General features: G+C 44.8%; 7 protein-coding genes across 8 annotated transcripts; 3 read left to right on the top strand and 4 right to left on the bottom strand.

The window, feature by feature from the left end:
* Positions 1 to 2,020: 2,020 nt before the first annotated feature.
* On the bottom strand, positions 2,021 to 4,240 carry LOC9639841. The gene is made up of 2 exons (XM_002986121.2): positions 3,467 to 4,240; positions 2,021 to 3,398 (listed from the first exon to the last, which is right to left on the bottom strand). Exons 1-2 carry the CDS (start codon positions 4,235 to 4,237, stop codon positions 2,070 to 2,072), a joined length of 2,100 nt encoding a protein of 699 aa, XP_002986167.1. The 5' UTR covers positions 4,238 to 4,240; the 3' UTR covers positions 2,021 to 2,069.
* Positions 4,241 to 17,216: 12,976 nt separating this feature from the next.
* LOC9639839 lies at positions 17,217 to 20,066 on the bottom strand. Its single transcript, XM_002986119.2, has 5 exons — positions 19,965 to 20,066; positions 19,321 to 19,552; positions 18,515 to 19,272; positions 17,349 to 18,465; positions 17,217 to 17,300 (listed from the first exon to the last, which is right to left on the bottom strand). The coding sequence occupies exons 1-5, from the start codon at positions 20,064 to 20,066 to the stop codon at positions 17,230 to 17,232; spliced, it is 2,280 nt and encodes a 759-aa protein (XP_002986165.2). The 3' UTR covers positions 17,217 to 17,229.
* Positions 20,067 to 21,144: 1,078 nt separating this feature from the next.
* Positions 21,145 to 22,870, bottom strand: LOC9639927 (RNA-splicing ligase RtcB). The gene has a single exon (XM_002986118.2). It carries the CDS (start codon positions 22,864 to 22,866, stop codon positions 21,430 to 21,432), a length of 1,437 nt encoding a protein of 478 aa, XP_002986164.2. The 5' UTR covers positions 22,867 to 22,870; the 3' UTR covers positions 21,145 to 21,429.
* Positions 22,871 to 25,019: 2,149 nt separating this feature from the next.
* LOC9639925 (probable sucrose-phosphatase 2) lies at positions 25,020 to 28,388 on the top strand. 2 transcript variants are annotated; one of them, XM_002986206.2, is made up of 9 exons: positions 26,400 to 26,501; positions 26,566 to 26,654; positions 26,710 to 27,009; positions 27,066 to 27,167; positions 27,220 to 27,414; positions 27,482 to 27,784; positions 27,851 to 28,037; positions 28,102 to 28,148; positions 28,208 to 28,388. In XM_002986206.2, exons 2-9 carry the CDS (start codon positions 26,598 to 26,600, stop codon positions 28,289 to 28,291), a joined length of 1,275 nt encoding a protein of 424 aa, XP_002986252.1. In that variant the 5' UTR covers positions 26,400 to 26,501; positions 26,566 to 26,597; the 3' UTR covers positions 28,292 to 28,388. The 2 variants fall into 2 exon arrangements, 1 of the variants encoding a protein (XP_002986252.1); XR_002990336.1 differs by lacking the exons at positions 26,710 to 27,009; positions 27,066 to 27,167; positions 27,220 to 27,414; ... (2 more) ...; positions 28,102 to 28,148; positions 28,208 to 28,388 and adding exons at positions 25,020 to 25,340; positions 25,452 to 25,500; positions 25,568 to 25,622; positions 25,680 to 25,789; positions 25,852 to 25,962 and having other exon boundaries at positions 26,018 to 26,501; positions 26,566 to 26,614.
* On the bottom strand, positions 28,381 to 29,931 carry LOC112340907 (pentatricopeptide repeat-containing protein At4g02750-like). The gene has a single exon (XM_024660090.1). The coding sequence runs from the start codon at positions 29,929 to 29,931 to the stop codon at positions 28,381 to 28,383; it is 1,551 nt and encodes a 516-aa protein (XP_024515858.1).
* Positions 29,932 to 31,642: 1,711 nt separating this feature from the next.
* LOC9639924 (probable E3 ubiquitin-protein ligase ARI1) lies at positions 31,643 to 33,744 on the top strand. Its single transcript, XM_024660055.1, has 7 exons — positions 31,643 to 31,780; positions 31,833 to 31,865; positions 31,920 to 32,199; positions 32,268 to 32,748; positions 32,816 to 33,361; positions 33,425 to 33,525; positions 33,595 to 33,744. Exons 1-7 carry the CDS (start codon positions 31,679 to 31,681, stop codon positions 33,705 to 33,707), a joined length of 1,656 nt encoding a protein of 551 aa, XP_024515823.1. The 5' UTR covers positions 31,643 to 31,678; the 3' UTR covers positions 33,708 to 33,744.
* Positions 33,737 to 35,002, top strand: LOC9639838 (phosphatidylinositol transfer protein CSR1). Its single transcript, XM_002986204.2, has 7 exons — positions 33,737 to 33,835; positions 33,895 to 33,963; positions 34,012 to 34,164; positions 34,215 to 34,361; positions 34,419 to 34,571; positions 34,640 to 34,762; positions 34,820 to 35,002. Exons 1-7 carry the CDS (start codon positions 33,761 to 33,763, stop codon positions 34,895 to 34,897), a joined length of 798 nt encoding a protein of 265 aa, XP_002986250.2. The 5' UTR covers positions 33,737 to 33,760; the 3' UTR covers positions 34,898 to 35,002.
* The last annotated feature ends 28,079 nt before the right edge of the window (positions 35,003 to 63,081 follow it).

The raw sequence follows: 63,081 nt of genomic DNA, 5'->3' as shown, positions 1-63,081 counted from the left end.
GGGGTCTTGGGTCTAACCAAGGGAATTGCATCATATGTTGAATAATGGTTTGGTTAGGCTCTTAACTTTTGTTCATAAGGGCATGCACTTGCAAGGAAGTATGGTTGTTTATAATCCATCACAAAGTGAATTATAAACAATCAAAGAGAACAACTTGAAAAATAATTCAATAGGGTTTAAATATAAAATAAAAAGATTAATGAATAAAAGTGTATCCCTTTTTCTAATCGGTTAAGGGCATTGAGATATTTGGGATTAAACGTCCTTGGGTTTGAATAATATTAAGATGGGTGACATCTTGGGAAGTCCAAATTCAAGGGCTTACACTTCTCCCCAAATTAATACTCTATGTCTCTGTGCTTTTGATAGTTTATGAATACCAAATTGGGTGAATTGTTATAGCATAGTTTTGCAAATCTTAAATAATTTACCAAGTCTATTTAGTCTTCAGAGACATAATATCATAAATAATCCTTTAATTGTCTATTCACCCTTTCTGTTTGTCCATCTATCAAGACTGGTTATTACTATATAACTTAACTCAATACTTAATACATTTTTATTGGTGATAGTTTGTGCTGAATTTCAATTTAGTGTGATACTACTTGTAAGCTTCTAACTTTGGACTTCCCGGGAGGTCACTTAGCCTAGTATTATTCAAACCCAAAGACACTTAACCCTAATTATCCCAAGACCCTTAACAGATTGAAAAAAAAGGTGCACTTTTGTTCATGGGCCATTTCCCTCTATATTTAAACCCCATGTCTCTCAAGTCATCATCTTTGGTGGATTGAGGGGTGCACTTTTGTTTATGGGCCCTTTCCTTTTATATTTAAACCCTATATCTCTCAAGTTATTCTTTTTAGTTGCTTACAATCCACTATGCTTTAAGCCAACTGGCTAAAGGGGTGATCACTTGATTGCAGGGCCCTTTCCTTATCCTATTATCCTGACCTGGTGCTTAACACGCGATCATACTTAGGCCACCCTCCGGTCACCATGGTCCTTCTCTTAGGGTTTACCAAACCTTGGTTCTCCCTCTAGATCCACCATGTTGAATATTCCTTCAGAATATTCTGCCTCACTCGTCAACCACAAGAATCGAATTGGGCTCCGATACCATTATTAGGATCCTATCCCTTACACCCTAAGCCAACTGGCTAAAGAGGTGATCATTTGATTGCAGGGCCCTTTTTGCAAGTTCACGCCCTCGTGAATGGAAGCTGAAAGCCACAACTCTCCTGAGAACCCTACTCTTTAAACACCCTATCCTTTGGGTTGAGCCCAACTGGAGCAAACTAAACCTACCACACCCAACCCAGTACTATTTAAACCTAAGGACACTTAACCCTAATTATCCCAAGACCCTTAACTGATTGGAAAAAAGGGTGCACTTTTGTTCATGGGCCTTTTCCCTTTATATTTAAACTATGAATTATCTCTCAAGTTGTCCTTTTTAATTGCTTACACTACTATAAGAAAGTTTTTTAGAACTTACTAATAAATATTTTATCTTAGTCTGAAATAAATTTCTTCTGGATTTCCTTGCATCTGAACCACTTCTTCAAAGAACATATTCACTACACCTTCCACATCCATTTCTGTTGTGATGGGTATAAAATGCACCATTTTTTAAAATCAATCTACCGCCACAAATATCACATCAAACCTATTAATTAGGGTGCATTCCATGATAACGTCCATGGTAAGGCATTTCCACAAATGGTCTGGGATTAAGAGACTTTACAATAAACCTCCACCTGTTAACATGTCGAACATGCATTTACATATTCTTTTATATCTTAGTTATATTCAGTTAGTGTATTGTTTTAAGCACTCTATTATGTCTTGCAAAAGATTCTCGTTATAACATTCTTCTAATGCTACCTTCCTCAATTCCTCTTTTAAAATATAAACCCTGGACACCAGCTAAAGAAGGTCAATATTCAAGAACAAAAATGATGAATAATACTTGTAAAAACAGTGCCAACCACAAATCATCATGTTTCTGACTCGGCTGTAGCAAATTTTAACTCTTTTATTTTTATTTGAGTTAGCAATGTCAATTGTCACGTTGAGAGCATCGCATTGATAAGCAGTGCCTTGTTTTTGTAGACGTTATGACCTGGGTCAGGGATTCCAAAATCCTCCTTGGCCATTTTCTCTAGCTCTTTTCTGGAGAGAGCGAGGAGGCCAAACCCGTCATCACAGACTTGTGTGTAGTTGCTCTTTCCTGTCCACGTCCTGTGCTGAGTAATGTCTACCAACACTTTGTAATCATCCGCACTCAAACCTGGAATCGAGTCAGTATCAAATGGTTGAACGTGCAGCATGTAGGCAGGCGTTCCGATCACCGTACGCCTCCGCTTCTTGAGTGTGAACTTCTTCTCGCTACTGCAAACGCCAGGCCGTGAAGAACAGCCAATGAATGCGAAGTGCAGCTTCACCGTCGATGGCGACACTGGCGGCTGCGACGTCGATGCCGTGTCCATCACATACTCTTCAATGTCTGGGAACCAGCGCTTCAGGGATGCCAAGCTCATGAACTGGTCCGCAGAATGTAAATGCCTGTCAATGTTGACGGTGAACTGCAGCGCTACAACATGCAGCTCGCCCTTCTCGTCCACCCACACAATCACGCCATCCACGTCCGGGAAGGCACGCTCCCAAGGCTTGTAATAATACCCTGAATTTGGCTTCAGCTGTACCAGTGACTTGATGGTTCTCGACGGGATGCTGTTAAACGTTTCGACACAGATAGCTCCGCGCACTTTAAGCTGCCCGAGGACCAAGCCTTTCTTTGGAATCACGCTGGCTAGAACGTCCTCGCAGAGGTGGCCCAGGCACGACCAGTCGATTTCACCTGTATCTGACAGCTTGCGGCTTGCATATGCCAACCACACTCCGTTGGCATGGGGCTTGGCAACTTCTTCTTTGGAGCGCACGGTCTTCACGTAGACTGTTTTTATGTAAGGCGAGCAGTATTGGCCCTTTCCAGCGTTGAGGACGTAAGTTGGGTCGAGACTTGCCATGGACTCGTCGGTCAAGTAGTCCTCTTGCACCACTATTCGATCTGCCTTTCTCGAAACAGCTTTTAGCTCGGTATGTTCACAAAACGTCTTAATCACCGCGTCCCAGTACTCGTCTTCTTCCTCGAGCGCTGAAGCATCCGCTTCGTCGTCGCCATCCAGCAGAATGGCTGCAGCTAAGCCGCTGCGCTCCCATAACTTGCGATCCCGAAAACTGCTCTGTAGCTTTGTTTCACATATCACGGAGTTGCACGAATCGCATAGTACGTCGAGGAAAAGTGGCACAAGTCCGGTGTAGAAGTAGATGCTTGCACGACGAGCAGGAATTTTCCCCAGTATACAGTCTGAAGCATAGATGGAGTACTCATCCTGCATGCAGCCAAATAAAATAAAATAAAAATAAAATCAGAAAAAGAAAAAAGTGAGAGTGAACTTACGTTGTTGAAGCCTTCATTTCCGTAAGTGTAAAACGGTAGCTCCTGGATTGCCTGGCTGGCTCTTGAGCTTGTGCACCACCAGACCCTTTCGCCTGTTGCCAAAACCTGCTGTAAATGGCGACCCACTGCAGAAAGGTGCTCCGAGTTAAACACCGGCTTTCCGAGAAAATCCGCGGGGTCTAGCTTCTCGCCACCGTCCACCAGGAAATGAAAAACCTCCGGCTTGGAGCCACCCTTGCGACTGCTGATGAAGGAGATGATATCTTGCGTAGACTTGATGGCCTTGATAACAGCTTCAACCTCTTGCCAGCCATCCACATTCTCGACACTGTCCACCAGATAGGAAAACAAGAGCGCATCCTTTAAGGCCGCAACTATATCTTGCAGCAGCGTGATCGCCCACAGGAATACCACCCGAGCCCTCAACTCTTGCTTGGCTTTCACAGTGTTGAGCTTTTGGTATAAGAGGCACGCAAGCGCTCGAAACTCAGACGATTTCCCGATGCCCTTGGGCCCGTAAACAACCAGCTCGGTGTATCCCAAATGCCACTCCCTCACCAAGCCATCCAACGTGTCCTTGCCCACAAAATTGAAATCCACCGGTGGCCGAATGGAAGAAGGGGACCGTCCCATTCCGGGGTATGGCAGCGACGTCAGCTTACCTGAATCAATCAGATCGTCTTCCTCCAGTGCCAGGATCTTCTTCACCGCCTCCCTTGCTTGGCTCTCCGTAACATACTCGCGCTGGCGCTTCCCACGCCACGAGCGCATTGAGAGACCCTAACCCTAGAACCTTATACCTCGCTCATACTAATGTGCTCAAATATTTCAGGCGCATAGGCACTGCTGATCACCATACAGATTATCGATATTATTAACTCCCTTGGGCACTCCAATGTCAGTGACAAAATGGTGGAATCCTCACACCGTCATCATCTCGTTTGTCCTGCACCAATGACCCACAAAGCAGATGTACGTCTCAATCCACATTTTTGAGAAATCATCTTTGCAAAAGTTCAAACATGTACTCCACAGTGAAAAGCTCAAGGTAGAATTTTATAACTCCATCAAAACGCTCAAGGCAATAAATTAAGCTCAATTTCTTCAAATTTGTGAAGAAGCTTCTTTTGATCTCAAAGCCTTCATCCATTTGCCGCCAGCTTCAAAAGAAACTCAGCTTGGACACCTTTTGCCAACTGCAAATCCGCTCATGAGACTGAACCACTCACCTTGTCATAAGCGGCACGCGGGCAATTCTCCCACCAAAAAAATTAGCATACATCTGTCTGAAGTAGTTAGTTTTGAAATCCAGAAACGCAGTGCTCACCTTCACTGCGCTCACCTGACTCGAGCCGTCACTTCTTGAAATAGCCTTTGTCTGGAATCACGTCTTTGCTGCAAGTGAAAAAGAGCAAGTGCATCAAAGCACAAAAAAGGCCATACTTCCTGCACGTGTAACTTGCAGTATGCCAGTAGCCACCCCTTTCAACCCAGTTTCCGCAAGGTGTGTAGTCGTCACGGTTTCTGCCCATGCAATAGTCCATCACTCGCGGCTGCAGGATGCTAGGTTCTGCCAACATGAGCCGCTGGTCGAAGTAGCCTAAATCATTGCGGACGTCAGAGAGCTTCTTAAACTGTACATCGACTATGGGGACTTCCCCAACTTGCTCATCAGGCAGCAAGTCAGTTTGCTTGATGTTCTCTGGCATTATGATGTAGTACTGAACCTCATACTCACTGTAGTCCGTCTTGGCTTCCAACACGGTCTCCTTCCAGGCAGGTATGTAGAAAATCAGTGTAGTGCCGTTTCTCACCTTCACAAACAGGAGATTGATCATTTTCTTGTTGTACACCTTGCAGGGGGCAAAATGGAATTTCTATGTTATGCAATGCCTAGAAAATGTTACTAATATATGCTTGACTTTGAGACCGGCAAGTTCCGGTAGCCAGAACCTGCCTGAGGCAGGTTCTGGGCGCCTGGCTGGCTGTTCATCAATGTATATTATACAGTATAGACAAACAATGATTGCAAGGTACAAGAATTATGCAGGTTCATTTTATTTATTCAAGTTCATTATATCAAAGTGTTTCATCAGAGTATAACACTTTGCCAGAGAATCGCCTGAATAGAAAAAGAGATGAAAAAACTTATACTTTTTATTTGACATTATTGTTGTGGCCTTGAAAATGCATTTATATTTGCAACTTTTCTTTGGTTTGTCACTTGAGCTGTGCAGCTGCGTGAGCTATTGGAGAAGCATGAATTTGAGCCTGAGCTGGAGGCAACAGACTTAGAGTTGAAAATGTTTCTGGTGCCCCAACTTCTATTCTCTTGCTACTTGTTTCACCTCCTTCAAAAAAATTTCCTGGATCTCCTCAAAAACTGTTATCTCCAAGGCACTTGCATCTCAGGAGAAGGTGGGAGAGCTCTTCCTTGCAAACTATTACTTGTGTCTCTTGAACCATATCTGGAGCATCCTAGACCTGTGGATTTGGTATATAGCAAATGAAGGCAGATTTATTATCTAATGCCCTTAACAATGTTTCCAACTCGTCATCATCACCATTGCAAAGTACAATTTAGTTCTTAGTACTCCATGCAAAATAAGTGATAATATTACTAACCTTCTTCTCAATTATTTAGTAGCATCATCTTGCTTATTTTCACATTTAGAGAATGTGTCATTTGTGTCAACCTCAGCATAATCCCTTTTGCTTCCACCAGTTATTACTCTGGTTATAGTTACTGCCTCTAGAGGTGTTGTTCCATAATTTGTAATATCAAATTCAACATCAGTTTATTTATCAATGGATTGTTGTCGCCTTCTACTCCACATACAAGAGTTTTGATAGATATGGACAAGTTTCTCAGTTTTCTTTGGATCCAACCTAGCTATTTCATTAGTACCACAGGTAAGAATAAAAAATCCAATCAATCAACTCACTTGTTCCATTTAAGAGTCAAAACATTTCCATATCATATAGCAAGTCATAAAAAGTAACAATCTTATATGAAAATATACATACTATAACCTGGTATAAGAGCTAAGTGGGCTTTACCACTTTCAACATACCTGAGAAACATAGTGTTCCATGAAACAGAGTGTTAGATACATTCTTGAATGTTGTCCAAGCCCATCTGTGCATCCACAAAGCTTCCACACTTGGAATACATGTCAACTATGCAATTTGCAATATAAACATCTGGCATAAACCTCCTCTTTGCAGACTCACATTGCAATGCCATCCTTTTCTAGAGAGCTTTGCTATAATGGAAGTTTGAGAGTTCAATACTTCAATAATAACTGCAATAAAACTGTTTAAGCTATGTCATGACCAAGTGACAGCCACCATTGAAGAAAGCACCATCCAAGGCATTGATCCAAGTTCACAATAAAGCTTTTTACCCTTCAAGTATGTTCGAGCTTTACTGCTTATTATAACCTGTTATTATATAGTTAAAATAAAGTAAAATTACACTTTAATTTAAATATTTATCAATAGCACCTTGTTCATAGTTTTTCATTTATTATTATAAAGAATGTTTATGATTTCTTATCTTGCATGTCTTATAATGATAATAATGTGGGCATTTCTGATATTAATTTAATTATAATAATCTCTAGCTCTGTGAGGGCTAAATGTACGGCTACGATGCCGTATACTAATATTAGTGTAGTGGGATTTTGGTAGCCGTCGGATTGGTTTCAATCTGGACCACTTACTCCTATATATAAGCTAGGGTTTTTGGGCTAATTGATATGCATATTTCTATATTCCCTTTCTATATTCCAAGCATTCGCATTGGTGGAGTTGAGGGGCACCTTTGATTGTCCCTGGGGAGTGCTTAAATTTGGGATTTCAGTTTAGATCCAACTTTTTGCATTGTCTAAATTTAACTTTTTCCATTTCCTTTCTTTTGTTCTTTCCTTTCAGGATTTTGGTTTAGATCTAACTTTTTGCATTGTCTAGATCTACCATTTCCTTCTAGTTTTTTGTCATTTCTCTTCTTTTGCTCTTTCTTTTTCATTCGTCTCCATGGCAGATCAGCAATCTCCTCCTTTGACTTTGGAGCAGCAGTTGGTACAATTGCTTGATGCTATGCACTTGCAATTGAACAACCAAACTCAGTTGATGGCGGCGTTCACGGCCCATGGTACAACTCCTCCTGCTCTTGGTGCCAATCCTCGCGTTCGGCCAGAGTTCTTTCACAGGAATCCTGGGGATGATGTGTACCATTGGTTCGATCACTTTATGGTGATTGCCACATATCATTCTTGGGATGATGCTCGACGTTTGCGTGAGTTTCCCACGTGTCTCCAAGGGACGGCATTGCAGTGGTACAACGGTTTGGGAGCAGCCACTTGCGGGGATTGAAGTGTTCTTCCGGATGTCTTCAAACACGCCTTCAGACATGCCAATGACTGTGATGATGTTTTCCAACAATTGCATCGTCTTCGCCAATGGCCATCTGAGTCAGTGATGCAATTTGGTGTTCGTTTTCGAAGTCTTTTGCTTCGTGCGGAGCCATATATGTCAGAGCGGATCAAGCTAGGAATGTTGTGGCCAGGACTTCTTCAAGATCTTGTCGGACTTGTGCATGCACTTGCTCCTGCCACCCTTGACGATGCTCTTTGTTTGGCACAATGTTATAAGACGTCGCCTCTTCCACTTCTCGCTGCACATCCTTCAGCTCCACTTCCTATGAGTGATGGTCCTGTTTCAATGGAGGTTGATGCTGCTGCTGCTCGAGTCCAAGGTCAAGGGCGAGGACGTGGTCATGGCCGTGATGTTCGCTGTTGGGCATGTGATGAAGTTGGTCATACTTATCGGCGTTGTCGACGTTTTCCGGATTGGCGACCTCCATTTCCTGGGTGGAGACCTTGGCGTCAGCAACGTCCCGTTGGTGCTGCTGCAATGGAAGGTTTGGACACCGAGATGCCTCCAGGAAACGAGGAGTCACGCGAGTAATGGAGGGACCTTGCGCGAATGAGTCAATGACCCCTCCATCTTTCTTTCAGAAGTATCATCAAGCGGTTCACTCGGCACCAGTTCATCTAGTGTTTATTTTCCAAGCTCGTCTTTATAACAAGAGGTCTCCTATTATTCTCTCCGTGTTGGTTGATACAGGTTCGAGTTTATCTTCTATTGCTTGACCTGTTGCCACACGTTGTCATCTACACTTGCGTCATGCGGCAAAACCAATTTTCATTCTTTATGGCAACGGCTGTACACATGCATGTGCACGGGATGAGGCAGACCTGGTTGTGCGTGTGGGCGATCTCGAGCTTGAGTTGCAGTCGTTGTGGGTGGTGTTGAGTCAAGCTTTTGACCTCATTCTTGGTATGGATTGGTTGCAGCGCAATCATGCCAAGTGTGACTTTGAGGTTTCTCCCCCTTGTCTCATACTTCCTTATGTTTCATCCATTCCTCTCACTTCCGTACTTCTTCATCCCTCTACTTCTACCTCTGCTTCCATTACTTTTGTTTCCCCACTATTTCCTCATGTGTTTCCATCTTGTTCTGCTCTTCTCTTTTTCGATCCCTCCGACGATCTTTGTGTTGCAGCAGTTGACCAGCTCATGAAGGAGTATTCTGATCTTTTTGACTTTGACCTATCGTCTGGAGCCAAGATTGCCACACGTCATCCGATTCCAACTGGGGATGCTCGTCCAATCAAGGTTCCTATTCGTCATCGGTCACCAAAGGAGATCAAGATTTTACGTGCAAATGTCAAGGAGATGTTGGAGAAGGGTGTTATTCGGAAGTCGCGGAGTCCTTGGGCATGTGAACCTCATGTTGTGACGAAGTCTGATGGGAGTATTTGTTTCTGCATCGATTATCGTCCGTTAAACGACGTAACGATCCCAGATGTGTACCCTCTTCCTCACACTGCTGATCTCTTGGATCGTCTAGGGTGAAGTCGTTGGTTCACCAAGCTAGATCTTGCTTCTGGGTATTGGCAAGTACCGATGGCCGAAGAAGATATTCCTAAGACTGCTTTTCGTACACCATTTGGTTTGTATGAGTTCTTGGTCATGCCATTTGGTTTGAACAATGCTCCAGCAACTTTTCAACAGATGATGGACAAGGTTCTTTGCAATATGTCAGAGATGACTGCTAACTTCATTGATGATGTCTTGATCCACTCGGAGGGGACGTAGGAGGAGCACGTTCATGATGTTTGTAAAGTGTTGGATCGGCTATGCAATGTTGGTTTAAAACTGAAGCGGTTGAAGTGTGTGTTTAGATCCAAGAACACAACTTATCTTGGGTACCGTATTTCTTGTGAGGGTTTGCAAGTTGATCCTGACAAACTTGTGGCTGTTCTAAAGTTCCCTACTCCAAAGTGTGTGAATGACGTGTAGCGCTTCTTGGGCAAGGTGCAATATCTCAGGCGTTTTGTGGATCATCTTTCTGATCGCACTGCACCATTGCGAGCGTTGCTGAAGTCATCAACATCGTCTTTCATTTGGTCTCCAGATTGTGAGCGGGCGTTCGGGGATATCAAAGAGTTATTGACAACTCCTCCGATTTTGGCATATCCTGACTACATTCGACCTTTTATTTTGCACGTGGATGCTTCTGACATTGGTCTTAGAGGTGTGTTAATGCAAGAGAGCTTGAGTGTGCCTAGTCAGCGCCATCCCATTGCATATATAAGCCGTATATTACAACCAGCGGAGATGAACTACTCCACGACACGACAGAGAAGGAGTGTTTAGCAACAATCTAGGGTTTTGAGAAACTTCATGCATATCTACATGGTTCTTAGATGTTACTTGAAGGTGACCATGCTACTGTTACTTCGTTATTAAAGCGGAAGAACCTGGTTGGTAGTACTGCTCGGTGGGCTTTGAAGCTTCAGATATATGATTTTGATGTTGTTCACCGCCCAGGGAGTTCTATGGCTGATGCTGATGCCCTTTCTTGAGCTCCTCTTCCTTCTTCACTCTCTTCTCATGTTTCTGATGAGCTTTTCATTCCAGCATCTGTGGATTTTCTAGACGAGGATTCTGTGCCGTCGACAATTGCTATACTTGACGTTCAGTGTCCATAAGGTGCAGAGCAAAATCTACCTTCGCTTGATGAGGTTCGCGAGGCTCAACAGATTGAGCCCTGGATTCGAAGGCTTCGAGATGGGTTTGAGAATCCTGCATCACTTGCTGATGACTTGCCTTTCCGGCATTTACATTCTCAATATCGTCTTGAAGATGGCCTTCTTTATTTTGTGAGGACAGATCCTGATAATCATTTATGGCTGGTAGTGCCTTCTATCTTTATTCTGCAATTTCTCCATGCCTACCATGATTCTCCTGTTCTAGGTGGGCATATGGGACATCGTCATGTAATTGAGAAGCTACGCAAGTCTTTCTATTGGCCGGAGATGCGACATGATATTATCCGGTATGTGCGTAGCTGCATTTGGTGCTAAGCTTGTAATACTCCCCCTCGGGCTACGGAAGGACGGTTGGAGTCAATTGCAGTTTCCCGTCCGTTTGAGTTGGTGGCATTTGATCTTATGGGACCTTTTCCACAGTTGACTGCTGGCAATTAATATGTTATTATTGCTTTTGATTATTTGACTCATTGGGTGGAAGTTGGTGCTCTTGCTAGTGCCTCTGCAACTACTGTTGGATACTTCCTCCTCAATCGAGTGGTGTTCCAGCATTCTTATCCAGAGCGGATTCTTTCAAATAATGGTCCCGCATTTATGGCTGAGGCATTTCATATTTTGACGTCTCAGTTGGGGATTCGCCACACTTTCACGAGTGCTTATCATCCACAATCAGACGGTCTGGTGGAATGGCTCATTCGGACGTTCAAGGGGATGATTGCGAAGTATGTGAACTTTCAGCATTCGGATTGGGATGGTCATTTGCCGTCTCTTCGGTATGCGTATGTCACTGGGGTGCAGAGTTCTGTTGGTGCTTCACCATATAAACTCCTATATGGTCATGATCCAATATTACCAACGGAGCTAGGTTTACCTTCGCGATTGCCACGAGCTGCGAATGCTAGGTCATGGGATCAATATTTGACAAGCATTCTTCCACTTGTCCGAGTAGAGTTTGCCGAACACTTAGGCTGCGTACAAGTGGGACAACAACGGCACTACAACTCCCATCATCGTCCACTTGCAGAGTACAAAATGGATGATTTGGTGTTAGTCCGTTTTCCCCATCTTACGATATGTGGTTTATCTAAGGGGCTCCTTGCACAGTGGAAAGGACCGTATCGGGTGTTGCGGCAAGTTGGACCACAAGTTTATGAGGTTTAGCATGACATCCAGTAGGCCGATCCTCCAAACATTGTGCATGTGCAGTGGTTGAAACATTTCATACAAAAGGATTAGGAGCAGTTAATACCATCTACAGATCCGCCGATACCTCCTCCTGATGTTCCTCCAGATCCCAACCCGTCTACAAGAGAATCCTGATAGTCTTCCATTATTCCGAGAGGAGGGGATGATGTGAGGGCTAAGTGTACGGCTACGATGCCGTATACTAATATTAGCATAGTGGGATTTTGGTAGCCGTCGGATTGGTTTCAATCTGGACCACTCGCTCTTATATATAAGCTAGGGTTTTTGGGCTAATTGATATGCATATTTCTGTATTCTCTTTCTATATTCTATGCACTCATAGCTCCCTTTTTATTATATTTTAATTGAGAACCATTAATTTCAGTTTAATATATTTTTAAAATTCATATTCAACTATCTGTGATATTTTTCTTTTAGGGTTAGGGCCACCCTTGTTTAGGGTTTGGTGCGGACAGCACAAGATATCAATTTATTAACATTGGCATGATTATATTTTTGCCCCAATTTTGTGTTCTCTCGCTTCCAAAGGCAACAAGCTTCATCATCCATTTCTTGCAGGTGTTCTAGTGATCGACTGGGTGGCATCATGACATAGTAAGGCTTAAGCAATCTTCATCCCATCCAAGATACATCTTCATTACTTTTCTTTTGTTCTAGGCACGTGGGCTAAAAATGACAAGAAGAGGGGAAACCTAGAGAAGGGATCTTCTATGGATTCACAATAGGTGCTCAATCTTCTATGGCTATCTAATGAGTAATCCTCTACTCAATTTAGTTCCTGTCATACCTATAACACATGAGCAAGTTAAAAGAACAATCACAGAGAACACTCTCACCTATATGTGGCCTATATCCCATTCCCATCCTTCTTCTAGCTGGAGTTTTGCCTTCATGACCATCCAACACAATCAATGCAGGCAACAACAGCAGCAAAAAACTTGTGTAGCTTAAATCCTGCAATGCCAACACATGCATTGGCTCACATACTCCTGGAAAATCTTCTTTTTCAAGGCCACACAACACCACCGAGCACACACCAACACAATTGGCTTTAACACCCAAAGGGATGTATATGAGTGGTTAGCTTTTTGTTTTTCTTGTTCACAATACTCACTCTTTGGTTGTTTTTCCTAGTCCCAACTTCATGCATTTGCCATGCTAGCACCTAGACAATGCTCAGCAAGTAGATTTTCTAGAAGCCCCTAGCACTAAACTCTCTCGACAGGGTCCTTAACATTTTGCGATGGTCCGATGATGGATCACTAATCGAAAGGTTGCTTGTGCATTGCCACCTGAGCCATTAATAAGGTTTATTTCTTTAAAGTTTTTCATGGGTAAAATACCTCCATGCAAACTCTATCACCTATTGTGGCTAGTGTTCAATAACATGCAACAATCAACCTTTAGTCTTTGGCACCCCAAAGCAATAAGAAACATGGCAAAGCCCCCTATGGAGGCTCTTCTGATGAAGGAGTATCTTGGCCATTGACAACAATGCCATGCTCCAAGTACATCACTATTTCAATTGCATGGCATGAACATAGCTATGGCTGGCTTAGGGAACCTTGTATAAAGATTATAGAGATCATACCAAAGTGCTTGGAATGGGATGGCATATACTGGATAAATGCTTTTGTTCCAAGGACATCACAATATGCTATTCATGACATGCTCTAATGTCCTCTACACAACTTACTAGCAGATCAATATACATTGCTTGGTGCCTTTGTGAAGCGGTTTCGCAAAATGCAAGGAACATCTATGCATATCGACACTCTTAAGTTTGGAGAGAGCTTTCTGAAGCCCCAAGGACCTTGGTATTCAACTATGTTACCATAGCTATCATATTGTCATCCTGGGATTTTAAAGTAGCACTCCTATTGCATGCTCGATACCACCAATCTCTTCTACTTGCAACAATTGGAATTTCATATTTATTTGTGAGGTTATCTAGACTTCTCATGTGTACTACTCACACTCATGACTAATAATCTTGCATATGTTCAAACCTGCATGCACAATTGTTAAAAAGATGTCAATAAAACACATCTCCAACCTCTAAGAGATCTATTAAACATGCAAATGGTTACATGTCACTCCCATCACGAACTGAAACCTAGTGTAATGAATCTTCCTCCATTCAATCATCTTCATTGTTAGATATCATAAGCAGTCAATTTATGGAAAAGTGTCAAGGATGGAAGCAATAGAAAACAACACTTTTTACCTGAATTAAACATTGGAACAAATGGTGGGAGTTCTAGTATGTCTTTTATTTTTTCTAGTTCTTCATTTAGATACTAGTTTTCTTCTTCATCTTCTACATTGTCCTTATTGACATGAACAACAACCTCTTCATTACATTGTTGTTGTCAAATATCTAGCAAGCCAATATTTTCTTCTCACAAAATTTGATTGGCAGCATTGCTTGGTGCTAGAGATGGCATCCCACACTTCTAGATGCATTTGCAGGAAAAATATGACAACATCAATATAATGATAAATTCTACAAAGAAAAGAAAATATACTAGTAGCATTGTTCTCTCACTACTAGTAGGTATGTGCTTGTGTTTGGTAGTGGAGCAAGTGTTTATGAGTCAAGTGTTGACTTGTGTGTACAAGTAGATGATTAAAGATAGTTTTCTATTACTCTTGTTACAAATTATAACCCATGCAGTGAAAAGCAGACATGGTGGAAATAGTAGTAGAAGCCCCCTAATTGAAATAGCTTATAGAGAGTTCTTTTCTATATCTGGGAATGCAATGCCGTATTGGTAGGAGTGGTAATACATTCCTGGTTGATTAAGTTTTATAGAGGTTGACTATAAAGCTCTTTTTTGTGATGGAGGTATCAATGCTGTGGTGGTGAATTCACATGATCCAAATGCCTACACTATTATAAGGATTACAAGACATTGGTACTTGGAAAGATGGTAAGATTTAGTGTTATCATTTTTTAGTGGATAATGGAGCTTGTTTTTAAAATACAAGCATCTTTGACTAAGCTACAAAAATAAAGTATAGCCAATTCTCACATTTTTTGGTGAAGCACACAATGTTGCATCCATACTAGGAGGATAGGAAAAAATTCAAGTTAGATCTTGCAAATAATGAGTTTTTGTACTTGGAGGCTCTTTTCAGACTAAATTGTTGTACTCCTAAATTTCAAATAAAGTATGCATGTGATGTTGATAGGGCAATAGTGTGGGAGATAAAAACCATTGATTGTGGACGTCTATGACAAAATGCACTAGATAAAACATTATGGCAAGTACCAAGAAATGTGAATAAGATTAAAGTTTATTTACCATATCTTTTAATGTTCTTTTTTCTGTGTGTATGCTAAAGGTGCCTCATATTGGCATCCAAAGAAACTCCTATCTTGAATGACTTTACAAAAAGCTAACAAGAGAAAGATACGAATTACAAGTTGAATATATTAAATTCTTTTAACTATACTTTTTTATTGGACATGTTTGTTGGCTAGCTATTGTTCTAATGTTTTGAAGCTCAAGCACAAGTCTCTCAACTGTATAATATAACTACACTAGCAATGGCTATAGAGGAGATTCCAGCTATGCGACAAAAGACTATCATAAGGTGGCCTTTTCAAGATGGACTTGAAGTTGTATGCCCCACAGATTTAGGATGGAGTGAACATGTTGTAACCCACCATAGGTCTCCAAATAACAAATGAAAAAAAGTGATGAAAGAGATATTGGAGAACTTACTGATCACTCATCTCCACCAAGTTTTGGAAACGGCTTTAAGGGACCTCAGTGGTAATTATAATGATACTATAGAAGAGTGTATGGCACTTGTGGTCTACCACATGTTTTTCTTGGAGTTGCAACTGGTTGGGGATGCCTTGCAAATTGGTTTCTAACACTAGATGAAGATAGAAGCATATTATTGTCCTAAAAAAAGTGGAGTACTCCATGGAGCATTGTCAAGAATTGGTGTCCGCATTTTCATCCACGCGAGTTCTTTCTTGATGTTCTTGGCTTTCTCCCTTTGGTGGGCATCTTACAACTGCCATCACCTACCATCTATGCCTAATAATACACTACTAAAGTTCTCTAAAAGATAGTTTATTCCAACCACTTGCTTGAAAGCATTGCTCTCTAAACAAGCAACCTCTTGAAGCTCCACAAGTATGGCACTTTGCTCCTCACATAACATCACTATACTCCTCAAACCCCCCAAACTCATCCTCAGTTGTAACATCTTCCTCTTCATCTTTAGCTTTGGCTGTGCGCTTAGGCTAGGGTTTTTGCACACTAGGCAAACTGGTGGGTGAAACACAAGAGGGATTGGGAGCAATTCACACCTTTGGGCCTGATCCTTCACTAAACCAAATTTCATTTTAGAGCAGTATATGAAATTTCATGGAATTCCATTATTTCCTGGGGAATTATTTGGGATTTCAAAATGCTTGAGTACTTAATTATTGCTTTTGTTTGTAAAAATGGCCAAAATTTCATACTATATACTATGCTTAGAGGAAGGAGAATGGGAATTTATCAAGATTGGAAGACAATTGTACCTTTTATAAGTCATATAATCTTAGATATAACACATATTCCTTTTTCTTTTGTTTCCTCCAAGATCTACTACCCTATAAAGCCCAGCATCCATGGTTGAAAACTATAAAGTTAATCACTCTATTTGAGCTCCTCAGCCCTTGCTAAGTTGCAACAATGCCCAAAAGCTTTAATCAACTAGAATTATAAATCAGGCAAACAATTCAAAGCTTATAATTATAAATAATTTGAGACAATTAGTTGAATGGTTATGGATGGTCATGTAAATGGCCCCTTACATGACCATGATCCCTACATAATGGCCATTAGATTCTGGGGAATATCCTTAAAAAATCTAATATTTGATTAAGGTGGGAATATTCGATTTCACATGTAGGAAATATTCAATTTCACGTGGGGAACATGCAGAGAATATCCAAGTTTACGCATTCTTTGTTTGTGCAGGGAATTGCTTCTTTGTGTCAACAGTCCTCTTCTCACTATCTCCAGGGCCATGCCCCCAAGTCTCGCATGGAGAGGTCGAGCAACGTGGACGAGGAGCTTGTGCTTGTGAGCTGTGACCTTGAAGGAGAAAACGTCGACGCCTCCATTTCTGCCAATAGCTATAAAATTCAACCATGCTTTTGCACCGATCCAAAAAATGACCATATTTTGAATCACTTGGCACTACAGTGCCGGCCAGCAATTCATTTGTCAGGCCACCCCCTGCTCTATTAGATGTGAATTCATACTGCAGTTCTTCATACCAAGGAAGAGTGCGACCATAAGTTATAAGACACCTTTGTTATTTTACTGGTGATTTTATTTAAATAAATGACGTAACGTTTGATGTAGCCAAATCAAACCCGGATTTGCACATTTAAACTCATTTGCACAGCAGGAAGAAGCTACGACTAGAAGGAGATTCCACGCCTTCGACCAGCATCCGGAACTGGTGGAGGCAATTCCACATCGGGATCATCATCTGCAAAATGAGGCGTCAGAAGGAGCAAGAGACAGGTTTGATACTTACCAGGAGCACGGCAGTTATCACACAACCACAACTCCCAAGTTTCCTCAGTAGCAGTGGTGCAGAGCCAGTGAAACCAGACGTTACAGTAAGTACAGCTTATCCACTTATCATCCCTGCAGGTTTCAGCACACTTGCACTCTGGACAGACGTCCTCGGCCGGCTTCTTTGAGTAGCGATTGCTCTTGAGCACCCGAAGTGCGGAATCGATATCCTTGAGATGGCTGGACAGCTGACCGAAAGACATGAAAACTTGAGTAACATGAGGGTGTTCCCAATCCTTAACCACCCAAGTATCTGTCTCTGTAGGAGTGTACACCACCCAAACTAGCATCGTCCTTCTTTGTGTCACTGCAAACAACTCGTCTGCAACCTCTAGAGTTCTCTTATGATGCTTCTCGGGATTGTTAGCAACGGTAATCTGGAAGACGACTAACCACTCCTCATCGGAGTAGAAAACATCGGCTCCGATGTGGTTGAAGTTCGGAAGGAAAAGTGTAGGTGACAGGCCCACATCTTTCAGCTCATCTATCCCAAACTTCCCCTTGACTGTCCGCACTCCTGCAGGCTTGATCAAAATTTTCTCGCTCAGGTCATTGTTGTCCACTCTTATACAAGGGGTCAGCAGCTTGAGCGTCAAGATGGTAGCCTCCTCCACATTCCAGCCAATGCGCACCAGGTTGTTGTCCTTCATGATCATTCCGAGCCACCTCCGAACCTCAACCTTCCCTTCCTCCAAACTTTCCGCCTTCACCTTCTCCGAAATTAAGCCAAATGCATACGAACGGAGTTCACCAGTTAAACACTTCCCTCTTCCATCTCGACCCCTGTAGAAGGCACGGGTATCCATCGCAACCGTCAAGCGAGCAACCTGCTCCCCCCGTAGTGCTCTGGCAAGTTCACTAACCTCCCAGCTGCTCCGGTTCAGGATGAAGTCCGCAATCTCATCCTTGAGCCGACTGATAGCACTATCCAGTTCACCGTCCTCGCCGAAATAGTGATGATAAATCAGTTGCGGCACAGAACCAGTTCTTTGCAGAGTATAAGCAATTTCTCCATCAATCAAACGCTGGTCCGTAGTTTCGAGGTACATGCCAATGCAGGCAACTAGTTCTTTTCTCTAACAAAACAGCTCGGTGAATAACCAGTTTTCCAAAACAGGGACTTACCGTATACCCTCCGCAAACGATAAGTTGAGGCGGAGCAGCGTCCTTTATAAGCTCTTTGCGCAGCTTGCTTTCTATGGATGCACAGAAGACGACGACGCACACCTGAGCAAGAGACTCGACAAAAGATCGAGCAGCAAATCTGATCTGGCCGGAGAATATAGCTTTGTCATGTAGCGAGTTGCCATCGTCGAATAAAAGGTAAACCTTTTGCAGCTTCTTTCGCTCTTTGAGAAATTGGAGCAGACTGTCCGGCCTTTCGTAGTCGACACATTTCAGCGCGTTGAGAGCCGCTTCATCACGAGCATAGGCTAGAATGAGCGCACGCCATAAATTGTAAGATGGATCTTCCATGAACACTCGGGCGTTGATATACGCAACAGCAGCAGCGCCGGTAGCTTTTCTTCGCTCGCTGGCATATAAGTAACCAGCTGCGGCTGCAACGCTGTACGTTTTTCCAGCCCCAGGGGTCCCAGTTATGAACCGAATGGCAAGATTCGGGTTCGTGCTGTACACGCTCGGACCCTTCTTCACAGCTTGGAAAAACTTCAGTATGTCCACCGTAGTTTTCCGTCCCATGTATGAAAATGAGGTCGCGTCTTCTGTAAGAATGTCCGGCGCCAGCAGATCTATCCGGGTATCGATGCTCCCGAGCTTTTCTTCTGTCATCTCTTGATAAGACGTTTCCAAAGACAATGCCAGCGCAGAAGCTTGAGCTTTCACCTCCCCAAATGGATCTACTCTGCGCCTTTTCCTGCTAACTGCAGAACAAGCGCTAAGTAATGCCGGATCAACACAAATTGACGTACCGAGTGACAGTAGAGCAGATTTGGTCGCAGCATCGGCAGGGAGGAAATAGTCCAATCGGGTCGACTCTGTAAGCTGGAGTAATGCGTCAATGATGGTACCAGCTGTCTCATTGTCGAACAAATCCAGGACCTTAACCCTTGCGCTATCCCAGCTGAGCTTCTCTCTACGAGACAAACCGCAATCACCCATCTTCAAAACTGCTTCCACAACTGCCTTTGCATCCCGGAACTCCTGCATTGCGCCAAGATAACCTAACTTCTCGAATAGCTTACAACACAGAATTAATACTATTATTTAACAAACCGCAAGGTAGGCCAACCTAGGGTTTAAGGCGTTCTGGCCAGTTTGCAAAGATTTACCATTCTTGTTTCCAGCAACAATACCACAGTCCAGAATCACAAGATGTATTACAATTAACACCTAACTATTTACACAACGGAAATTAATGTTGATCTTCTTGGCAGCTCTAAGTGAGGAGGCACAGAAAGGAATTGTCAACGAGGTTAACAAGCTAGCAATAAGTTTTTCTTTTGTGCTCTTGGGTCTTAGAGTTCTCGATAGGATCCAGTGTTTCTCCTCACCAGTTGGGCATTGTGGCAGAGTTTCCTGTTGAAAGTCAAGCACAGAAAAAGAAACAAAATACCTCGTGCCCAGCTGCTTTCAGTGCCTCCTTTTTCTCCTCAATGCTTGGGATTTGGCCACTACCACTCCCTAGCGCTCTCGCGATCCGGCGAGCTATGGGCATGGGGGAGGAACAACGAGGGGCAGCACGAGGTAAGTTTTCTTTTTCTGCTCTTAGTCTTATAGTTCTCTATAGAAAATTCCACCTCCAATCCCAAGAAAGACGAGGCACTGAAGGTAAGTTCCTTTTTTTGTGTGTGTTTTTAAAGACTTGGAGTTCTCATCAGGAAACTTTGCCATAAGGACGGGTGAGGAAAAAGCACTCAAAACAACTAGGCACGAGGTAAGTTTTTTTCTTTTTTGTGCTCTTAGTCTTAGAGTTCTCTATAGGAAATTCCACCTTCAATCCTTCTGAGAAGAAAGACAAGGCACTGAAGGCAAGAATTTATTTTTTTTGTTTTTTGTGCTCCTAGAGACTTAGAGTTTTCATCAGGAAACTCTACCACAATTCCTGACCGGTGAGGACAAAGACAAGCTCGAGGCACTAAAAGCTACTTAAGGTAAGTTCTTCTTTTAAATTGCTCATAGTCTTAAGAGTTCTTGATAGGAAACTCCATCTCCAATCCTAAGTCATGAGGAGAAACACGAGGCATTGAAAGTACCATGAAACTCTGCCATAAATCGGGAGCATTGAAGAGAAAGAGTTGAACGAGGTAAATAGTTCTCTTACATATAAGTGCTCGAATCTTAATAGCTATGGGCCAATATTGAGCAGATCTCAAACAACATTTCGTGCAGTCCTCTACAGCATTGTCAACAGCCTTCATGACGTATGGGATATTCCTGGATAGACCCTCATGTCCTCACTCGCAGTTCTTGTTTTATTGGTTCTTCGCGAAAGTTTCCTCACTCGCAGTTCTTTCTTTTTAGTTCTTTTTTCTTGGTTCTTCGCAAATGTTTCCTCACTCGCAGTTTTCTTTCTTTCTACATGGGCTTCACCACCAGAAGTCTTGGAAGCCACACTGATTGTCCAGGTAAACGAGTGTCCGAGAAAGAGATTTTCGTTTCCATGTGATCGTTCACTTGGCTTCTATCTTTCGTCTAGAAAATGGAGCGCAATACAATTTGATCGGTTGGTTTCTATGGCTTTTTCTCTCTCGTTTTTTTCTAACTTGAAAACACACAGAGGGAATGGTTCGTCATTGTCGACTGGACGTGTGATATATTATGTGAGGCTTGGAAAAACGAACAGTTCTTCACAGATCAATCTTCTCATGCATGTGACTGTGACTGGGTTTTCTTACATTTACTTTTCTACTTTCTTCTCATCGTGGATACTCCGTGATCTTGTGTTTTTATCCTTTTGTCAGGGCCGGATCATGTTTACCTCCAAAGGATAGAACCGGTGAAAGAACGTAGAGAAATCACCAAGATCATCGACCGTGCTAGAGATCGAGAAGCCACAGAAGTTTCAATTGAGCTTTGTTCTACTCGCTTCTCTTCTTGTAAGTTACCACCGGACGGTAAACAGCCACGACTTTGATGATCCCGCAGCCAACGAGCTCTCCCACAACAGCATCCACATCCTTGTACGCTTCCGGGGCCTCCTCGAAGAGCAAGTTCACATCCTCGCAAATCACCCGGCCTCCCAATCGCGTCTCCTGGAGCGCCGCGGCAGCAGCGTTCACGGTCGAGGCCTTGTTCTTCATCCTGGTCAGCGCCACTCCCCTCGTCAAGCTCCGCCCGGCACCGTGAGCGAGCGAGAAAGAGTTCTCTCGCTGGTCGCCAACCGGCATCACCAAGTAGGAGAACGATCCCCTCGACCCCGGAATGACCACTGCCCCTTGATCACTCGGCGCAGCCCCTTTCCTGTGCAGCCACACCGATCTCGAATCTATCTCCTTGTTGGTCACGTTGTTGTGCCAGATATCCAGCACCTTGCTCGCGCTAGCGTCGGGATCGCTGCTCAAGCACGTCATGATCCGGTGAGCGATCAAGTCCCTGTTGGTTCGAGCCCAGTTGCAAGCGTAGTTGTGCTGCTGCATGTACGCATCAAACTCTGGCGTGTTCTCGCGGAGCTGGACGGGCTGCGAGTGAGCGATGTGCTTTCCAAGTCCCCGGGAGCCGCTGTGAACGAGCAGTACAAGCTTGTCTTCGTGCAATCCCAGCGCCGAGAAGCTCACCGGATCCTCAACTCGTTCCACTTGCTGGATCTCGGCAAAGTGATTGCCACCACCTATAGTTCCCAGGCTCTCGTCGAAAGGAGTGCTGGAGCTCGCGGAGATACCGTTCTTGGCTAGCCACTCCGAGAGGCTTCCATCCTTCCAGCGTCCCTCGATCCCCTGGAGCTTGTCGCAAATTCTCTTTGGACGAGTGGAGCTGGAGAGAGTGGTCTGGAACAAGGCCATGCCACAGCCAACGTCGCCACCGATGAGCACTGGATAGATGCATTCCTCCGACTCGATGGCCGCCCCAATGGGATAGTGATCCGATGGATGCAAGTCGGGCATTCCCACCGCCTTGACCACTCCCGGAAGCCTCGCGACCTGTTCTAGCTGATCGATTGCTAGCCGCTCCACGAAATCCTCGAGAAATCTCTCCGAGGAGTGGACCACTGAGACTGCGGCCGCTGGAGCTTGATCACCATCCTTGGAGGAAAGATTTCCTCCACCGACGAATCCCTCCCCTGCCGATACGAGCACAACCGCGTCGTTTGCGACCCTGGACAGCGTCGCTGGCCCGATCTCTGTGCCATCGGCAGCGAGGAAGAGGCGCTGGGGTTTCTTGATGCGGAGCTTCTTCTCGGCGGCCGCGAGGATCGATCTGATCGATTCTTCTGGATTGCTGGCATCCAGATCGAGAACTACTGCCGATCTTACCGTCTGCCGGCTGTTCCTGGCGAGCGTGATCCTCGTTCCAGGCATGGAAATCCCCTACATTTTTTAGGGTTCTAGAGAAATTTTATAGTTGACAGTCTTGTCCTAAGAAACCGAGTACACGTCGGTGATCTTGCAGCCTTGTTCTTCTTGCTCGAGAACCTCGACGATGAAATTCATGGATCCTTGCAAGGGTAAGTCTTTGAGAGTTGGAAGAACCTCGGGCAAGCTAAGATGTAGATTTCCCATGTTTATCTCCTCAATGATGTGTGGAGGAGAGAGTATATTCTCTTTGCTCTCTCACTATAAACTATTGCCTCCCTATCCCATCTTCCCTGTAGGGTTAATATTAGTAGTTTGTTGAAGCTCGCGCAGATCCTCGCTGCAAGGCTTGATACTGAGCCAGCCGCCGCCGACGTCGTGCTGGAGGCGCGAGCGCTCTGTGAATACATCGCAGAGGCTTCTATCCGCCTGCCAACGACCACACCCTCTTCTCCTTCGTTTCAATCCTCTACCTGGGAAGCCTCGGGCCCGAGGAGCGTGAAGGGCTCCGAAGATCCCTTCCGCCGGCTTCTCAGGTTGCGTGTGATCTTGTGGTGGAGTTTGCGGGGGAGCTGCTGGGCCACGACTTTGGTGCTTGCGATGGAGATGACGAGGTTGGGAAGCCGCTGCAGATGTTTTGGGAGCGCTTTTGTGGCAGCAAAGGCGTGCGCGTCGGCGTGCCTCATCGACCAGGAGAACTTGTCATGGAGGACCGCCCCCTCGAGCCTGTGCGGCCCCCGCTGGAGCCCCTCTACTTTGGTAACCATGGTTTGACTTCTTTCTTCTTATATGATTCTTGTTTTTCCAGGATGGCAGGAAGGAGGAGGCAGCCCGCTGCATGGTGGCGGTATGTAAGTTTTGACCCGAGTGCTGTGCTAACGTATTTATTTGTAACTTAGTAACAGGGAAGGGATCAGCAGTGACTCTAGCCGTCGGGCTTTATGATGTTCCTAACATCCTGGACCTTGTTTGCAAGTTGACGGAGAGTGACTACTTTTTCTACTTGCCAGTGAAGAACCTGGGATGGAACTTGCGGATTCACACAGAGCAACGAGACACGGTAGAAGAGTACTACTCAAAACTCGAAGGTGACAGGAACGCCTTGCCCAGAGTGCCACCAGCAACATACCCATGCGTTGAAGTTACAACTTCTCCATTACGTGTGAGCGAGGCTAGGCTGCTGCTGCGCGGGATCCGGTCCAACCAGCTCCTACGCTCGCTGCTGTTGCACCGGCCGCCACAGTCAACACTCCCGCACTACTACACGATTGTCAATGCCAGCGCTCACGCGCGCCTCTGGCTCGGCCGCTACGACCTCCCGATCTACTACGACTACAGCTTGACGTGTAAGCTAGATCCGCTCGCTTCTCGCTGACTGTAACTTGCTTCCTGCTCGTTTCTAGACGGTGAGCTGTGTACCCGAGGAGCTGCATCGGCCGAAGAAGAGGTAGGCTTTTATACTTCTCTGCAGCTGTAGAAACAGCTATTAATGTCGTGTTCAGGCTCTCAATGGTGGTTTCCTGGTGGAGCGCGGGCCGTCTGTAGTAGAGACTGTGTTGCGACACAACACACTAAACCATATGTGGTACGTATGTTGTGTCTTCTCTTAGAAGATCAATGTCTTGCATTGCATTGCTTTTTGTAGGAAAGAAGGCCCAACTGCATACGAGAAGCTAGTCCATATGCGTCCCGAGGATTACGAGCCACCGGAAGAAGCTGTGGCGCAGGATGAGAATCTGTGGAAGGCGCTCCAGCAGCTGAGGCATGCTGTGGTGGCTACGCCCTCGTATGCATGGGGGCATGCTCTCTCCACCGCCGTTTTTATGTACGCCAAGCATTTCCCGCTGGAGCCCGAGGCCAAGCGCAAGTTTCTGTTCAGGCACGGCGTGCCCAAGCACTTTGGAACGCTGCAGGTTTTCGACACCATTCTCAAGCTGTCACAGCCACTGGACTCGGTGGCGATCAAGGAACGAACCTGTGCTTGAGAAAGCTATACACCACATTCCAAGCTCACATCCATCAGACGAAAATTTAAAAAAAAGCAACGTTTTTTCGTAAGATTACCACGAAATAGACGAGTGAAAGTACTCTGTGCTGGAGCTTTTATATAAGGGTTCTAAAGGAATTTTCAAAAACCCTAGAGTTTTAGGGCAGAAAGATATGTTTTTACTTCGATCGCGTATCCATCGGAAGTGCGCGTCGTCACCGCCATCGCTGCTGCTGCCTGGATGCGACGAGAATGCCGCAATGCTGGTGTTTGTGAGGGGATTGAAGGTGCGTCGTCCAAAGACAAAGAAGCCTATCACACCGATTCCTCTCACCCCAGCGATCAAGAGCGTGCTCCAAGGTCAGGAGGATCCCACTCCAGTGCTAGAGGACAAGCTTACCAGGAACGCTCTCAAGCGACGCAGTGACAAGGGTCTCTCGCTCGTCAGGCTCATGGCGACTTTGGCACCCGGCCAGATTAAAAATGTGATCCAGTAAGTCATCTACTCGTCACTCGCAGTTCTTCTTTCTTTCTAGTTCTATTCTTTTTTTGGTTCTTCGCGAAAGTTTCCTTACTCGCAGTTCTTTCTTTCTTTGTTCTTTAGATGGGCTTCGCTACCACCAGAGGTCTTGGAAGCCACACTGATTGTCCAGGTAAACGAGTGTCCGAGAAAGAAAGTTTCGTTTTTCTACGATGATTCTGGTTTTGTCTTTCTTGTAGAAAATGGAGATCACTGGTGTGAAGGAAGCGAAGAGGCGGCAATACAGTTTTATCGGTCGGTGTCTCGATGCCTTTTTTTCTTCTCGTTTCCTTCTAACTGGAAATCAAACAGAGGGAATGGTTCGTCACTGTCGGCTGGACGTGCTCGAGTATGTGATATATTGTGTGAGGCTTGGAAAAACGGTTTCCCTCCAACAATTCTTCGCAGATCAATCTTCTCATGTATGCGACTGTGGCTAGGTTTTCTTCGTTTATCTTACTTTTCTTTATCCCACTTTCTTCAGAGGGATAAATACGTGAAAACCACCTCTGAAACATGGGTGAATGGACTCATGGACAACGAATTGAGTGTTACAAGGCTAATCTATACGCTGCCATACGGGTATGACAGGGAGGTAAGTTCTTCATTCACGATTAAAATCTGGACAAATGAACGTATGTACTTGGCAGGAATTGCGGAGGTTGCTACGCGAGTTTAAAATGAAAGTGAATCTTTCGAGGCAGTCTAAACAACAGAAAGAGAGTGAGGAGATCCAAAAGTCAAAGCGAAGGAGCTGCGTGAAGGCCAAGAAACTGCTGGTTAAGTTTATGGCGGGCCTGGCACAAAAGGACTACTGCACGAAGTCTCTAGCAGGGGAATTCACAAAGGCTTTAGAGATAGAAGGCGGAGAAGCAGCCATCCAAATAACCGATGGATTGGACCGGGTGGAGCTCTCGGACTCGGACCAGGCCGAGGAAGTCGACGGGTCTGACCGTCGATACAGTGCTTCTGACTGCGAAGAGGAGGTCTCGGAGGTAGAAAGCGATCCAGAACACGAAGACTCGGATGGAAATGTAGAAGACGACGTCGACAAAGCAAGAGAACTCTAGCGAACATTTGGTTCAAGCGACAACTTGACAAGTGGCTATCACGAACACGGGACAAAATGGCTTGGTAAAAATATCATTTTTGTCCACCCTTTTTCATGAATATTCTTGTCTTTTTTTTTTTTACTTAGGTTACTCGGGAGGAACACTTGGAAAAGGCACAATGAATCTATCGAGCTCGCCGCGGCTGATGATAGTTTCCGATCTAGACCACACCATGGTACGCAAATCGATCGACCTTTCATTTGGTCTCAAAAAGTTTTGATTTTGCACAGGTGGATCATCACGACCCGGAGAACAAGTCCCTTCTCCGCTTCAACGCATTGTGGGCTGCCGAGTTCAGTCACGATTCCTTGCTGGTTTTCTCGACTGGGAGGTCTCCGACCCTTTACAAAGAGTTGAGACGAGAGAAGCCATTGCTCACTCCGGGCATTACAATTCTCTCGGTCGGAACGGAGATAATGTATGGCGATTCCATGATTCCCGATAGTGGCTGGGAACAGGAGCTCGACAAAGGCTGGGACCGATCGATCGTTATGGAAGTAGCTTCTGAGATGCCCCAGCTCACCTTCCAGGTTCGTTTTCATTAAGAAAAACTTGCAAGTTCTCGTTTTTATTCTGTAACTTGTAGAGTGCTACAGAGCAAAGACCACATAAAGTGAGTTTTTCAGTGGACAGGGGTCAAGCACCGGAGATTATGAAAATCCTCGATGATCGATTGAAAGCTCGTGGGGTATGTGCTCCTTTTCTTATTTTACATTGTCACTCTCGCTGTTCATATGCAGTTGGAGGTGAAACTCATCCACAGTGGCGGCCAGGATTTGGATGTTCTTCCCATTGGAGCAAGCAAAGGCCATGCATTGTCCTATCTGCTAAAGAAGTTCGAGGCCGAAGGAAAATCTCCACTGCAAACTATGGTTTGTGGCGATTCCGGAAACGATGCTGAGCTTTTTGCTGTTCCTGGAGTATATGGCTCAATGGTTGGCTTTTTCTTTTCTTTCCCTTTTGTCCCTTGTGACTTACTGATAGGTGCTGCATCTTTCACAGGTAGGGAATGCTATGGAGGAGCTGATAAATTGGTACAATGAAAACGCTCGTGACAATCAAAAAATTTTCCGAGCCACTGAGACGTGTGCGTCGGGTATCATCCAAGGATTGCAGCACTTTGGCATCGATCCGTGCGTGTCGCCGCGAGACTTGGAGATGGATGGCGATTTTGTCGCGGGTGACAAAGACGGTCATCAGGCGATTGCTCGCGAGATTGTTCTACACCAGCTTCTGTGTGAAAAGTGGCTCAAGGGCGAGGTGGAGTGCAATGACCACGTCTTTGAGATTCTCAAGGCTCCAGTGGTAAGAAAAACTCGTTCGTTTTTTTCTTCTCTGAAATCCTCTTAAGTTGAGTGCTCCTTGATTCAGGCTCCACATTCTACTTTAATTGGCGCTTGGGGTGTTGATATCCAGCTTGCGAATGCAATCGAGATGCTTCGTCCCCTCCACGGCCTTCATAAGGACAAGCGGTTTTGGATCTGGGTTGATCGAATCCGGGTGACGAACATTGGAAAGGACACTTGGCTTGCAAAGTTCGATAAGTGGCAGCATTATGGTTGGGTTTTTTGTTTTTTTTTTTCAGTTTCTTTGCTTGTGTCTAAGCACAGATTCTTTTCCAGACGGAGAGCTCAACTGTCGTATAACAACCGCTGTTTTCCAGTCCCCGGTACTTCTTTTTGTTTGTTCTTTGTAACGCTTGTAACTTACCTTTGCGAATGTTTGTAGGAAGGGAAGCCTTATGCCACCGCCATTCAGATCCAGGAAACTTGGAAGGAAGGCTATGCTGGCAAGCCGATGTTGAAGATATGAAATTGCGATTTTTTATTGGAGGACTCAAGAATAAACAGTACATTGTCACTAGAGCCACACAGGTATGATTTTGATACTCTTCAAATTATTCACGTAAGAGCGGACGATAGCAGCTGATATGGAGAACCGAGACTGGCATTGCAAGCTACAAGCTTTTGCATAACTCGTGCTCCTCGCTCGGAATCTCTATACGATCGGCACGACCCGAGAAGGCTAGTCCAGTCCGATGCTTCAGGCAAAAACGGCATAGAATCTATGAGACTCTCTGCGAATTCCAGGTAGCCGGCTCGACCAAGGAGATCGATCACGCAGGAAAAATGCTGCTTGAGTGGCTTGACTCCATAGTCGACTTCGAGGCTACGAAAGTACTGCCTTGCCAAGAACACGTCCCCGGAGTGGCTGCAAGCAAGCAAAACCAGGACGAAAGCAACGTCGTCTGGAGAATCCATTAAGCTCCCGCGGTGGAAGAGCTCGATGGTTTCCTTGGAGCGACCGCCGTGAGCAAATCCCGCAAGCATTGCGTCCCAGGACACCACGTCTCGATCGATCATCCCATCGAACATCTTCTTCGCTACTTCGAGACGACCGGCAAGAGCATAGCCGGAGACCAAGATCGTCCAAGACACCGAGTCGTGCTCCTCCATTCCTTCCCAGAAGAATCCCTCGGCGCTTCCAATCGCCTTGTTGCGAGCAAAGGCGGAGAGCATCGCGTTTTGGGCGATGAGATCTTTGCTCTCTCCCATCATCTCATACATTTGCTGGGCTTCTTCGAGATGCCCCTCCCTTGCAAATCCGGTTAGCATGCACGTCCACGAAGCGAGAGTCCGATCTCTCATCGCATCAAACAAGTTTTGAGCTTGTCTTAAGTCTCCGAGCTGCGCTTCCGCGGCCAACATTGCGCTGTGCGACACCGGATTCTTCTCCGGCATGGATCTGTAAATCTCCCGGGCTTTGCCAAGGAATCCACCGTGAGCATAGGCCGTGAGCATCGCATTCCAGGCTACAAGATTCAATCTGGGCATGCTATTGAAAGTTTTCCTAGCCTCGTCAACTCTTCCGCGGACGGAGTACGCGACGAGCAGCGTGATCCACGACACCAAATCTCGCTCCGGCATCTTTTTGAAGGTTTCTTCCGCATCTTGTATATGCCCTGACGCGGCAAATGCTGCGAGCATGGCATTCCATGAGACAATGTTCTTGAAAGCCATCAGTTTAAAAACTTTGCAAGCGTAAAAAACATCTCCATGACGAGAGTAGGCAGTAAGAAGCGCAGTCCATGACACCACATCGTGCTCCTCCATCGAGTCAAAGATGTTCTTCATGTCCTCAAGATGCCCTTTATGGGCATTTACCAAGAGCAAGTTGGTCCAGCAAGCCAAGTTCCATTCCGGCATGGAATAGAACACTTTTGTGGTTTCTGAAAGGATACCGTGTTTAGCGTACGCGGACAAGAAAACGGACCAAACCACCATGTCTCGTTCCGGCATTTCATTGAACAAGAGTCGAAGTTCTTGCAAATGCCCAACACGGGCAAATAGCGCAAGCATGACAGTCCAGGACACCAGATTTCTCTCCGGCATTTTCTGGAAACAAGAACTGGCTTCCCGGACCATCTCAGCTCTTCCAAATGCGCTTAGCATCACAGTCCACGAATGGATGTTCCTTTCTCTCATGCAGTCGAAGATGGTTTTCGTTTCTTCAGTATGCCCTTCCCGGGCATATGCAAGCAGCATGATCGTCCAGGACTGGAGGCTGTGCTCCGGCATCGCATCGAGCAAAATCCTGGCCTCCTCCAGCAGCCCATCTCGCGCGTACGCGGAGATCATCGATACCCAAGAGAACTCGTCCCTCGCCGTGGAACTTACAAACACTCTTCTCGCATCGTCGATACTCCCGCATCGCAGGAACATCTGGATGAGCAAATTGGAGACGTAGGCGTCGCTCCTGTGCTGGATCGCGATTTGGGAGTGGAGCTTCTTCGCATCATGGAGAGATTTGGAGGAGAAGCCTGTGAGCTCTTTGATGCATTGGGCTCGATTCATACACCTGCATTGCCACGCTGGAGGGGGGCAAAATTTAGTAGTAGGAAAAATGCTATGGCTGCAATTGTTTTTAGCTACCGTTGATTCTCTCTCTTTTTTGGCAGGATTATGGCAATGTTGTTGGTTTTGTTCGAGATGGGAGGATTCGATTTTCCACCTTGGCGCTTGGTTTCTTGGGAGCTTGATTATGGCGCTGGAGAGGATTAGTACGATTGGTCGATCTGAAGAAGCTGGGGAAGAAGAGGCAATAGGGGCGAGTGAGCAAGAGATACTTGTGGTGGAAGGCTTGCTGCTGTTTGAGAGAGTTTTCAACTCTTATCTTGAGTCTTTTAGATTTGCTCATGGAGCCTGCATCAGCCGGGAGTTTGGAACCTCTCTTTAATGGATATACGATTCAAGACAAACTCAAGCAGAAGCAACACGTTCCGTACAAGTGTGGGATTGAACAAACTTGCAAACGAAATGAGTGTTGTGTGAGAGTCATGTTTCTCTTCTGCCTCTCGTATATGCCCGGCTTCGGCAAATGCAGAAAGCATGGCATTTCATGAGACAATGTTTTTGAAAGCCAGTGCAGTCCATGATACTACATCGTCCTTCTCCATCGAATCGAAGATGTTCTTCCCGTTCTCAAGATGCCCTTTATGGGCATATACTAACAAAAGTTGTTCCAGGAAGCCAAGTGCCATTACGGCATAGAATAAAACAGTTCTGTGATTTCGGCAGCGAAACCATGTTTTGAGTATGCGCATAAAAAACCAATGAGACCACCATGTATCTCGTCAAAGTTCATGTAAATGCCCAAGAAGGGCAAATAGTGCAAGCATGACAGTACAGGACACCGGATTTCTCTCCGGAATTTTCTGGAAACAAGAACTGGCTTCCCGGACCATCTCAGATCTTTCAAATGCGCTTAGAATCACATTCCACGAATGGATGTTCCTCTCTCTCATACAATCGAAGATGGTTTTTCGCTTCTTCGGTATACCCTACACGGGCATATGGAAGGAGCATTCGTCCGGGACTGAGATGCTCCGGTATCGCATCGAGCAAAATCCTGGCCTTCTCCAGCAGCCCATCTCGCGCGTACGCGGAAATCATCGATGCCCAAGAGAACTCGTCCCTCAAGGAACTCTTCTCGCCTCGTCAATACTCCCGCACCGCAAGAACATCTGAATTGGGGATGCCCTGTGCTGGATCGCGATCTGAGAGTGGAGCTTCTTCGGGTCATCAAGAGATTTGGAGGGCGAAAGGCAGTTCTTTGAGCGATTAATAGACCCATTGCCGCTGCCACGCTGGACGGTTTTTAAGGGGGGCAAAATTTAGGGTTCTTTAGTAGTAGCCTAACATGATGAGCGACGAGGACGAAGACAATTCGGGGATCTACGCGGAGAGCGAGCTCGAGTGCGGCGATGACGATCCCGCTGAGCTGCGCGGATCGTCGCATAGGGTAAGCGCCTCCAAAAGATTGTCCTCATTCACGGGATTGCGTGTTACGGCAGGTGATCACCGCCGAATCGCTAGCGCTTGCTCAGGTAAGGGATCCATTCTTTGCAGCGCGCTTCCTCATCGCATCTTTGCCGTGGCAGCAACAAGATCTGCAAAGAGTGATGGACATGTTTGGTGTGAAAATCCAGCACGCCAGGGCTCTTCTCATCCACTACCGATGGAACGTCGAGGTTTTGTTTAGCTACATGGCTGAGGCTGGGAGAGATGCGGTCTTTCGCAGGGTTGGTTTGCCAGCTTTGGCTGAAAACCAGCCCGCCTCACAGCCGCTGCCAAGCACTGTCACTTGCGGCATTTGTTTCGACGATGTTCCACAGGCCGATGCCACTCAAATGGATTGCGGCCATGCCTTTTGCAACGATTGTAAGTGGTCTTCCTTTGCTATCTTTTCTCTTTCTTTGCTTTTCCTTCGATCTAACTCGGAAGGGCAGGCTGGCTCGAGAACTTTACCGTCAAGATCATGGAGGGCGAGAGCCGGAAGTTGAAGTGCATGGCTTTCAAGTGTGCAACGATTTGTGACGAGGAGAAGGTTCGTGCCGTCTTAGCATTCAGGAACAGCGAGGCTTTGGCCCGGTATGAGAGGTGCTTGCTCGAGTCCTACATCGAAGACAATGCAGCAGTCAAGTGGTGCCCGAGCGTTCCACACTGCGGAAATGCCATCAAGGTGGAGGGGGGGCCGTACTGGGAGATCGAGTGCCTTTGCTCACACCAGTTTTGCTTCAACTGCTTGAAGCTGCCGCACTCGCCGCTGTCATGCAGCTTGTGGGAGCTGTGGGAGCGCAAGTGTAAAGACGACTCCGAGACGAATCACTGGATCACCAGCCACACTAAATCATGCCCGAAATGCAGTAAGCCAGTCGAGAAGAACGAAGGTTGCAACCTCATGACTTGCCGCTGTGGCCAGCATTTCTGGTAAGTTGTGTTTATTTTTTCTTCGCCTTCGCGGGATGGAAACTAACTTTTCCCCTTGTTCGTGTAGCTGGAAATGTGGTACTGCCACCGGTGCTGCTCATAGCTACGAGCACATTGTGGGGCATAGTTGTGGTCGCTACAAAGAGGAAGCCGAGACAAGAGCAGCCGATGCAAAACGCACGCTGTCGAGATACCTTCATTATTACAAACTGTGGAGAGCGCATATGGATTCTCTCAAGTTCGAAGAGAAGCAAGAACAACTTGTACAGGAGAAGATTGAAAGGTTGGAACAACGCGACTTGATTGTCAAGGACTACACATGGCTCAAGTCTGGGCTCCAGATGCTTTACAAGGCCCGGCGTGCCGTCTCGTGCTCGTATCCGTTCGCATTCTTTATGTTCGGCAACGATCTCTTCAAGGACGACATCTCCCCGGAGCAGAACGCAATGAACCAGGTGCTGTTCGAAGACCAGCAGCAGCAGTTTGAAGAACAGGTTGAGAGGCTGTCGATGCTTATTGAGATGCCCGAAGAGGTGCTGGAACAAGACATAAGCGGAGTAAGGTTTAAGGTTCTCAGTGTCACCGCGCTCACCGATAGACTCTGCTGCCGACTGTAAGTTTTCATGTTTGCTCGTTTCATGTTTGTTCTGAATGACGATCGTTGTTTGCTTCGCAGGTATGAACTGATTGAAGACCTCCTCGGTTCTGTGATTTCCGCGACGCACCACATCGCGCCATACAGTTCTCAAGTGGAGCGTGTCTCTGCGGAGCCCGCAAGTAAGGCCGCTTGGTTTTGAGAGCTTGCTCACTTCGTAATGAGACTTGTTGGCTGTCTGGATGGTCCAGTGAACACCAGCAACCCCTCGGACCAAAAGTGCAAGAGGAGCATTGACGACACAGATTTGGACGCAAACAAGCGTCCCCACACTCACAAAAGTTCTTCTTCCGATGTTTATTGATATTGGAGCAACGAAAAATCTCTGATTTTCCTGTTTCCTTTTTCGGTCTAGCAATGTCTCTAGGGCTCATGGCGTTTGCTGTGCCGCAGATTAGTTGGCGCTGCTCCTTTCCTGGACGACGACTCGAGGTACAAAGCCTTTGGTCTCCTTTCTGTGCGCGTTGTTTAACGTGGTGCGTTGCTTGCAGACTGGAACTTCGCTGAGAGTGGCTGCCACCATGAATTATAGCAGCCCAGACTCTCCCGGTCAGGAGCGAGTAAGTTCGTGTTCGGGATTCTTTGATCTTGTTTTTCCCGTCTTGCAGCTCGTCAACCAGCTAAAGCACCATCTTGCAACGAGCCACTCCTACCTCCCTGTTGGAAAGAATGGCCGTGACGATGACGAGCTGCTCCTCTGGTTCCTTCAGGATCGAAAGTTCGACGTGCCCAAGGCTGGGACAAAGCTAGCCAATTACATCGTATCTCTTTCTTTCTTTTCTTTTTTTGATCTAACTGCAGAGCTGTGCAGAAATGGCGTGAAGAGTTTGGAGTAAACAGCATTACCGACGACTCCATCAGGAAGATCGCGTCTTCTGGAAAAGCGTATCTAAACTCAAGTCCAGACGTTAAGGGAAGGCCAGTGCTGGTTGTAGTTGCTGCAAAACACTTCCCTCGGGTGAGTTTACTTGATCCAGTGGTTCCAACCTATTTACGAACTTTCAACTTGTTGTAGGAAGAAGAGGCTCTAGCCAGTCAGAAGCTGTGCGTGCATCTCGTCGAAAAGGCTCTGCAAAATCTTCCTCCCGGTGGCGATCAAATCCTTGGGATATTTGACTTGCGAGGATTCAACGCAGCAAACGCGGATCTTACCTTTCTCAAGTTCTTGGTAAGCGTAGAGGCGCTGTGCTTTATCTCTTTTTTCATCCATTCTTGTTGGTTCGTTCGTGCGAGAAGATCGACGTCTTTTACAGCTACTACCCGAGGCGGCTAGCGGAAGTGTTGTTTGTTGACGCGCCATTTGTTTTCCAACCGGTCTGGATGCTCGTCAAGCCTTTGCTCAAATCCTACGCAAGCTTGGTAAGCCTCAAGTAATTATTTGTGGATCGAGAAGTTAATGCCACTGTCAAAGTCTAGGTGCGCTTTTGTACAGCTGATAGTGTTCGGAGAGACTACTTCACCCAGGACACAGTCCCTCTTGACTTCAGGAAATAGTAGCTCTTTCAATCGTCATCATCCTACTAGGATTCAAGGAGCAGTAGCAATGAATAAACTAAGGAGCTTAGCTCGAGCTATAAGAGAGATAAGAACTTTCATCGATCACGGAAAAGATCACTTTATCTACAGCCCGTTCTTTTACAATCCAAACCATGCCAAGAATCTCTGCAACAAACGAGGACGCTTTGGGGGCTCGATAGTAGCGTCCACTGCCTTTCTTTTCTTGCTTCCTCGCTTTGGGGGCTCGATACTATCTCCTCGTGCCTCGATTAGATCCTCGATGTGAAACCATGGCACCTTCAAGGAGACCCTGAGATAGAAAAACATAGTCAGAGACACGAAAAGTATTAATGCTTGCCTTCCCTCCATCGGCTGAGCCTTCTCCCTACGTCTTTCTTCCCTGAGGCCCACAGGGTGAGTTTCTACACTCGAAAAGATTTTACATTCTTACCCTCTTGTTTCGTCAAACCTGCGATACTCATCCATGCTCACTCGTCCAGCCGCGACTTGAAGCTGTGTAAGTGAGACTTTTTCCAAGGGTGGATCACTACAAAAACCTGTCAAGAACAAAGAGAAGAGGATTTTACAAATACGTACTCCCAGTCGATGTGAACATTGATAAGACGGCTAGGCAAGATCTCCAGCCGCAGCAGCTCCTTGTGACGTATCAGCTTGTGCAACTCTTCTTTGAAAACAAGATTAACAACTGCTTTGGAGCGACAGTCGTGATGAACTCTTGCAGCACGGTAGTAATACGTCGCCAGATCGTCTGGGATGTCATAGTTTACCACCAGATTCCCTCCGAGATCATCAAACAGCCGCTCGTCCCTGAGAGAAACAAACGTAAGAGTCACAAAAATTCAATTTTGTCTACCTGAGATCGCTGTTTGTAATCAGCGCTCGCGGTCTCCGACGAAACTTGTACTCGTCACTGGCGAGAAAGGTGTCGAAAGGATTGTATTTCATGTCATTCGCTGGAGAGAGGAGGGCGCTGGAGACGAGCGCCACCGAATCAGCTGTGTTACAAAAGATGACATAGCTGTGGAAGCGTTCGCGAATGCGGTCGCGGACGAACAGGATCTTGTCCTCGTGCGTGTCCATAACCACGAACGTGTGACCCACGAAGTTGAGAGTGAGGCGCTCATCGCGCTTCATTCCTCGTAAATCTCCAGCCTTGAATCCGTGGCAGTGCTGTCGGCAAACATCTGACCTAATAGTCATCTTTATCAAACCTTTATAATGTTTTAAAATTAAAATTTTGACCTTGTTTAATGGTTGTAAATGAAAGGAAATTTACTAGTGAATAAAAAACTATGAAAGAGAATATTTATTAATATGTTACTGTGAAAGAGAAGATTTATTAATATGTTACTGTATCTGATTAGAATTTTATAAAAATAAATAAGTTTTAATTGTGGGAGCTAAGTACTAATTAAAATAAGTATTTACATGAGTAATAATATTTATTATTTACTATAAAAGTTAAAAAGACTTCTAAGTCAAGTCTTTAAAATGGTTTTGTAGACCCAATAATAAATTTAATATGAATATATATATCAACCTTAAAGCTATAATTTTGAATGAAAGCAAGGAACTTCAAGAGTTACTATAGTCCATAAAGCACTATTGCAATATCCCACCTTTAAATCTACCCATAGATAATCTTTTGAGACCATTATTAATTCAAACTCATAACCATAATCCAAATTTATCTTTGAGTCTTCCCTCCAGTCAACATCCAAGACTTGTGTTAACTCGGACTCACAACCTTTGCTTTCATCTAGCACTATATATGGGAGGTCAAATTCACTTTGTTCATCTTCCACATCCTCCTTACCCCCTCTTCAAAGGAAAATAAATTCTAAAGAATTTTCTCCATTCAAATTTATGTTTGTTCTCACTTTACCATTTATGTTTGGTTTCACTTCACTCAGTCACATTATATTGAGGCCAAATATTCTTTTTGGACACACTATGCTTGTCTTCACTTCACAATTTATATTATTTATCCTTGGTTCATTATTGTATCCACTCATCATCACTTCATCATTAGGGTTGGACTCTTGTCCACCCCCTTTACCCCCTCCTTTGAAGAAAAAAAAGTTTAAAATATCGAGGCAAAAAGGAAAAAGTGAGAAAATTAAGGAAAAACTGTTATGGGAGTAAGAAAAAATAGACAAAGAAGCATTAAGAAGAGGAATTTTCAATAGTTAGCAATATAGAAATAAGGAAAAAGGAAGGATATGTGATAAAAGCCTACCATACTATAAGCAAAAAATTCACACTACTCAACCTCCTCAACACTTGAAATAGGAAAATAATAAAAACGTTCATATTCTTAAGAGAGCATATAAACTCCTCAACAACAACGGTAAAATAAAGATTCTCAATAGCACTCACAAGTGGGGATAGGCACTCCATCTGAAACTCTAGTTGAAGTGACTCAACCTTTGGAACAAGGAAATACTCAATATTAAAATTAATCATAGACTTTACTAATGAAACAAATGCAAGATTCTCAATTTCATGCATATATTCAATATCTAAATTAGTATAAGAAGGACAGAAAACACTCAATTGAACAGTGGACTGAGAATTAAATTATAAGAGTTATAAATGATTGATATGCCAAGAGAAGAAAACATTACAAATCAAGAAAAAACACTAATGTAAGAAAACCAACTCTAGGCTAAAGGATCCCTGAAACCATGACCGGAATGATAAAAAGTTCATTAAATTAGACTAAGTTTGAGATTGAGTCGAAGACCGACTCCGAGATTGAGTTCAAGACCGAGTTTGAAATCGAGTCCGAGATCGAGTTCGAGACTGAGTTTGAAACTGTGTCTGAGATTGAGTCTGAGACTGACTCCGAGACCAAGTTTGAGACCGAGTTTAAGACCAAGTCTGAGATCCAAGATCGAGTCTGAGACCAAAACTGAGTCCAAGATCGAGTCCGAGATTGAGTCTGACGTCAGGTCCAAGATCAAGTCCGAGATTGAGTTTGAGACTGAGTTCAAGGTTAAGTTTGAGATCGAGTCTAAGATCGAGTCCAAATACTAATATAGGTCATGGGGTGAAAGCCCAAAGCAATCATCCCACAAGGAAGGGGCAGTTGCAAAAGGTTCCAAAAGTATAGAAAGGATAGTGAGGTTTAAGAATTAGTTTTGAAGGAACTCTTTAGTGGTGCTTTTAAACTAACTTGAGGTTGAAATTGGGGCTTAGGGGCCTCAGGTGGGAGTGAATATGGATTCAAGTGCTGCCAGAGGGGTTATCCAAAGAAGTGCTCAAAAAGAACTCTCACTCCTAGAAGGGAAATTGACTATAGTGCTCCCAACTCATGTAGAGTGGTGCCCCACTTGAGTACCTTATGGCTCATTGGTCCTTGCTCCTTCCTAGCGGCCTGGACCTTCCCTTCAGGATGGAAGTGGGGGGGGTAAGGGTACTCATACCGGGCCATTAGGTGATGGTGTTTCCCCCTGGGGTCCCAAAGTAAATGATGCACATAAAGCTTGGGATTCAGAGAGTCCCATAATCAAGTTTTATTGTACCAAGAGATGCTAGGAATTTAAAGGCTTGGTGTGCTTGCAAGGAGTATAGCCAAACTTTAGTCTAACCCAAAGAGGGGGATTGGGAGAAAAATTAGGAATCTATGGATGGATGGTTAACACTTTATTGCTTGTGTAGTGAGTAGTTAAAACCAAGTAGAACCAAATAGAAACTAGTATAATAGGTGGGAACTTTGGCAAAAGAACTTAACTAAGGCTAAGGTAGTGGTGGTCGAATATACAAGGTAAACTAATAAATTAGAAAGGAAAAATTTGTAAATTACAATTTGGTATTGGAGCCTTTTCCTTAATTCTAACGAAAGATAGAGGCAGATTACTTGAAGATGGCTAAGGTAAGGCATAAAAGAGCTAAAGTAGAGATGGAACCTCCTCTAGAGCTGGATCCTCCAGTAGAACAAGAAGTTATGGATGAAGAATCTTTGCAAGAGGAGAACTCCAGTGAGGAAACTTCCAAATAGAAGTTTAGTGGTGAGATTCAGTCATCCAAGGTTCAATTGGACATTCTAAAAGGACAATTGGCACAGACTAATGTGCTATTGGAGACCCTCGTACACAAGCTAAAGCTTGATAAAAAATAGAGGAAAAGGCAAAAGACTTCAGATGCTACTAGTGTAAAAGGCGTGGACCCTTTGGCAGGGACTGAGGCAGAACCGAATAAGGTCAAACAAACTGAAGTGGAATTAGTCCCTCGAATAGTTCCCAACTACAAACCAAAGCCCTTACCAGTCTTCAAGGGAGTAAATGACTATAAAGTGGTGGAGGACTAGTTTTACGATATAGAAGATTCTAAGTGTTGCAATTACTTAGCTCGAAGAAGGTCCTATATGCAAAACCATACTTGACTGATAATGCTAAGTGTTGGTGGAGAACAACAGAGGCTAACGAAGGGCTAATGACCATTTGAGAAATGATGAAGGCATGGATCCATGAAATTTATATTCCCTAAATGCTACTCTACACCTAATAAATGAGTTAAGTAGGCTGAAGTAGATAAGAACCATTCAAGAATATGTGAATCCATTCATGGCGAAGAGGATTCTTGTCACAGATATGGGCAACATGGATGTATTCTATGCCTTCATATCAGGCTTACAGATTTGGGTTCGAGGCGAGATGATGCATTGGAACCCAACTAACTACAAAGAAACATTGGATACAATTATTAAGGTGCATTTCAATGCTAATTTGTGAAAGGGGAACACAACTGGGTCAGAATCTACATTTAACAAATGAGCCAAACCAAGGGGATATATGGCAAAGGGAAATTTAGGAATTTGTTTTATAAAAATGAATCCTTAGGGTTTTGGAAAGGCAGATCTAGTCGCCAGTGAGCAAGTATGTGGGGGAGTACAAATGAAGGCAAGCGAAAAAAGACAAACCCATTGATACGAAGGCTAAGTTTGTTAGTAGTGTAAGAAATAACATATGTTTCAACTGCAGTGAAGCAGGACACTTTTCAAGAGAATTGTGAGACACAAAATCCCTAGGCCCCAAAGTGGAGCCGAAAAGGGTGCCATGTGGTAGTGGCCGAAGCGAAAGCCAAACGAGCGTAACACGTTTGGACCAAAAGCTCCGACTTGGAAGGTCGAGAGCGGGAGTGGAACTCCCAACAAAGTGCTCAAGGAGCGAGCATGAGGCAACCAATAAGCAAGGCTCCAAAAAGGGACCCAAAAAGGACTAACACATGACACATGGAAGTGTCCGAGATGGACCCGAGATAGAGTCCAAGATGGAGTCCGAGATGGACCGAGACAGAGTTCGAGATGGAGTCCGAGATGGACCCGAGATGGAGTTTGAGATGGAGTTCGAGATAGACCGAGACAGAGTCCGAGATGGAGTCTGAGATGGACCCGAGATGGAATCCGAGATGGAGTCCGAGAAGGACCCGAGATGGAGTCCGAGGTCGAGACCGAGACCGGGACCGAGACCGAGACCGAGACCGGGACCGAGATCGAGGCCGAGACCGAGCCCGAGCCTGAGTCCGAGTCCAAGTCCGAGTCTGAGTTCGAGTCTGAGAGGGTGAAAGCCCAAAGTGTTCGTCTCCCAGACCCTGGGGGGTTTGGTGAGCTCCAAAAGTATAGTAAGGGGGAGGACTGCAATGGAGCCAGTTTGGCCAGGAAAGGCCAGTTTGGCCCAGGAAGGCCAGATCCAGTGTTGGGTGATGAACTGACCACTGGGAAGTCCAAGACTAGAGTGAATACGGACCGACAAGCGAGGTAGCTTGGTGAAATGTTCAAGAGCCAGCTCTAGTTCCCCCGGGAGATCGACTAGCCGATACTCCCAGTCCAAGTGTGGGTGGCACTACCTACTTGGATACCAAGCGTGGCTCAACGGAACCTCGCTCTAAGCCCATGGCTAGAGCACCCAAAGGTGGAAGGCGGGGAGAGTACCCAGGTGGCTTATGTAAGGCCACGGTATTCTGAAGTGTTGTCCCAAAGTCCCAGACTGTGGAAAGGAAAAGGAGCAGTTCTTTGGTGTGGTGGCCAAGGATACGGTCACGTGGTGAGGAAGTCCCAGAGGACCATGGGACTTAGTGGTCAGGCTTGTGGGCCTCGACCCAGTGGCAGTGTTGGCAAACACGGCCAAGGGCAAAAAGGGACTTAGTGGGGACGGACAGAGGGATATTGGGGAAGGTTGTTCCCCTTGTCAGTGGGCATCCTAAGGATGCTAAGGAGTGGATCTGAGATGACCATTCACGGATGGTTGGCCCAGTCTTGAAGAGACAAGACTGTGTTGCAAGTGGTATTAGACTACCAGTGCGGTAAAGGTGATTGGACATGGCCTTAGTGTAACAGGCTGCTATGTCGGTGGTACCTTTGAGTGTCAATCATGGGATCGGACATGTGGAGCATTTGGACCAGGTGCAAAGGTTGAGTGGCATGGATGCCATTCTTGGGGCTAGCAAGTCCCAAGTTCTAAATTGGACTTATGGAGGTTGTGAATGAGACTCTTCCAAGTGGTCGGAGGTGTGGTTAAATGACTAAAGTAGAATGGAAAATTTAGTCGCTTATAACTTGGTATCGGAGCCAAGTTCCTTAGTCCGACTTTTATTGGTGCTTAAGTATATCACCATTGATGCTGGCATCGGAAGGTCCTAGGAGTGGGCCTATCCTTGAGGAGTAGCATGTCGAGAGGACATGGCTCTCCACTCAAGTTCATGCGTGAACTTGGGCACGATGTGGTGGATAGAAAAGGGCCAATAATGGAATGACTTTGGGATCTTGGGAACAGTATAAGGTTTCCTCAGAGAGCTGAGGATGTGATCCAGATGAGTGTTTCACGCAGCAAACGGGCTAACATAGTTGTGGTAAATAACTATAGTTGGGATCACGGGAAAGATGTAGACTCCAAAACAATAAAGGAGTCACAAGATTACCTCATATAGTTGAGGCTAGTGCTCATAACTTTGAGATTGGAATTGATGACCATGGGAGGTTAAATACAGAAGAGGACACAAGTCCTTGAAATGGTAGCCGAGGCTACCCTTGATGAATGCTGGAACAACCCAAGGAGTTGGGGATGTACTTAGAGGATGAGTTGGTATTCTCATCACATGGACAAGTAGTCCTAAGGGGCAGAGGTTGCCCCCAGAGAACAAAATCAAGTGTCAGAGTAACACTTGTGAAAATAGTCCTTATGAGTAGGACATGAATGCAAGAAGTTGTATTCTAGTGAGTTGGTGCCTCACAAGTAGGACCTTACGAATCTGTGGATTAACCAAGTCCAAAACTGCTAGATGATTCAAGTAGAGTCAAGGAATCGTCCTAAAGGACTGATAGAAGCATTTGGACTAAGGTGTGTTGTACCCCACGAAGGATGGGGGGGATCATAGGATCTAAGGATGAGAATAGAGGGTATCTCATCGATGGCAGAATGTGTTATGCTAAAGTTGTGGGAAAGGTGTTCCCCAAAAAGAAAGCAACTTTGGCATAGAGTTGTGTGTGCACTATGGTGCAGTGCTAACTGATAGTTGGCATGAAAAATGACTACTTTAGACTTGGCAAAGACCTAAACACAAGTAAAAAGTGTCATAGAGGTAGGCTCGTGGAGCCGATGGTGTGGAGACACCAAATGTGCCAAGGTGTGATACCTTGAGGTTATGATGGTGGGTTCATAAAAACCCCTTGCTAAGGGAATCCCAATGAAAGCGGAAATGGCATGGCCTAAGCTGAAAGGCATGCAGTTGGAGTGTGGTGACCCAGATAATGATGGAGGTGTGGAAGCACTAAGCAATGAGTTGTAAGACTTGACAACTATGGGGCAACTAAGCAAGAGGTATAAACATAATTGGTTAAATGGGTAGAAGGTAGCTACCCAAGACTTCTAAATGGCATAAGGAAGTTAGATATACCCTTATAGGGGATAAATTGCTTATGTTGCGATATAGTGAGTCAATGTCATAAAAGGAAATGCTCATTATCAAGGAGACCATCATTGGGACACCCAAACACTCTGGAACACCAGGAGGTGGTGTTTAGTGTTGCAAGGGCAATAGATAAGGCCTAAGGGACTAAGTTCCTCGTGAATGATGGATAGAAGGTGCTATCCAAATGTCCAAGGTTGCGGAGACAGGAGAAGACTGTTTACCCGAATTGGACAAAGCCAAAAATGGAATTTTGGCAAGGTTAGTGATGGGCATGTAAGGGCCCATAAACAACAACGTTAATCCCGGTGTGTGGGATTATAAGGTGAGCATACCTGGATTGAGGAACCACTCCCTAGGCTGTCGGGTAGGTTCATCCCCAAGAATACTTCCTAAGGCATGGTAGAAAGTGCAAAACTATCCTCCTAGTTTGGAGGCGAATAACCGAAGGAAAGGTGTGAAGCCAAAAATCAAGTAGTAAGGGGATAGAACCAAACCATAGGAATCGAAGGGCATAACTGTAAGGAACCGACTCCCCGAGATGTCGTAGGCTAAAGGATCCCCAAAAGCTTGACCGAAATGACAAAGAGTTTATCGGATGGGACCAAGTCGAGGATCGAGTCCAAGACCGACTCTAGGACCGAGTTCGAGATAGAGTCCGGAATCGAGTCCGAGACCGACTCGGGGACCGAGTTCGAGTCCGAGTTCGAGACCGAGTTCGAGACGGAGTCCGAGATCCGAAATCGGGTCCGAGACCGAGTCCGAGGTCGAGTCCGAGGTCGGGTCCAAGGTCGGGTCCGAGATCGGGTCCGAGATCGAGTCCGAGATCGAGTCCGAGACCGAATCCGAAGTTGGATCCGAAATCGGGTCCGAGATTGAGCCAGAGACTAAGTCCAAATACTAATACGGGTCAAGGGGTGAAAGCCCAAAGCGTGCGTCTCCCAAGGGGGGGGGGGGGGGGGGCTGCAGGGGGTTCCAAAAGTATAGTAGGAATAGTGAGGTCCAGGAACCAGTTTTGAAGGGACTCTCCAGTTGGGCTTCCAAACCGACTTGAGGTTGAGACTGGGACCGAGGGCCTTGGGTGGGAGTGAGCATGGACTTGGCTGGTGCCGGAGGGGCCATCCAAGGAAGTGCTCAAGAGCAGCTCCCATTCCCGAAAGGGAAACCGACTGCAGTGCTCCCGGCTCAGGTGAAGTGGTGCCCCACTTGAGTACCTTGTGGCTCATTGGTCCTCGCCCTTCTGGGGGCTTGGGCCTTCCCTTCGGGATGGAAGAGGGGGGGTAGAGGTACCCATACTGGGCCGTTAGGCCACGGTGTTTCGCCCCGACGTCCCGAAGCAAGTGCTACACCCAAAACTTGGGATTTAGAGGGTCCCATGATCAAGTCTTGTGGTACCAAGGGGTGTTAGGAATCTGGAGGCTTGGTGTGCTTGGCTGCTTGTGCCTGCGGGGAGTGTAGCCGAACCTTAAGTCCAGTCTAACCCGGGGAGGGGGATTGGGAGAGATTTGGGAATCCGTAGATGGATGGCTAACACTCCGTTGCTCGTGTAGTGAGTAGCTGAAACCAAGTAGGACCAAGTAGGAGCTGGTACCATAGGTGAGAACCTTGGCGAGGGAACTTAGCACAAGCCAAGGCAGAGTTGGTCGGATAGACGAGGTAAGCTGGCAAATTGGAAAGGAAAAATTTGTGGCTTACAATTTGGTATCGGAGCCTCTTCCTCAGTTCTAGCGAAGGATAGAGGCGGATTGCTGGGAGATGGCAAGGGCAGGACGTAAGCGAACCCAGGCGGAAACAGAACCTCCTCCAGAGCTGGAGCCTCCGGTCGAACAAGAGGCTATGGATGAGGAATCGTTGCATGAGGAGGACTCCAGTGAGGCAACTTCCAAACAGGAGTCCGGTGGTGAGGTTCGGTCATCCAAGGCTCGATTGGACGTTCTAGAAGGGCAATTGGCACAGACCAATGCCCTGCTAGAGACTCTCGTACGCAAGCTAAAGCGTGACGAGAAGCGAAAGAAAAAGCGAAAGACTGCGGATGCTGGCAGCGCAGAAGGTGCAGACCCTTCGGTAGGGACTGAGGCAAAACCAGACAAGGTCGAACAAACCGAAGTGGAATCAGTCCCCCAGGCAGTTCCCAAGTACAAACCGAAGCCCCCACCGGTCTTCAAGGGAGTGAACGACTATAAGGTGGTGGAGGATTGGTTTTACGATATGGAGGACTACTTCCGAGCGTTGCGATTACCGAGCTCGGAGAAGGTCCCATATGCAAAACCATACTTGGCAGATAACGCCAAGTCTTGGTGGAGAACAACGGAGGCCAACGAAGGACCGGTGGCCACTTGGGAAATGATGAAGGCGAGGATCCGCGCAACTTACGTTCCTTCGAATGCTACTCTGCACCTAAGGGATGAGCTGAGTAGGCTGAAGCAGACCGGAACCATTCAGGAGTATGTGAATGGGTTTATGGCAAAGAGGATACTTGTCACGGACATGGGGGATATGGATGCATTCCATGCCTTCATATCAGGTTTGCAAACCTGGGCTCGCGGCGAAGTAATGCGGTGGAACCCGACCAACTACAAGGAAGCGTTGGATGCAGCCATCAAGGTGCATTTCAACGATAACCTGTGAAAAAGGAACACGACGGGGTCGGGATCCACGTTTAGCAAAGGGGCCAAACCAAGGGGAACGTTTAGCAGAGGGAAATTCAAGAGGAGTTTCTCTAAGAATGAGTCCTCGGGGTTCCGGAAAGGCAAATCCGGTGGCCAGCGAGCGAGTACGTGGGGGAGTCAAGCGAAAAGAGACAAACCCACGGATAAGAAGGTCAAGTCGTATAGCAGCGTGGGAAACAACGTATGCTACAACTGCGGTGAAGCGGGACACTTCTCGAGGTAATGTCCTTACCCGAAGAAGGCCAGAGCCAATATGGCCATCAAATCGGGTGAAGTCCAAACGGAGGTATGTGATCCAGTCCCTAACTCAAAGTTACTCATTACATGAGCAACTTTGGTAGAGAGTCATTCGCGACATCTACTAGCCCTCCGAGGGAAGCTCGGAGGTAGCTTTATTAAAATCCTTATTGACACGGGTGCTTTGGATAATTTTGTAGCTGCAAACATAGTCCGGCAAGCCGGACTAACGGTGCAGCGGCTAGGCAAACCAAGGACTATAGAGTTTGTTCAAGGTAGCCAAAGCACCGATGAGGTACTTCGACAAGCGAGAGTCGAAGTGGAGACTTGGAAGGTGGACATGGATTTCACCGTGTTGGACATGGCGGGATTTGACGTGATCTTCGGAATGGACTGGTTCAATTGATTCGTGGTAGCCCTGCATGGACAAGGTAGAAACCTTGTGGTACTGGCGAATGCCCAAGGAAGAAGATCTAGGGTGGAGGCCCAAGATTTAAAGGTAGGGCAAAGCAAGGCCAAAGATTCCTGCTTAAACCTGGTGTCCACGAGAGGACAACTCACTAAAGGAACTAAGGCGGCCTTTTTGTGCTTACTTTCGGTGAAGAGTGACAAAAAGACAGGAATGGAAGAAGTACCTTTAGTGATCCAGCGGGTGTTGGACCAATTCCAGGATACCATGCTGGAGGAGCTACCGGCGGGGCTACCCCCAGCACGACCGATAGAACATAAGATTGAGCTGGTCGAGGGTGCTGAGGCAGTGGTTCGTCCCCCTTATCGTTTGAACGAAAAAGAACTCAAGGAGCTCAAGTGCCAACTAGAGGAGTTGGTGGACAAAGGGTATGTTAGGTTGAGCAAGTCGCCGTATGGGGCGCCGGTGTTATTTGTGAAGAAGAAAGATGGATCTATGCGCATGTGCATAGACTACCAGTTGCTCAACAAGTATACAAAGAAGAACAAGTACCCTTTGCCCAGGATTGAGGACCTGTTCGATAGGTTGGGAAAGGCAAAATACTTCTCAAGGATTGACCTAAGGTCAGGATACTACCAGATCAGGGTAGCCGAGGAAGATGTCAAGAAGACAACCTGTCAAACGAGGTATGGGAGCTTTGAGTTTCTGGTGATGCCCTTCGGGCTATGCAATGCGCCGGCAACGTTTTTGGCGCTAATGAACCACATCTTTGTACCCTATCTGGATCACTTTGTGGTCGTCTATATCGACGACATCCTGATCTATAGCGAGACGCTAGAGGAGCATGCCGAACACTTGGCGAAGGTGTTTGAGAAACTAAGGGAACACAAGCTGTATGCTAAAGAGAGCAAATGTGACTTTGCTCAACAAGAGGTAAAGTTTCTCGGGCATGTGGTGGGCCAGGATGGGCTCAAGGTGGACCCGGAGAAGGTCCAAGCGATCCAGGAATGGGAGCGACCATCCAATGTACACGAGTTGAGGGCATTCCTGGGGCTATGCAACTACTATCGAAAGTTTATCAGACACTATTCGAGAGTAGCCCTGCCCTTAACGGACCAAACAGGAAAAGGGAAGATGGTGTGGACAGCGGAATGCGAGGCGGCATTCGTCCACCTCAAGGGGAAGTTGAGGAAGGCTCCCGTATTGGCATTACCGGACTTTGGTAAGGACTTTGAGGTAGAAACGGATGCTTCGGACTTTGCGTTGGGCGCAGTTTTGAAGCAAGACAACCATCCGGTAGCGTTCTTCTCGAAGAAGCTGGACAAGGCTCAACGGAAGTGGCCTGCCCACGAGAAGGAATTGTTTGCGGTGGTCAAGGCGCTCAAGGAGTGGCGGCACTACCTTGGGAGACACTTCAAGGTTTACACGGACAATGTGGCAACGAAACACTTCTTGTCACAGCCCGACCTAAGAGGGAAACAAGGTCGGTGGGCCAATGCCTTGGCCGAGTTTGATTGCGAAATTCTGTACAAGCCTGGGAAGAGCAACATCGTGGCGGATGCGCTAAGTCGAAAAGCGAGCTTGAGGTTGGCAATATCCAGCGCCACAGCAACCTTCTGGGACGATGTGCGGACAGCATATGAGAACGATGGTCTAGCACAGGAAGTGTTGCTGAGGAATCTAGAGGCGCGGGAAGCTCACCAGAGAGGTGAGCTGCCAACGGAAGAGAAAACGGGCTATGCGGAACACAACGGACTCATTTATTACAAGCAAACGAGGGTGTATATTCCAGAAGGGGAACTAAGGAAGGTGGCCTTAGAAGAGTGTCATGACGGACCTCTTGCGGGACACGGTGGAGTGCCCAAGATGATGGGCTTACTCAAAAGGAAGTACCATTGGCCAGATATGGCTAAGGACGTCCAAGACTATGTAAAGACATGTCCAACATGTCAGCAGGTAAAAGCCGTGACTAAGGCTAGTGGGGGCTTGTTGCAAAGCATCCCAATTCCAGATCGCCCGTGGAAATGTCTTACGATGGACTTCATCACGGGACTCCTCCCAAGCGAGGGGTTTGATGCGATATTCGTGGTGGTGGACCAATTTTCGAAAATGGCACACTTCATACCCACCACAACGGAGGTGGATGCGGAAGGTGTGGCAAAGCTGTTCTTCGAACAAGTGGTTCGAGTGCGGGGAAGACCGGAAGAGATCATCTCAGATCAAGATAAGATCTTCACTAGTAGGTTCTGGAGGACTCTCCTGGAACAGTATCACACCAAGTTGAAATTCAGCACAGCCTATCACCCACAGACAGGTATGGGGTATTAAGTCAAGTTGTTGGCACTAACACTTCTTGACAGACGGACAAACGGAAAGGGTGAATAGGCAGCTGGAGGATTATTTGTGATGCTATGTCTCGGGAGACCAGACTGATTGGGTAAGTCATTTGGGACTTGCGGAAATGTGTTATAACAACTCACCACATTCGAGTATCGGGGTGAGTCCATGGGAAGTCATCAATGGGCGAGCTATTGAAGGTCCTGTGGAACTCGGCGTGGCCGAGTATCATGGAGAGTTGCCCGCAGTGGAGGCATTCACGGCGGAAAGACTCAACATTTGGAATCTAGTGAGGGATTCCTTGGAACGGGCTCAACAAAGGCAAACCAAATACGCGAACCAGAAGCGTCGGGATGTAGAGTTCCAAGCTGGGGAGAAGGTGTGGCTGAACACCAAGAACCTCAGACTACCAAGTGGGATCAGCCGAAAGTTGACCCAAAGGTAAAGATGCATGTATTCCTGTAAATGAATTGATCTTGAGTTCCTTAAGCAGGTTCGCGGGGCCTTACGAGATTGAGGCACGAATCGGTAAAATGGCTTACCGACTCCGACTTCCTCGAGAGATGGGGAAGATGCACCCAGTGTTCTACGTGAACTTACTCAAGCCGTACTTTGAGGATCCGCTTCGCAAGGACCAAGTGAGACCTTTACCTGAGGTTATCCAAGGGGAAGAGGAATACGAAGTCGAGGCCATCCTCAATGCGCGCAAGAGCAAGCGACAAGGACACGAGGTGAGAGAGTTCCATGTGAAGTGGAAAGGATTTCCACACTGCGAAGCAACATGGGAACCGGAGGAGAACCTAGCGAACGCGCGAGATCTAGTGGAGAAATTTCTGCAAGGCAGAACTCTATGTACTTATGCAAAATTCAATTAAAAATATCAATTTGCAAAGTTGAGCAAATGGCATATGTTGGGACCCGAAGGCGTGCCAAAGGTAAGCTAATTAGCATGGGTTGGATAGGTCGACCAGGCGTAGGGCACTACGCCCGACTCCCCGCGGGGATGTCGAATCCGTAGACGTATTCTACGGAGGTTGGGTTCGAGTCCCAACCCCCTAGTAAAGCAAGGCTGGGTTCAAGTCCCGACCCCATACTAGGGCGTGGTGAGGTGAGGAGTATAGGGACACCTATATTCCGTTGTCATGGGCTCTTGGCCGGGGAGGCTAACTTAGGCACACCGCTAAGTGGGGGGATGCCCCCGGAGACATGGTCAACAAGTCATAGGATAAAACAAGACGTTCGATGTGGGCATCGAACTTCTTCTATGGGTGGTAGAGTTGTAAGGAACCGACTCCCCGAGATGTCGTAGGCTAAAGGATCCCCAAAAGCTTGACAGAAATGACAAAGAGTTCATCGGATGGGACCAAGTCGAGGATCGAGTCCAAGACCGACTCTAAGACCAAGTTCGAGATAGAGTCCGGAATCGAGTCCGAGACCAACTCGGGGACCGAGTTCGAGTCCGAGTTCGAGTCCGAGTTCGAGACCGAGTTCGAGACGGAGTCCGAGATCCGAAATCGGGTCCGAGACCGAGTCCGAGGTCGAGTCTGAGGTCGGGTCCGAGATCGGGTCCGAGATCGAGTCCGAGATCGAGTCCGAGACCGAATCCGAAGTCGGATCCGAAATTGGGTCCGAGATCGAGCCAGAGACTAAGTCCAAATACTAATATGGGTCAAGGGGTGAAAGCCCAAAGCGTGCGTCTCCCAGGGGGGGGGGGGGGGGGGGGGGGGCTGCAGGGGGTTCCAAAAGTATAGTAGGGATAGTGAGGTCCAGGAACCAGTTTTGAAGGGACTCTCCAGTTGGGCTTCCAAACCGACTTGAGGTTGAGACTGGGACCGAGGGGCCTTGGGTGGGAGTGAGCATGGACTTGGCTGGTGCCGGAGGGGCCATCCAAGGAAGTGCTCAAGAGCAGCTCCCACTCCCGAAAGGGAAACCGACTGCGGTGCTCCCGGCTCAGGTGGAGTGGTGCCCCACTTGAGTACCTTGTGGCTCATTGGTCCTCGCCCTTCCGGGGGCTTGGGCCTTCCCTTCGGGATGGAAGAGGGGGGGTAGAGGTACTCATACCGGGCCGTTAGGCCACGGTGTTTCGCCCCGACGTCCCGAAGCAAGTGCTGCACCCAAGACTTGGGATTTAGAGGGTCCCATGATCAAGTCTTGTGGTACCAAGGGGTGTTAGGAATCTGGAGGCTTGGTGTGCTTGGCTGCTTGTGCCTGCGGGGAGTGTAGCCGAACCTTAAGTCCAGTCTAACCCGGGGAGGGGGATTGGGAGAGATTTGGGAATCCGTAGATGGATGGCTAACACTCCATTGCTCGTGCAGTGAGTAGCTAAAACCAAGTAGGACCAAGTAGGAGTTGGTACCATAGGCGAGAACCTTGGCGAGGGAACTTAGCACAAGCCAAGGCAGAGTTGGTCGGATAGACGAGGTAAGCTGGCAAATTGGAAAGGAAAAATTTGTGGCTTACAATAACCAAGGTTGGTTATGCTAACTGGGAGTGGAGAATCAAGTGGGGGCTCGAGGGTGTTGTTGCTAGCAACTGTGATGCCATGGAGAGTCTAAAATATGGAGTTGTCCATATTAGACTATATGGCAACTAGAAAGCTTATGTAAAGGGAGGCCTTAGCAAGCTAAGGGACAAAGTTCCTTCAAAGTTCCCAAAGACGATTCTAGGTAGCTTAGTACCTAGAAAGGCCAAGTGTAAATGGTTCATGGAACGCGCGAAATCAAAGTGGGACAGCAGAAACGTGGTCTTGAAGCTTGCCATGAGGCAAGGCTATCAAGGTTAGGGAAGTAGTTCCTGAGTGTTCAAAAAGAAGGCTTTGAATGAAAGTCGATGGTCAAGGACTTTCACGCTTATGCAGAAACCATGTTATAGTGGTCGAAGGACTTGCCAAGCGAGAGTGGCAAGTCGGGGGAACAAATACCCTAGTTGAAGGTGCTAACTTCAAAAAGGGTGGCCCATGGGGCCGAACATGGAGGAGTCCATGCATGATCATAGACTTGTCAAGTGAGAGGACTTGGCAGTGCGGGGGAACTAGGCTCCTAAGCTGTGATCTATAGCGCACTTTAACTATAAGTTGGTGCACCGGCGTGGAGAGTCGAGGACATTGGCTTGGGCACACTGCCAAGCGGGGGATGCCCCAGAGTCGTGATACACGGTTAGATTGCTTAGAGTGAAAGCTCGGCATATCTAACTTGAACACTTTAGTGCAAAGGGCACCAAGGACGTGGTGAATGAGATGGGGACACTCAGTCTCAGTTGCTATGGATCCTTGGTCAGAAGGGCTGGCTTGGGCACACTGCCAAGTGTGGGGGATGCCCCCGGGGTCATAGTCAACAACTTAGAAGGGTCTGGAAGATCTAGTCTCTATTGGTAGACTTATTAAGGGGTCAAGATGAGATCACTAGGTGATCTTGTGGCTAAACAAGGATAAGGTCTTTGTTTAGGTTAAGGGATATGATTCCTAGTTCAAAGTGTTGATTTGAACTATTGATAATGGTGTGGCTTGGTCAAGATGACCAAGTGGAAAGAGCACCTATAGGAAATGAGCTATGTCACTGCTATGGCATAGTAAGTTTGAGGAAAGTAGTCCTTATAAAAGATCCAAGGAGGGTCTCAAAAATTGGGCCGTGGATAGAGCCCACAACAGGAAATGTTAAAGAAACGTACTAAGGGTGAACACCCTTTGGACTTGGCAAAGCAAAATCTTTGCTATAGAATCAAAAGGATACCTCAAGAATGGAGGTAGTGATCCAATGTTGTTAGGTGTAACAATCAAGGATAGGAGCAAAAGACTAGTGGCTAAGAAAAGAGCCATGGGAATCATGGGAAAGAAACCAAATGGCAAAGTTAGGCAGAGAACACTAACATGTTGGGTGCTAACGGATTGTGGGAAGGGAAGTGGACTTCCAAGGATAGATTCCCAAGTGCTCCAATTTGGCGAAATAAAAGCTCCAAGTGAGGAGCGGCAAAGTAGCCAAAGGGTAGGGTCGTGGCATAAATAATGATAATGGGAACATAGTGCCAATGGTGGCACAAAATAGAAAAGAGGATGATGGTGCCCTTGAGTAGAGAACTTCCTAGGATGGGGAAGCGGAGTTGCACAAAAGGTGCAAAGCAAGGTGTTGGAGACACCTAGGAAATTGACTTTAGGAAGTCAAAATTAAAAGTTCCAAAGTGCAAAAGTTATATCGATGGGAACTGAGACCACTTGAGTAGGAGTAGTGAGAATTGAGTTAGAGAAGATGTCTTTAATAGGTTTAGCAAGAACTAAACCAATAAAAGGGAGTAAACCACCCCAGGTGGTTGAATAAGTCTTCATGTTGGAAAGACTATGCTCCTTAGAGGATAGGCAAGGCATGGTGAGCTTTTGGTGTCAAACCATTGACGAATATGGAGAAGGCATAGTGAGCCTTCAATATCACACCATTGACAAATATAGGCTAGGTGCCAAGGATGGAAATGGTAACACATGCGGGTGTTACTTTATAAAATGGTTTACCGTTTGATGAGGACATCGAACTTCGTCTATGGGTGGTGGAGTTGTGAGACACAAAATCCCTAGGCCCCAAAGTGGAGCCGGAAAGGGTGCCACATGGTAGTGGCTGAAGCAAAAGCCAAATGAGCATAACACATTTGGATCAAAAGCTCCGACTTGGAAGGTCGAGAGCGGGAGTGGAACTCCCAACAAAGTGCTCAAGGAGCGAGCACGAGGCAACCAATAAGCAAGGCTCCAAAAAAGGACCCAAAAAGGACCAACACATGACACGTGGAAGTGTTCGAGATGGACCCGAGATGGAGTCCGAGATGGACCCGAGATGGAGTCCGAGATGGAGTTCAAGATGGACCGAGACGGAGTCTGAGATGGAGTCTGAGATGGACCCGAGATGGAGTCCGAGATGGACTCAAGATGGAGTCCGAGATGGACCCGAGATGGAGTCCGAGATGGACTGAGACGGAGTCTGAGATGGAGTCCGAGATGGAGTCTGAGATGGAGTCTGAGATGGACCCGAGATGGAGTCCGAGATGGACCCGAGATGGAGTTCGAGATGGACCCGAGATGGAGTCCGAGATGGACCCGAGATGGAGTCTGAGATGGAGTCCGAGATGGACCCGAGATGGACCCGAGATGGAGTCCGAGATGGACCCGAGATGGAGTCCGAGATGGACCCGAGATGGAGTCCGAGATGGAGTCCGAGACAGAGCCCGAGATGGAGTCCGAGATGGACCCGAGATGGAATCCAAGATGGAGTCCGAGAAGGACCCGAGATGGAGTTCGAGGTCGAGACCGAGACCGGGACCGAGACCGAGACCAAGGCCGAGGCCGAGACTGAGCTTGAGCCCGAGTCCGAGTCCTAGTCCGAGTCCAAGTCCGAGTCCGAGTTCGAGTCTGAGAGGGTGAAAGCCCAAAGCATTCGTCTCCCAGACCCTGGGGGGTTTGGTGAGCTCCAAAAGTATAGTAAGGGGGAGGACTGCAATGGAGCCAGTTTGGCCAGGAAAGGCCAGATCCAGTGTTGGGTGATGAACTGACCACTGGGAAGTCCAAGACTAGAGTGAATACGGACCGACAAGCGAGGTAGCTTGGTGAAATGTTCAAGAGCCAGCTCTAGTTCCCCCGGGAGATCGACTAGCCGATACTCCCAGTCCAAGTGTGGGTGGCACTACCTACTTGGATACCAAGCGTGGCTCAACGGAACCTCGCTCTAAGCCCATGGCTAGAGCACCCAAAGGTGGAAGGCGGGGAGAGTACCCAGGTGGCTTATGTAAGGCCACGGTATTTTGAAGTGTTGTCCCAAAGTCCCAGACTGTGGAAAGGAAAAGGAGCAGTTCTTTGGTGTGGTGGCCAAGGATACGGTCACGTGGTGAGGAAGTCCCAGAGGACCATGGGACTTAGTGGTCAGGCTTGTGGGCCTCGACCCAGTGGCAGTGTTGGCAAACACGGCCAAGGGCAAAAAGGGACTTAGTGGGGACGGACAGAGGGATATTGGGGAAGGTTGTTCCCCTTGTCAGTGGGCATCCTAAGGATGCTAAGGAGTGGATCTGAGATGACCATTCACGGATGGTTGGCCCAGTCTTGAAGAGACAAGACTGTGTTGCAAGTGGTATTGGACTACCAGTGCGGTAAAGGTGATTGGACATGGCCTTAGTGTAACAGGCTGCTATGTCGGTGGTACCTTTGAGTGTCAATCATGGGATCGGACATGTGGAGCATTTGGACCAGGTGCAAAGGTTGAGTGGCATGGATGCCATTCTTGGGGCTAGCAAGTCCCAAGTTCTAAATTGGACTTATGGAGGTTGTGAATGAGACTCTTCCAAGTGGTCGGAGGTGTGGTTAAATGACTAAAGTAGAATGGAAAATTTAGTCGCTTACAAGAATGTCCTTACCTGAAGAAGGCAAGAGTCAATATGATTATTAAGTCTGGTGAAATTCAAACTGAGGTACATGATCTAGTCCCTAACTCAAGGTTACCCATTATATGAACAACTTTGGTAAAGAGTCATTTACGACATTTACTAACCCTCTGAGGGAAGCTCGAAAGTAGCTTTATCAAGATCCTTATTAACACGAGTGTTTTGCATAATTTTGTGGTTACAAATATAGTTTGGCAAACCAGACAACGGTGCAATGGCTGGCCAAGGACTATAAAGTTTGTTCAAGATAGCCAAAGTGCCGATGAAGTATTTTAACAAGGAAGAGTTGAAGTAGGGACATGGAAAGTAGACATGGATTTCACTATATTGGATATGATAGAATTTGATATAATATTTGGGATGGATTGGTTCAATTAATTTATGCCCTACATGGACAAGGTAAAAACTTGGTGGGAAAATGATCAAAGGTGGAAGCCCAAGATCTAAAGGTAGAGCAATGTAAGGCCAGAGACTCTTGCTTAAACCTAGTGTTCATGAAAGGACAACTCATTAAAAGAACTAAGGTTGCATTTTTGTATTTACTCTTAGTGGGGAGTGATAAAAAGATGGGAACAAAAAAAATACCTTTAGTGATCCAGCAGGTGTTAAACCAATTTCAAAATACCATACCGAAGGAACTACCGGCAGGATTACCCCTTATACGACCAATAGAATGCTGGTCGAGGGTGTTAAAGCAGTGGTTCATCCCCCTATCAGTTGAATTAAAAGGAACTTGAGGAGCTCAAGTGCCAATTTGAGGAGTTGGTGGATAAATGGTATCTTAAGTTGAGCAAGTCATTATATAAAGCACTGATGTTATTTGTAACAAAGAAAAATGGATTTATGTGCATGTGTATAGACTATGAGTTGCTCAACAAATATATAAACAAGAATAAGTACCCTTTATCAAGGATTGAGGACTTATTTGATATGTTGGGAAAAGTGAAATACTTATCGAGGATTGATGTAAGGTCAAAATACTACTAGATCAAAGTAGTAGAAGAAGATGTCGAGAAGACAACTTATCAAACAAAGTATGGAAGCATTGAGTTTCTAGTGATGCCCTTTGGGCTGTGTAGAATTCATCCATAAGATTCACTCTGGAAACTAGTAGCTTTTATGATCAATGAGAAGTTCTAGCAGTTCTATACCAAGGATGATCAAGAAACAAAAGGAATGGCAGTACTTACAATAGACATATCAAGAAAGTGCCCCTTGAGTTCTTGATTTGGAGCTTCCCAGCATCCATAAGGCACTGGGGAGTCTAGAAGTGTTGTAGAAGCTATATGCCATATTACCCACATTGAGCATGAGGATCAGAGTTTGGTCTTGACTCTGGATTGAAGCAGCGCATCGGAGTTCACTGCCAATTGAGCCATTTCCTACTTGCTTCAGTCCAGCAACAAGTAGCCCATGATATTGGAGCCACTTTCCAGAATCCGGATCCTGAGCTTGAACTCTGGTGAACACTAGCTGCATCACTTCGTAGGGATCCATGGAGCTGGGGCTGCTGGGCAGTTGATTAGATCTACTGCTGCTTGATGCAATGGGTACTAGTTCCTCCAAAGATTCTATTGCTGCCTGGATTAAGGTGCCGCATCGATCTGGACTTTCCGCAGGGGCAAGGAATGGCCATGAACTTGAGGTACATGAGCTTGGCATAGCTGAATTCAGCAACACCATTATCTGTTTAGCCCAAATCTATTTCACAGCGAACACCATAACCATCTTCATCATCATCATCAGCAGCAGCAAGGCATTGCTATGGAGTGATTGAACAATAGACGCAGCCCTCTGTTCATCCCAGAAAGCCCAGCCACAATGTTAAAAGCAAAACATAAGCAGGGCTGCCCTAGGCCCGGGATCGGACGGCTGCGGGGGTCTGGGCCCTTTGTTCTTATTATTATAGATGCTTTCTTGAAATGTCCATTTGCAAATCTTCATGTAAAATATGTTTGGAATAATTGTGCAAAGAGCAATAGTTAAGGATGACCATACTAACTCGATCATGTTAAAAAAATAAGGCACAAAAACTGCAATAAGTAGCATGAGGAGAATAGTAATAAACCTACAAAATATTAAAGTTAAAATCATCAATGATTTAGATATAAAATTAACCTTAGAATAATTGTAAAGATATGTGTTTTTTGATATACTTCCACCTTGCCATGTCAATCAACATAGGTGCAGCTAAAAGCGGAAATTTAGTGATTGGGATTAAAATCCCAATCCAATTAGCAATTTTAGAAACTACCAAAGAATGAGGTAAATTAGTAGTAACAAGAGATTGGGTTGTATGCCCAAACATAATAGCTCTAGCTTCACCAAGTATTATATAAATTCTAATTGCAAGTATAAAACTCAACCTAGTATAAACTTAGTGTTAATATAAGGAGGAACAAAATTAAATAAAAAGGGTGAATAAACAATGCCATCCAAATTTCTTTATTATATAGAAATATTTATAGTATTTTACCTATATTATTATTTCTAAAATGGTCCTGTGGACTCTCTTTGATTTCCCAATGGATGAATAAATGCTAGGAAACACTAGAGTAGCTCCAAAAGTAAAAGAAAAATTTTTAAATGCTCTAAGGATTTCACTTAATTTTAGTACTATTGGTATATGATGAAATCCTATTTCTTCTGCACCTAAAAAATAATAGATTAAAAACAGATTAAAGGGAAAATATAAATATGATGTACTTATGGATAGCACACATCCCATAACAATAATTAATGACAAGTTGCAAAGGAAAGAAAATAATGACATGATAGTTAAATGTTATCACATCATTGGCAATATAATAAAAAATGCTATCAAAATAGCAATATCATAATTTTAAACATAATCCATCTGGGCTAAGGATAGTAGAGCACCACAAGCACATTCATTTCAAATATATGGAAAATAATACTAGCAATGATGATATTGAAATGCCACCCTCCTTATGTTCAAATGTATAGAATCTAGTAGTGCAAATTTTTACATGACATTAGCAAAGCAGACCTTCCCACATTAGAGACATTATGTCATCACTACTTTGTTTTATCTAGAGATATTTGAAACTTTAGTGGGATTTTTTATATCCATTAATGACATGTCAGAAATTGCAATGCCCCACTTTATACACCTCCACTTCAACATTTTCCAAGGTCGTGATATTGCTATTTTGATAGGATTTTTTATTATATTGCTAATGACATGGCAGCATTTGACTATCATGTCATTTTTTTCTTTCCTTGCAACTTATCATTAATTATTGTTATGGGATGTGTGCTATCCATAAGTACATCATATTTATATTTACCCTTTAATCTGTTTTTAATTTATTATTTTTTAAGTGCAAAAGAAACAGGATTTCATCATATATCAATAGTACTAAAATTAAGTGAAATCCTTAAAGTATTTAGAATTTGTTTTCTTACTTTTGGAGCACTCCAGTGTTTCCTAGCATTTATTCATCCATTGGGAAATCAAAGAGAGTCCACAAGACCATTTTAGAAATAATTAATATAGGTAAAATACTATAAATATTTCTATATAATAAAGAAATTTGGATGGCATTGTTTATTCACCCTTTTTATTTAATTTTATTCCTCCTTATATTAACACTAAATTTATACTAGGTTTTTACATTGGTGAAGCTAGAGCTATTATGCTTAGGCATACAACCCAATCTCTTGTTACTACTAATTTACCTCATTCTTTGATAATTTCCAGAATTGTTAATTGGATTGGGATTTTAATCCCAATCACTAAATTTCCACTTTTAGCTGCACTTATGTTGATGGCAAGGTGGAAGTATATCAAAAAACACATATCCTTTACAATTATTTTAATGTTAATTTTATATCTAAATCATTGATGATTTTAGCTTTAATATTTTGTAGGTTTATTACCATTCTCCTTATGCTATTTATTGCAGTTTTTGTGCCTTATTTTTTAAACATTCTGTACAATTATTCCAAATATATTTTATATAAAGATTTGCAAACAGACATTTAAGAACAAAGGGCCCAAACCCCCGCAGTCGTTCGATCCCGGGCCCGGGGCAGCCCTGATCGATCATAAAAGCTGCTAGTTTCCAGAGTGAATCTTATGGATGAATTCTGCTGCGCAGGTCATTATCTCAGTGCGACTGCGAAGTTGTGGGCGAGCACTCACAACGCCGAGGTGAAGAAGCGAATGGACGCCTTGGTCAATATACTCGCCGAGTGCCAGGCTGCCAGCAGAAAATCGGAACTTCCTGTCAACTTGTTTCAGTTTCTGAGTCTTGAGTTGTTTCAGATCATGGCTGGCCTAGATTGGAAAACGAGGTTGAAGAGGAGGACGAAGAACAACGAAGCGTTGCTGGGTCGCAGCGATTTTGGAAATCTCGCTGAAGGAAGCCAGATTCGGTGTGTGGCTTTAAAGTCTTGCCAAAGTCTTTCAATAGAAGGGGGCTACCAGATGCTAGAAACAGCTGAAAATAGCTTCTGTTTATGCACCCGAGCTGGACCTTTCATGCTGCAGAAGCTTTGCTGCCCGCTTCACAAGTTTGGTGGAGCTGGACTTTGGTCCAGATCTTTCTTTTAATGCGATTTGAAGATGATAGCCTGGAGCACAGTCATGCAAAGGTGAGAACGTCTATATTCTTGGGTAGAATGTGGTCCTTGACGGTATCAACTTTTGACTGTTCAGCGCTTTGGGTTAAGGTATCATTCTGAGCTTGCTAGAGAGTCCTATTGACACACCTATCAGGATTCGAGGCTTTTAACTTCAGTTCTTTCTGTGATACCGGAGTGCTTGAGAACTAAGGTGAGTGTTCTGTTTTAATGACACCAAATAACCTGAAGCTATGGCTCGTCATGCGACTCTATGGTGCTACCAAGCTGCGAGAACACGTAAGGCACCACCAGCTCAGGCTAGCAAGGCATTTCGAGAAGCTACTCGAGTCTGGTCCACGCTTTAGGCTATCAAAAACTGGCAACACTGACAAAAACTTCTGCTATTCTGCAGCTCTGTGAGCGTCTGTTTTCGTCTGAATCCAATGCCTGGAGAACCTGATAATGGTCACTCGATCAATTCGGCATTGTTGTAGGCTCTAAACGCCAGATTCTTGCAGGAATTTATACACTTCGGATGGCTATTGGGACAAGCTCCACAGAAGCGGTCCATCAGGGAATATATGCGAATATACTTTTTGGCCACGTGTCAGAATGCGACTGGATTCCATCGCGCAGAGGGGATCACAAAGCAGCAACAGCAGCAGCAGGAGAAGAAGAAGAATTAATTGTTCCAAATGCTAAAATGACAAATGGTAACATGTAAGAGGTATTTATATCAACTTACAACTTGATACTTACAACGCTTCTACATTGTCGAAACAATCCTTTAGATGAATTTAATTAAGTTAATAAAGAGTGTCTAAGTTGAATCTGATCAGTTAATTTGTTAACACTTATCTAGACAAAAAATGTTTTTCAAGACAAATTTCTCTTTAACTTCTTTGCTAATGGGCGATTATGGTTAATACAAGTCTTTATGACAGATTTTGAGCTTTGATTAATTTGGCTATGTGTATTAAGTGTAAAATAGTTCAAATGGTTAAAGTGGTTTGTGATAATTGCTTCCAAATTTTTGACTTGTTCAAATTTCATAAGCTTTTGCAATATGCATAGAAAATTTAAACTTGGGATACTTTTGTAATTTGTCAGTTTTACCTTGTTTATTTAACAACCACTGCCTTGGCCTTAGTTAAGTTTTATTGCCAAGGTTCTGTCTATTGTACCAACTCCTACTTAGTGTAATGAAGAAGTAAATGTTTTATTTTGTATATCTTCCCAAATAAAGTAAAGAAGGAAATTTAGGCGAAATGGAGTTACACTTAAGCTTAGGCATTCAAAGAAGAAAGATTTGACTTAAGCAATGCTCATTATAGACAAATGTGAAGCAATTAGAAATGGTTATAAAATTATATACTTAACTATGCTAAAAAACAATTTGCATTGAATTAACCATGTTTCTCCCATTTATAATTGTTTATGCAAAATAGAGTTGAGATAGTGATATATACTTATCCTTACTCATGTCTTTAGGGTTTAATGATGAGTTCTCTTTTATTCTCCTTTTCTTTATTTTCTTTTTTTCTCCTTCTATGTTCTTGTTTTTGTTTATTTGTCACTATTTTGTAGGTAAAGGCAAGAATGCAAGTATAGATACAGAAAACTATCTTTCTTGTGTTATCTAAACATTATGCCACTGTAATCGCAAAAAAAACTCTTTTGTTCAGTGTTGTTTGGGTTTCAGGGCCTCTGCAATCATTTAAAAGATCTATTTATAATTCTTAGTGTTGAGCACATTTGAAATTTACAAATGATTTTCTCTTGGTTATTTTTCAAGCTAGAGTGCTAGCTTATCCCACTATGGCCACCAAAAGTGAATAAAATTTTTATCTGTCACCAAAGCTATAAAGATGGGATGAGTTTGAAATTGAAATACAGTATATATTGCCAAGAAATTCAAGTTTAAATTATTTTACAAGTAATTTTATGAGAAAAATCCAAAAGAAGAAAGAATGGAGTTTGTTTGATATGGAAAGCATAATTAACTACTCTAGAAGTCTTTTCTTCTAAGCAAGTTCTCACTTAAGTATTAGAGGACATATTTTTCATAAGTGTGTCATAATTGTTTTAGGCATATACAAGTAGGAAAATTAGTCGTCTGTAACTATTGTCTTTGACTCCAGTTTGAAAAGAACTAAAGCTAGCTTTAGTGAAGAAAAAATTAAAGAATTATTCATCTAAATCTTACAAGGCTTTGACAAAAGCAAAATTATAATTAAAACATTATGTTATCTCAAAACTTAGTCTACTTTCAAACCATGTCTAAGTAGTTATCCAAGCTAAAGGACTTTGGATTAAAAAATTTATGACTTACAACTAAGAATATGAAAAAGTGGTTCAAGCTGAAAAATAAAAAAATAGTTGGGAAAGATGAGAAGGTAAAGAAAAAGGATCTGATGGTAAATTAAAAGATTAATACTTACCCCACAAAATCTCTATTTCATCTCCAAATCTATCTTTATAATAATCAAACTCATCATTACAATATGAAATTCACTTAAGCTCATACACATCATCTTTTCATAAGCTCGATCTTCAAACATTTTCCAAAAACCAAATTGCATCATTTATATCTCGTTAATCAATGTTACGATTATAGTGTTATACCCATCCTTGGTGTGTTGTTGTCTCCAACTTTTGTGAGATATAATTACACAACTTATCATATTCTTAGTGTTTTACCATTTTTTATTGATATAGAGCAATATAATCACACCCTAGAACACTAAAAACTTAATTTAATAAAGCAGCATCAATAGCCTCAAATGACATACTCTTTCATTGGTAATAATGTGGTATGGCATAAGAAGGGAATGCAATGAAGAGTAAAAAGAAGAGCAAATCTAAACACAACAATAGCAAGAATTCTAGAATTTACAAAAAAATTAATACAAATCTAGATTTAAAAGAGAAATAAAGGAATAAAAAACAAAAATAAAATCCCAAACACTAGAGTAAAACATTGCAAAAAAGGTTTGCCCTCCAAGGATGGGGTTTAAACCCTTCCTTATATACAATTTATATGTTATAGTACTATAATTAATATATTACTTAACTAAAAGATCCTACAAAAGCTAAAGATGAGTTCCAAATGCTATTATCTCCACCATGTAAATCCTTATAAAGATGATTTCATATTTCATTAATTGAATGCAATGTTTAAATTTTTTTTTATTTTGCTATTTAAGGGATGTTTCAGAATATTCCTAATATATTATCTTTTTAAAATCTTAAAATGCTTAAGAAAGTATAATAGTTTATTGCAAATTGCATGCAATAACACTTAATTTGCTTTATAATTCTTGTTTATTATTATTGAATAATCTAATTGATTAATAATTATTAAAATGTTTGTAATATAAGATTCATCAACCACTAGATGGTAGAATGAACAAGAATATACTATGGAATTTATAAATTATAAATACAAAACTAACCTATATAAATAACAACTATTAGATAGTAAAATATCGTAGAATATCCATTTTGAAAATTATAATATAATCATAAGGTTTTAAAATTTTTGATTTTACCAATATAATTAAATGTAATTTAGCTTTGGATATTCTTAAACACTCTATAAA

The sequence above is a fragment of the Selaginella moellendorffii genome, unplaced genomic scaffold (genome assembly GCF_000143415.4).
Source record: "Selaginella moellendorffii unplaced genomic scaffold, v1.0 SELMOscaffold_72, whole genome shotgun sequence".
Classification (NCBI taxonomy): domain Eukaryota; kingdom Viridiplantae; phylum Streptophyta; class Lycopodiopsida; order Selaginellales; family Selaginellaceae; genus Selaginella; species Selaginella moellendorffii.
Note: the sequence above shows the minus strand (reverse complement) of the source record. Positions and strands in the feature narration are given on the sequence as shown.

Excerpts from the sequence above, each read along its gene's own strand:
- LOC9639841 (XM_002986121.2), bottom strand. The coding sequence starts at position 4,237 with ATGCGCTCGTGGCGTGGGAAGCGCCAGCGCGAGTATGTTACGGAGAGC. Across the intron at positions 3,399-3,466 it reads GAAATGAAGGCTTCAACAAC|GATGAGTACTCCATCTATGC; the intron begins GTAAGTTCACTC and ends GGCTGCATGCAG.
- LOC9639839 (XM_002986119.2), bottom strand. The coding sequence starts at position 20,066 with ATGCCCATAGCTCGCCGGATCGCGAGAGCGCTAGGGAGTGGTAGTGGC. Across the intron at positions 18,466-18,514 it reads TCGTTTGCGGAGGGTATACG|AGAAAAGAACTAGTTGCCTG; the intron begins GTAAGTCCCTGT and ends CTGTTTTGTTAG. Across the intron at positions 17,301-17,348 it reads TGATAACTGCCGTGCTCCTG|ATGATGATCCCGATGTGGAA; the intron begins GTAAGTATCAAA and ends CTCATTTTGCAG.
- LOC9639927 (XM_002986118.2), bottom strand. The coding sequence starts at position 22,866 with ATGCCTGGAACGAGGATCACGCTCGCCAGGAACAGCCGGCAGACGGTA.
- LOC9639925 (XM_002986206.2), top strand. The coding sequence starts at position 26,598 with ATGAATCTATCGAGCTCGCCGCGGCTGATGATAGTTTCCGATCTAGAC. Across the intron at positions 27,168-27,219 it reads ATCGATTGAAAGCTCGTGGG|TTGGAGGTGAAACTCATCCA; the intron begins GTATGTGCTCCT and ends GTTCATATGCAG. Across the intron at positions 27,785-27,850 it reads AGATTCTCAAGGCTCCAGTG|GCTCCACATTCTACTTTAAT; the intron begins GTAAGAAAAACT and ends TCCTTGATTCAG.
- LOC112340907 (XM_024660090.1), bottom strand. The coding sequence starts at position 29,931 with ATGCTAAGCGCATTTGGAAGAGCTGAGATGGTCCGGGAAGCCAGTTCT.
- LOC9639924 (XM_024660055.1), top strand. The coding sequence starts at position 31,679 with ATGATGAGCGACGAGGACGAAGACAATTCGGGGATCTACGCGGAGAGC. Across the intron at positions 31,781-31,832 it reads TGCGCGGATCGTCGCATAGG|GTGATCACCGCCGAATCGCT; the intron begins GTAAGCGCCTCC and ends GTGTTACGGCAG. Across the intron at positions 33,526-33,594 it reads TGTCTCTGCGGAGCCCGCAA|TGAACACCAGCAACCCCTCG; the intron begins GTAAGGCCGCTT and ends TGGATGGTCCAG.
- LOC9639838 (XM_002986204.2), top strand. The coding sequence starts at position 33,761 with ATGTCTCTAGGGCTCATGGCGTTTGCTGTGCCGCAGATTAGTTGGCGC. Across the intron at positions 33,964-34,011 it reads ACTCTCCCGGTCAGGAGCGA|CTCGTCAACCAGCTAAAGCA; the intron begins GTAAGTTCGTGT and ends CCCGTCTTGCAG. Across the intron at positions 34,763-34,819 it reads TCAAATCCTACGCAAGCTTG|GTGCGCTTTTGTACAGCTGA; the intron begins GTAAGCCTCAAG and ends GTCAAAGTCTAG.